Source organism: Cajanus cajan, chromosome 3 (genome assembly GCF_000230855.2).
Source record: "Cajanus cajan strain Asha chromosome 3, NIPB_CcT2T_4, whole genome shotgun sequence".
Lineage (NCBI taxonomy): Eukaryota > Viridiplantae > Streptophyta > Magnoliopsida > Fabales > Fabaceae > Cajanus > Cajanus cajan.
Genome location: NC_138519.1, coordinates 16,109,831 through 16,181,919, shown reverse-complemented (window position 1 = coordinate 16,181,919; position 72,089 = coordinate 16,109,831). Strand labels below are relative to the sequence as shown.

At 31.6% G+C, this 72,089-nt stretch overlaps 5 protein-coding genes across 11 annotated transcripts; 2 read left to right on the top strand and 3 right to left on the bottom strand.

The window, feature by feature from the left end:
* Positions 1–19,749: 19,749 nt before the first annotated feature.
* On the top strand, positions 19,750–23,664 carry LOC109789387 (scarecrow-like protein 9). 2 transcript variants are annotated; one of them, XM_020348319.3, is made up of 4 exons: positions 19,750–20,181; positions 20,519–22,924; positions 23,040–23,093; positions 23,243–23,664. In XM_020348319.3, the coding sequence occupies exon 2, from the start codon at positions 20,627–20,629 to the stop codon at positions 22,853–22,855; it is 2,229 nt and encodes a 742-aa protein (XP_020203908.1). In that variant the 5' UTR covers positions 19,750–20,181; positions 20,519–20,626; the 3' UTR covers positions 22,856–22,924; positions 23,040–23,093; positions 23,243–23,664. The 2 variants fall into 2 exon arrangements, with proteins under 2 accessions (XP_020203908.1, XP_082926665.1); XM_083070539.1 differs by having other exon boundaries at positions 19,752–20,181; positions 23,040–23,664.
* Positions 23,665–35,060: 11,396 nt separating this feature from the next.
* LOC109789384 (suppressor of disruption of TFIIS) lies at positions 35,061–39,092 on the top strand. The gene is made up of 9 exons (XM_020348314.3): positions 35,061–35,147; positions 35,588–35,672; positions 36,034–36,099; positions 36,199–36,296; positions 36,645–36,682; positions 36,811–36,898; positions 37,466–37,807; positions 38,448–38,513; positions 38,934–39,092. Exons 2-9 carry the CDS (start codon positions 35,603–35,605, stop codon positions 39,090–39,092), a joined length of 927 nt encoding a protein of 308 aa, XP_020203903.1. The 5' UTR covers positions 35,061–35,147; positions 35,588–35,602.
* On the bottom strand, positions 37,024–42,650 carry LOC109789385 (membrane protein insertion efficiency factor). 6 transcript variants are annotated; one of them, XR_003803083.1, is made up of 7 exons: positions 42,451–42,650; positions 42,310–42,369; positions 41,046–41,186; positions 40,848–40,942; positions 40,598–40,714; positions 39,412–39,550; positions 38,850–39,094 (listed from the first exon to the last, which is right to left on the bottom strand). XR_003803083.1 is itself a non-coding variant. In XM_020348316.3 (5 exons), exons 1-4 carry the CDS (start codon positions 42,599–42,601, stop codon positions 40,872–40,874), a joined length of 423 nt encoding a protein of 140 aa, XP_020203905.1. In that variant the 5' UTR covers positions 42,602–42,650; the 3' UTR covers positions 40,424–40,714; positions 40,848–40,871. The 6 variants fall into 6 exon arrangements, 1 of the variants encoding a protein (XP_020203905.1); XR_002238831.3 differs by lacking the exon at positions 38,850–39,094 and adding an exon at positions 37,024–37,740 and having other exon boundaries at positions 40,598–40,942; positions 42,451–42,649; XR_014432259.1 differs by lacking the exon at positions 38,850–39,094 and adding an exon at positions 37,024–37,646 and having other exon boundaries at positions 40,598–40,942; positions 42,451–42,649.
* Positions 42,651–46,101: 3,451 nt separating this feature from the next.
* On the bottom strand, positions 46,102–51,138 carry LOC109789382 (NAD(P)-binding Rossmann-fold superfamily protein). Its single transcript, XM_020348312.3, has 7 exons — positions 50,931–51,138; positions 48,671–48,942; positions 48,546–48,582; positions 48,365–48,462; positions 48,065–48,126; positions 46,949–47,072; positions 46,102–46,477 (listed from the first exon to the last, which is right to left on the bottom strand). The coding sequence occupies exons 1-7, from the start codon at positions 50,983–50,985 to the stop codon at positions 46,358–46,360; spliced, it is 768 nt and encodes a 255-aa protein (XP_020203901.1). The 5' UTR covers positions 50,986–51,138; the 3' UTR covers positions 46,102–46,357.
* A 7,946-nt stretch (positions 51,139–59,084) lies between these two features.
* LOC109789383 (suppressor of disruption of TFIIS) lies at positions 59,085–62,663 on the bottom strand. The gene is made up of 9 exons (XM_020348313.3): positions 62,506–62,663; positions 61,590–61,661; positions 61,416–61,481; positions 61,229–61,326; positions 61,093–61,130; positions 60,885–60,972; positions 60,430–60,765; positions 59,968–60,033; positions 59,085–59,439 (listed from the first exon to the last, which is right to left on the bottom strand). Exons 2-9 carry the CDS (start codon positions 61,651–61,653, stop codon positions 59,287–59,289), a joined length of 909 nt encoding a protein of 302 aa, XP_020203902.1. The 5' UTR covers positions 61,654–61,661; positions 62,506–62,663; the 3' UTR covers positions 59,085–59,286.
* Between the last annotated feature and the right edge of the window lie 9,426 nt (positions 62,664–72,089).

Here is a 72,089-nt window from a genome sequence, read left to right as displayed (position 1 = left end):
TAGTGAAGTGGCCTTCATCGCCCATTGAGTGAGCCAAATCCTGGAGTGCCCTCTCAAACCTTTCATCAAATACCTTTACCCCATCTTCCATTTTCGATCATTTTTCCTAAGTCATGCATCATCCTTGAAGAACTTGATCCAAGGAGTCAAGGTGTCCTATACATTGACCACCACATGTCCATCAATGCTAGCAAGGATCCCATCAGACATTGTAGTAGACAAATGGTTTGTATATTTGGATTTACAAACAAGAATACTTGGCTTAGTGACAATTTGGATTTGAAACCAAGAATTCTCTCATTTAAATAGAAGGTGGAGATAGGGTTCAAGCATTTTCATGAATTAATGTGGTCCATTCATTTTTAAAGACATTCTGGCACACATGACTAAAGGCATTGGATTCCTAACACTCTGAGACAAAGACACTCTAAATCAATGACACATAACTAAAGACATTGGATTCCTGATCCTCTAAGACAAAGATACTTTTAATCAATGACACTCTACATCAGTGACACTCTGAATCAATGACACTAATGGCTAAAGGCATTAGATTCTTGACGCTCTGAAATAAAGACATTCTTAATCAATGACATAATATATTAACTACAATAACTATAGCGGTTACATCATTAAAATGAAAATAAATTCAATACAAACAAGTTAAACATACTTGAAACATAGTAAATGAAGAACAAAAGACAAAACCATAGCATATTAGTTATCCAACTTCATTGCATGGTGAAAGTAGTTGTCAATCGTATCCATCCCATGCAAGAATCCAATATATGTCGTCATAAAATATAATTGGAGACTTGTTAGGTCGTGTAGTTCTGTGAAAAATGAAAACATATATTGCACATCTTCATCATCCCTAAAATGACACGCTCTATATTGATATATACCACTGATACATGAAATTAGGTATCGGTAATGGATATCCGTGACAACTTTGCTATCAGGAAGATTAAGGTTATTATTAATAGCCTGCTTAAGTTGATGAGAAGTCATTGTATTGCTTACTAGTAAGGTTTTAACCTCATTGCTAACAAGCGTAGTTCCATACAAAGTGGAGATAATTTGTCCATTATAATAAACAATAGTTAGAATAGTGACAGACTCCATTGATGTGAGTATTATCATTTTTTTCCTTTCACTTTAAGGTTGGTGGAAGTGCTTCGTTGAATCCTACTATGGATAATGCTCAAATAAAACATGACCGGGACCAACTTGAACTAGAATAATCACACATTGGTCGTTGAGACCCAATAAGGAACCGACAACCTCCAAAGTGTGAAACTGGTGAGCATAAACATCATTAACCTAACTTCTCTATGTAATTTGGTGGATTGTGGTTGTGTTGTTCTTCTTATTTATTTATCTTATCATTTGATCTCCTATTATGTTGGCACAACTATTTCAAAACTGTTCATCTCAATGAAAATATTATCAATTATTCTATTTACATCAACAAAATATACCAATTAATTGACTCACTTTGTGGCCTATTATTATGCCTCTACTAAGCTACTTTTTTCCTTGACATTACTATTTTCTATATATTTTATGTCAATGAATCCAATGGTACAATTTTCAGGTCTAAAAGATATTCTTAACACCTTTTAAAAATCACTCAAAAAATCAAAAAATTAAGCTTTCGTATCAATATTTTTAGATTTATAATACAACATTTAATATATAATACATAATTTTATATATATATCTTGTTATATAACTTACAAGTTTTATATAAATAAAATAAATTTAATTGAAAATATTTTTAAAAATATTTTCATTTCTAATTAATTATCTATAATTATTAAAGAAAAATAAAAAAAATATTTTTTTACATATTTAAAAATATAAAAAATGATTTATTAAATTAAAATAAAAAATTATCTATATTTTTAAAATAAATTTGAAATATTAAAAATATATTATTATTTAAATTTTAAGTTTGAATATTAAATTAAATTTAAAAATAATTTTATTTTTTTATAAAATGATTTTTTAAGTTATCTATATCTTTAACACAAAATTTAAATATTAAAAATAATTTTTAAAATAAAAGTATAATAATAATATTAAACATATTAAATTTTAAAAATATAAAATTTAAATATTAAAAACAATAATCAAATTCTGAATTTTAAATTAAATTAAAAAAATTTTAAAAAATTTAAAACAAAAAAAAAATACCCTAGTTGAGAAATGGTTCCCCAACCGATTTCTCACTTAAGTAAAAAAAAAATGAGTTAGTTAAGTAAATAATTAGGGGATGAGTTATTTGGGTAATAAAAAAATTAGTATATTAAAAAAAGTCTATCATCGTTGTTTATAATTTATTTATTAAAATCATGGCTTAGATATGTTTTTAATATCTCAAATTTATAAGATAAATTTATTTTTGTTCCCTCAAATTTAAAGTAGTTGTTTTTAGTCCCTGTAATTTTAAAAAATATTATTTTAATCCCTCAAATCATCAATAATATATTTAAAAGTGATAAATTAAAGGGGTGTATTGGATTAGAATTTCATAGAATTTTAAAGGACTTTTTTTTAAGTAAAAAAGTATGTTGGTATTTAATCAGGATTTTATGTCACTTAAAAATGAATTAATGAAATGATGTATCAAATGATTTTCAAATTTTCTAAAATTCTGCAAATTTGATCTATACATTAAGAACTTTAAATTAAACAGTTAGATCATTGAAATTTGATGTAGAACATGAGTTATTGAACGGAGTAAGTCTAGGTAGATTTACTCCCAGAGTAAAATGATCCCTGCTCATATATATATAGAGGAAATTTATTATGAGAGATGAGAAAGTTAAAATATAACCCTTAGATTAATTTTACGAATCTCCAAATTTCAGCGTACCAAGTGAGAGAAAATTAATCTAAAGATTATATTTTAACTCTCTCATCTCTCATAATAAATTTTCTCTCACTTCATATGCTCCCTATATATATAGAGAGAGAGAATGATAGAATGATGGATTAGAATTTTGATTTTTTAGCCAATATAAGTGATTTATTTTTTATTTTTTATTCATCAAATTATTATTTTAAAATTTTTTCATTTTTTTGTATTCATTAAAAAAATTATTCTATTTTTTTTCTATTCATTTGATTTCTTTATTTGTTATTTAATTTGACTAGTGTAATCAATGACTTTTACGTTATACGGTTTTAAGTTTATAATTAAGTTTTTTTATATATGTATATATTTTAAAATTATTTTTTGTATATATATGAATATTTAAATATTTATATATATAATAATAAATATTGATGTATTCAATTAATTATATATTCACACATTTCTTATATCTTTTTAATGTGTTAGTAGAATACTTTACAACGACTACGGACATTTGTTTTTGCAATTTTTGGTTTTATATCAAACATTTTCATCAAATTAAATTGCACTATTTAAGTATGAACATATATATAATCTAAAAGAGCATAACTTTATATAATGGAATATGCTTTTTTTTACTCAATTGTATTCTATTTTACTCGTAGAACCCTCTCTTTTCCGCTATATATTTTTTTTTCCAGTGACCAAACCATCCATACCACTTATTCTGTTAAAATCATTTAGGAGTATCATTGTTGTTTACATTTTATTTTTTAAAAATATAAGTCTCACTTGTTCTTCTCTCTCATATATTTCTCCTGTTCTCTAAATTGCAGCGACGGTTCTTATGCTCCTCACATGTTTCATGGAATGCTCTCCACAAATGTTGCCTTGGGAATCCACAAGTTAATTATTTCAAATGGAAAAAAGACAACTTCATGGATTTATATGGCAGAAGCCAGAAGGGGTTGTTTGATGATAATGTTTTCATTAGATTTATATCGAAATGTATTTGACGACATTCCATATAAGAATGCAATGATCAATTCCTATGGTATTAGTGTGGTATGATTAATTAATTCCTCCTTGGCAGTGTTCAAAATAAGGAAGGAAGAAGGGATACAACCAAGTAAAGTTACTTTTACATGAGTGTTTTTTTAGCATGCAGCCATAGTGTTCAATGCATGAAGGTTTAGTGATTTTATGTTCTATGAGAGAATATGGCCTGTACTATTTTTATTTAGTTTTTTTTTTTCAAAGACTGAGTGCAAATATTATGTAATAAAACATATATATACTCATAATTCTCTACAGGATATTATTGATTTATGGAAGGTGGTAATGCATATTAAAATCAATTCACTTACTTAATTTAGTTGTCATGTTATGGATTCATCAATCAATATTTAATTTATTTTCATTTTGAGTTTGTAGATATTCAACAACTCCACTTCATTCAAAGATGCGCAGTGTGCTTTCCAAATTTTGAATAAAAATGCTTTATTTTAGTTATGTATGAACTTGCTTAGTTTAATTTTAGATGTATAATTAATTTACATTATATCTATGAAGTTTAAATTAGTTATGACATTAATTCTAGGTAATATATACATTGTCTAGTTTACCATATAATGTTTGTTAGTTTATTATATATATTACAATTTAAGTTATTCAATTTTTAATGATTAAATTAGTTGATAATATATTATATAGGATTACTAGTGATCAATCGTATATTAAATTGTTTGGTACTATTTTCTGATAATATGAAGGAAAAAAAATAATATATTAAGAAAAACTAACTTTCTATGTGGATTGTGACAATATCAAACATAAAAATATATAGAAGGGTGATATACTATTTTGGAGGTCAATTCGGGCTTAAGAAGCATACATTTCAATGCCTAAAACTTCTTAAACCTAAATAATCCCTCAATAACCGACTAACCCAATTATCTCAACATCATAGAAGACTGACTCAATCATACAAGTGCTTTGATCGTGTAATTGCCCACTTACTCATGAAAAGCATGACAACATTTCCTAATCTTGTCACAATTGGTAACAAAGTGAATATGATGATAACAACATTTCTCACTCCAATAATTGCTAACACAATCTATAAAAACGTCACCTAATAATACTCTACAAAATTATATTTACCATTACTTTATTTATATGTTAGACACATCATTTAAAAATAAAATTATAATAATATATATAATTGAGAAAAAATTCTTATATTATAAATTAATTTTATAAGATATCTAACAATTTTTATTATTGAATTTAATAGATCATTCGTAAATCTTCTAATTGAAAGATATTTTAGAAATCATACATCATTTAAAAATAAAATCAATTAATTGTATATATATTTTTTTAATCTTATAAACCAATTTTATAATATTAAAATAAGTCATAAATCATTTTCTTAAGACCATGTGCCAACTTGGGTGTGAGAGTGTTTGCATGTAGATACTGTCATGATGACTTAACTTATTCTATTTTTTATTTGTATTTTTAATTTAGTTAGGAGGTTAGGAGGTTAGTTAGTCTGTTTTTCTTAATTATAGTTTGTTTTCTCTGGTATTACAGCAACTATATATACTTGTAGTTGATCATTGTTAAACACAGTTTTTCAATATAATTCTGATTATGCATTCTTCGTGCCTCTTCTTCAAGAAAGTTTCTTTCATAATATTTTCATGGTGATTTCTTTATCATAATTGTAATATGGTATCAGCCTGTGTTGAGGCTCTGTATTTTTTTTCCTGCTCCACCTTCTTCCCTCTTCCATCAATTGAAGATCTGATTTCTTGATCTGTTCCCCCTTTTTTTTCTCTCCTTCTTCAAAATCTTCAATTATTTCTCTTGTCCCTTCTATTCTCTATTTCTTCCTTTAATCATGACTGTTCAAACAAACCTTCTCCTTGATCCTCTCAGTCCATATTTTCTTCCTTCCAACAAAAATTCGTCAATCAGTTTGGTTTCTACACCTCTAAATGATCACAATTATCTTTCTTGGTCGTAATCTATGCTGCTTGTTCTCGGAACCAAAAACAAACTCGCATTCGTCGATGGATCTCTTGCTCGACCTACCACTGCTGGAGTGAATCAAACAGCTTGGGATCGTTGCAACAAGTTGGGTATTTCCTGGATCGTACAATCGCTGGATACATCCCTAATTCCGAGTGTAATTTGGATGCCAACAGCTTCTCAAATATGGAATGATCTCAAGAAACGTTACTACCAAGGTGATGTCTTTAGAATCTCTTAATTGCTTGAGGAAATATACTCACTAAAACAAGGTAATATATCCATTACCCATTACTTCACAACCTTACAAGGACTATGGCAAGAATTAGATCATTTCTGTCCTATACCTTCGTGCACTTGCTCTACTACTTGTTCTTGTAAACTCATCCCAACTATTCAGTCATACAGGGAGAGAGAATATGTCATACGATTTCTTAAAGGATTGAATGAGCAGTATTCCAATGTAAGATCTCAAGCAATGTTGATGGACCATTTTCCATCGGTGCAAAAGGTTTTCTCAATGCTCTTGCAACAAGAAAGAGAACTCCATGGTACCAATGATAATCAGGTATTGGCAGTGACTTCTAATAATGAAAGGAACAACTATAAAGGATCCAAAACATTTAAAAGAAACAAAGACTGCAACACAAAGGTATGTTCTCATTATGGGAGGATTGGTCATCTAGTTGATTCATGTTATAAGAAACATGGTCCTCCACTACACCACAAGCATGGCAGAGTTGTGAACCAGTACCAATCAGTTTCTGATGAGGATATTGATGATGATCAATCTGTCCAATCTCAGAGAGTAGTCTCCCATAATTCAAGGAACATGTTTACTCCAAAATAGCATCAAGCCCTTCTAGCCCTTCTTCAACAATCAGGTAGCACACCCAGTATCACTCTGTGAATCAACTTGCATGTCCTTCTATCTTTTCTTCTCCTAAGCCATCAGGTATGATTCTGTCTTTCCTTTATTCTCATAATAGTGATTGTTGGATCATAGATACTAGAGCCACAGATCATGTTTGTAAAAACATCAAATTTTTTCAATCCTATAGAAGAATCAAACCTATACTGATCCAACTTCCAAATGGATCACAAGTTAGTACTTGTGTATCTGGAACTGTTCTGCTATCCAACTTTCATTTTAATCTTATTTCGGTCTCCAAGCTTGCTAAAACTCTTTCCTACACACTTACCTTTTCTGATTTTGATTGTCAGATTCAAGCAAATCACTCCATGAGGATGATTGGTGCAGTTGAGTTGCGGGCAAGATTGTATTCATGGTTTCCTCACCTGAGTCCAATGTTTTTCATCACTGTACAAGTCATTTTTTTACTTACAAATCATATTTATGGCATTTGAGACTAGGACATATATCACATGACAAACTTTCTACTCTCAAGGGATCTTATCCTGAAATTCAATGCAATAAAATTTTTTTGCCTTGTGAAATTTTTCATCTTGCTAAGCACAAAAGATTACCTTTTCTAGATAGTTTAACCAAATCTAAAAATGTGTTTGATTTAATCCATGTAGACATTTGGGGACCTTTATCTGTAGCTTATATTTTTGGTCACAAATACTTCCTAACTATAGTAGACGACACATCTAGATTCACTTGGATATTTTTCATGAAAAATAAGTTTGAAACCAAGTTATTGTTACAGAACTTTGTCTCTTTTGTTCAAACTCAGTTTCAGAAAAACATTAAAACTATAAGAACTGATAATGGATCAAAATTTATTTTAAAGGATTGGTATGCTAAATTGGGAATTGTACATCAAACCTCTTGTGTAAATACACCACAACAAAATGGAGTAGTCGAGAGAAAACATCAACATATTTTAAGTATGGCTAGAGCACTTATGTTTCAATCAAATGTAAGCAAAATGTTTTGGAATTATGCTATTGGACATGCTGTACACTTAATTAATAGATTACCTACTAGATTTTTGCAACAAAATTCTCCTTATTATGTGCTTTATTCAGAAAAACCTGATTTCTCACATTTGAAGGTCTTTGGTTGTTTGGCTTTTGCCTCTACTTTATCTCACAATAGAACCAAACTTGAACCTGGATCAAGAAAATGTATGTTTCTTGGATACAGTTAAGGCACAAAAGGATTTATTGATTTAAAAACAAGAGAAACTTTCATTTCCAGAGATGTACAATTTTATGAGAATATTTTTCCACTACAAAAGGATTTTTCAATTCAATCTACTGATGGTCCTGTTGTACCTATAACACAAATGCCTTTAACTAATTGTGACCCTATTCCTAGTCATACTCATGATAATCTTGATGAAACTAAAGATGAACATAATTTTTCAACTTTACCTATGACAAATTCCAGCAATAATGATCAACCTAACATTGAAATAAATATCCCTGAAATTAGAACATCTCAAAGAGCTGAAAAACAGACCAGGATATTTGCAGGACTACTATTGCACTCTTGCAGCTTCAAAAGTTGACCAATCATCATCTACAGTCAAGTATCCTATCTCTGATTACCTTCCCTATACATCTTATTTTGCAGCACAACAATCTTTTGTTTCATCTATTTCTTCAATCATTGAACCGAGGTCTTATCAAGATGCTATTAATCATGATTGTTGGAAAGAAGCTATTAGAGCAGAATTAGATGCTTTGGATAAACAGAAAACATGGATATTAACTAGCCTTCCTTCTAAAAAAAGGGTTGTTGGTTGTAGATGGGTATTTAAGGTGAAATATCATGTTGATGGATCAGTTGAAAGATATAAGGCTAGACTAGTAGCCAAAGGTTTTACACAAATACTAGGTTTGGATTACATTGACACTTTTAGTCCTATAGTAAGAATGACCACTGTTAGAGTTCTTTTGGCTATAGTTGTTGCTTCTAATTGGTCAGTACATCAACTAGATATTAACACTCACTAGTGCAAAAAGACGCTTTTACGTCACCTAAATGACGTCGGAACAAGGAACCACCGACGTTATAAAAATGCGGTGGCAGAATGGTAAATAACGGGAACTAATTTACGTCGGACAAAGGGGTCTGACGTAAATTAGCTCATTAACGTCGGATCTCTCACTATCCGACGTAAATTTACGTTGGACCCCCCCTAGTCCGACGTAAATTTACGTCGCACCCCACATACCCGACGTGAATATGGCCCTATATTCATCCAAGTTTCATTTTTCATTCCCGCGCTCCCTGTTTACAGAAACTAATAATCCCTTTTCTCTCATTCTCTAAGTCTCCCAGTGAGTTTGTGTGTACATTGGACGTTTATAACTCTCTAAGTGTCTGCACATTACACGTTTGAGGTTAGTTTCTTGTCTACGCAAATTTTTGGTTTACTTTCTTCTGTTTGTTCATCTAGAATGGACCGTTCTGCTTGCGGATCAGACTCACACTGATGTACCAAACCAGTGTGAGTTATATGTTGAGGATGACCCCCCATGGTTAGTGGCTATTGGCCGAGTATTTGAGGGTGTCTCAACCATCCATGGTGTCCCTCTACAGCCAGACTGGACACGGGTTGTGGTTGACCAAGTTCAAGATGCTACTGCTCCAGTGCCTTTGCCCAATACAGAGGTTCAACTAGTGGGGCAGGCAACCGACACATTCTTAGCTTGGTCAAAACGTTTAGTCATGCCGCTTTCAGCACGGGCAAAGGTAATTATATTATTTCTCTTTTATATTCTTATAATTCTATTATTGTTTAACTAATTTTGATTATTTCTTTAGGATTTTATCAATCGTGGTAAGGAGGTCATGAGAGAACCTCATGTTGATGATGCTAATATCGCAGAAGCTGAGGGTGATCCCATATCTAAGCTTCTAATCATATTACCACGATTAAAGAAGAAGCCAATTCAATTGTAGTGGGACATTAGAGTTTTTGGAGTTGATAGCTCTGATGTTCCACTATACATATCTCTGCCTGATGCATTAGAGATTGTTGGGGGAAACTCCATGTTAAATATATCTATCATACAGTTGTGGGCCATGTAAGTCATATTTTCTTTTATGAGTCTAAATTTACAATAATTACATTTAACTTATAATAATTATTTGTGTTAGGTACATGGACAAATTGAGTGTGGAGCAAGCACAAGCAGAAGTATATGGATTTATTGAGCCTCAATCAATCCAAAAATCAGGAAACACTCAGGTCCAGATCCAGCAATATATGCAAACATGGATGAGTGACTCAAGAAGAGATATATACATGGCTCCATACATTAACGGGTTAGTTTTTTAATTGGTTTTTTAATCATGGTAATTTTATAAGTAATTTGTTTGTCATACAATGTAGGTCCCATTGGTAGTTAATGGTAATCATTCCTAAGGAATACGCCGTGGTGTGGTTTTGTTCACTACATCGAAAACCAAGCCATGAAATTAAATGTCAATTACAAGGGTAACTAAATTTTTTCATTATGTTTTAAAACTGTAATTATATATATTGGCTAACATTTGTTTTTATTTCAATTAATTAGAATCGTGTCTGGAGCTAATATTTTAAGTGGAAGAGTCAGATCATCAAAGTCATTGCATTTCATATACCCTAAGGTTAGCAAATTAATTCATACATTCAATAATATTTAAATTTATTGACTTTGGAAATAATAGTTATTTGTTTCTCATTTTAGTGTAATAAGCAACAAGACTCGTTTGAATGTGGCTATTACATCATGTATTGGATGAGAGCCATAGTTTCTGCGGGTATTATTGATTCTTGGGCGCAAGTAATTCATATCAAAATTTATTTAACTATATTTACCTTTAGGATAATTAACATTGCATATCAATGACACTTAAATTAATGTTTCAGTTCTTTCAAGATCCATCTCCATTGCCCGAAGATGAGTTGCTCAAGATAAGAGAACAATGGGCAACTTTTTTTCTAAGTTTAGTTAGTTAGATATTATGTTTATAGTTTGATAGTTAGTTAGTTTAGTTAGTTAGATAGCATTGACAAACTTATGTTTTATAGCTATTTTAGGATAATATGATTTACATTGTCATAATTTATGTTTTTTAAGAAGTTTATATGAAACCACCTCCTAGCCTTATCTTACCTTCTCCTAACAAAGTATGCAAATTACAAAGGTCTCTTTATGGTCTCAAACAAGCAAGTAGACAATGGAACATTAAACTCACTTAGACACTCAAACTGTTTGGCTTTGTTCAGTCAAAGTGTGACACCCTTACTGCTCCAACACATACATCGTAATAATGTAATTAAATTAAGAAAAATAAACTTTCAAAGTTGGTAAAAAGGTTCACATAAAACTTCAAAACTGTTCTTTCTTCAATATCCAAAATAACTGAAAAATAATACTTGGAAAGTAAAATTTAAGAGTTTACAAATTGTTTTCAAAAGACAAGGTTCAACTCCATATACAAATACAATTCATGTCCTAGAAATCCTCTGCCCTGATATCACAATATCAGAGCATACCCATAATTCAACTGTTGGCATTCTAGATGTCACTCATAGCCGGATCTTCCTCACCTAAAACATCCACAAATTATACGGTAAGAAAAGAAAACATCTATATGTAAAGCACATACAAACACACCACAACGTAATCTCTTCATAACTCATTACTTAATGAAATATTTATAAGCATCTATATATATCATAATTTATCAATCATTCATCATCTTCACATCTCAATTCACAATTACATCAATCCATCACAATTCACACAAATCTTACAATTAGCACTATGCCAAGGCCACACCACATCTGACACAAGTGATACGGGTTAATTGCCTCACTCATCTCACACCATGCCAGGGGCACGCTCGTCCTTGTAGCATCACTTACCTAAGGTTCGTCTCATCCCTGGTCATTAGTGTGAGGAACCAAAATCACATTACAATCCACACAAGTCTTGCAATTAACCTATGCCAGGGCTGCCATATTTGACATAAGTGATGCGTGTTAATTGCCTCACTCATCCCACACCATGCCAGGGGCACGCTTGTCCTTGAAGCATCACTACTCAAGGTTCTTCTCATCCCTGGTCATTAGTGTGAGGTACCACAATCACAATCATAATCATATCCACACAACATCTCATCTCATATCTCAATTCCATATTACATACACAATTCCATATCACATACACAATAGATAAGTCCAACAAAATAAGGGTTTACACACCCCTCGAGCAATTCACATCTAGATCATCAATTCTTATCAATTAATATAACAATAACATTCATAAATTAATAAAATAATCAATAGATTTATCAATTTAATATAATTTTAACATAAATGGTAAAACCCCCAATTATTCCAAAACCTAGCTCATAGACACTTTTCTACAATTTCGTTCTCTCTCCCAAATCATCATTCTTACAAATTAAATATATATTTCTAATCCTCAACACATACAGAATCTAATGGTAACATTAATTCCTCAAACATAAATAATTTAATTTTTCCAAAACCTAACTTACAGGCACTTTTCTACAATTTCGTTCTCTCTTCCAGAGCATCATTTTTACAAATAAATCATATATTCGTAGTCCTAAATATATACAGAATCACATAAGACCAATAATTCTCCAAACAGAAATAATTATAAAATTACTCATAATCATAAGGGACTCTTCCTCTACCCAATTCCCTCATGTAACTCTACATATAAATAATCCCTTTTTCCCCCGTACCTTGATATGTAGAAGCTGAACCTACACAAGATCTGGTTGGTCTCCCTCGCCGGGTTCCCCTCGGTCTGAAGCAGAAAGTAGAGGGAAAGAAGAGAGAGCAGAAGAAAAGAAATCAGAAAATGAGAGGTGTGCCTTTTGGGAGTGACAGAGAGCTCAATTTATAGGCATCAGGCTTCGCCGGAACGGCCCGTTTTGGACCCTTAAATCATGGGTAAAAATCACATCCAGAACGACCCATTCTCAATCTAGAACGGCCCGTTCTGGGGTGCATTTAATACTCACAATGGTCATCTTTTGGAACGGCCCGTTCTCAACTAAGAATCATAGGCAAATTTAATGGTTTGGAACGGCCTGTTCCAAATCCGGAACATCCCGTTCCGGGCTACCAAAAGTAGGTCTATTTAGTAATTTGGAACTGCCCGTTCCAATTTTGGAACGGTGCGTTTCGGGTTACTAAACCACCTTAATTAGGCTCTTGGCCTAGTGAAAATTAGGCTGTTACAATTCTCCCTTCCTTTATGAAATTTCGTCCCCAAAATTTTTGCAATGGTAGACTCCTCGTATCTTTCTTTCTAATTCCTATACAACCTCACTACCTTATAGATGTACAACTCTATCAATTTCACCATGGAATTTTTATTATCAACAAGGGTAAGACAAGTAAACTTGGTGAGTCTATCCACTACAATCCAAAAAGAATCAATTTCTTAAGCATCTTAGACAAACCTATAACTAAGGTCTATCTACACACCATCTCGCTTCTAAAATGGGACGTCTAAGTGCTACAACAATTCCTAAAGACTTCTAGCATACTAAACACGAGTATACAAATTCCTCTACTCCTCTCTTTATCTTAGGCCACTACGCTTCCGCTGCGCCACTCTGATACATCTTCCTAAGGTCCCGATACATCTCAGTAGCTCCTAAATGGATGTTAAGAGTACTCTTATGTCCTTCCTCTAAAATCATCTTTCTTAATTCAAGGTTACTAAGCACCCAAGTCAAACTCTTATCCATCACCTTATCCTATAGCCTCATATCTTGTCACCAAAATGAATCAACTAATTATGCTTCTCCAATTTCCTTCAACAATCCATTCATTACTCAAGTCATACTTAGTCTCACACTACTAAGGGTAACCTTATAAGCCAAACTTAAATCTCTAATTTGAGCCAAAAAGATTCATCTCTCTAATCATAAGGGAGGATAGATATAGAGGTTTCCTACTCAAAACATTGGTCACCATAATGGCTTTACTCAGATAACAACTAAGTTTGAAACATTAGTCCTCCAGAAATTTAAACTAAAATCTCTTTTGTCTCATAATTTAACTCCTTCAGTCAATAGATAATTAAAGCTCTAATGATCAATAAATACCTCAAGCTTAGAATCATATAGGCAGTGTCTCTAAATATTACAACTGCTAACTTAAAATCATAGGTAACGTAATTCTTCTAATTGAGTTTTCAATTGTCTAGAATCACAAGCTACTACCTTTCCTTCTTGCATCAACACTCCACCCTAACCTATCTTAGAAACATCAACCTATACCACAAAAGGCTTACTAAGATCGGCCAATGCTCACACTAATGCTCTAGTCGATCTTTCCTTAAGAATTTGGGAACTACTCTCACACTTACTATCTAACACAAAAACAACATTCTTCTTAGTCAATCTGTTCAAAGGTAATACTATCTTAGAAAGTTACTCAATAAATATCCAACAACAATGAGCTAATCTAAGAAAACTCTTAATCTCACTAACTAAATTTTGGTATCTCCCACTTAAGCACAACTTCTACCTTAGGTAGATCTACGTTATACCTCTGCTAGAAATTACAGAACCTATAAAACTCGTCTTATACAATCCAAAATCATACTTAGATAATTTAGCCTAAAACTATCTAGGATAAATCCTCACTCTCAACTCTAATTTGATGATATCACACCTTAAGGTCAACCTTACTAAACACCCGCTAATTGATCCATAAGGTCATCTATCCTCATATCAACATACATGCATATCAAATCATATTAGAATACCCACTTCAAACAATCGAAATATATCATTCTTAAGCATGTACGAATCAATCACCATTTACTCCATATAACATGTACATGAAGCAACTTTACCACATAACATCATACAACCTTAAACAACCTCTCAATCCACATGACATCTCAGAATCATGACAAAAATCAATTTTTATTCTTGCATTCCCTAACGATTCAAAAATATCATGACACCATACATATCCCTTCAACAACGATCAAAGAAAATGATACCTAGAGAGTTCTACTCATCCAAATGATCTCAAAACTATCTCAAAAGAAAGCTAAGAGAATAATCTGCAACTCTTATGAAGACATAAGATTCTAAAAGATAATCTTCTTAGCTAAAAATTTCAAAAACCGCAGCAGATATATTTGGCGCTTATAGCTAGACCTTTGATCACCAAAGTAGCTATAACTGGAGTTCTAGACCTCCGTTTTACCTGATTCTAGTTCCATTGGAAAGATAACGTCCAAGGCTACAACTTTTGTGAAGACCATAAAATCTAAATCTGTCAATAGGGTACTCATACTGGTACAACAAAACTGCAGCGAAAATATCCTCTACACCAAACAGCAATAGTGTATCAATATATCTAAGGCCACAAAAATACCTCAACCCTTCCAAACTCACACCTCAACTTCACATTCAAGCTTCCCACTACAATCCCAAACCAAAATAACTCACATATTTAGCACAATAGACTTAGAAAATAAAACTCACATGCTACCTAAACCATAAATGGTTAACATGTCAGCACCAACACTCAAGGGAATTACCAACATTTCAATCTCTCATCAAGGATACCAAAACTCCAATCCTCAGATACAACCTCCTTGGATTCAATCGCTACATCTATAGATTTCAGAAACTCCATTAACCGTAAACTCTCGACAAATCAATGTCTGACCCAAATCTAAGGTCCCAATAATTTCTAGTTGGTTAGCACAAGGTTTCGTCCACTACTACTGATACATATGCTCGCAATACGAGCGATACCACTCAACCATTACTTATTACGTAAGTAAGAAGTATCAAAACAAATAAGCAATCATGAATAGCATCAACTAAGCTATATCATGTCTTTCAGCCAAATTCTGAGAAAACAATACACAAGTAAGCACAACACTAACAAGACAAGGGAAACATCATCATTATCCTCATCATAATGCAAAACATTGTTAGAGTACACACAATTAAATAACAACAAACAAAATCAATCATCATAATAGCATATCAATAAATTCCACAATCAATTCATTCTATCATTCATCTACCAAACAAGCATAGTAGACTCATAACTCACGGCCGATTGGATCGGCCTGTTCTGATACCACTAAATGTGACACCCTTACTACCCCAACACATACATCGTAATAATGTAATTAAATTAAGAAAAATAAACTTTCAAAGTTGGTAAAAGGGTTCACATAAAACTTCATAACTGTTCTTTCTTCAAAATCCAAAATAACAGGAAAATAATACTTGTAAGGTAAAATTTAAGAGTTTACAAATTGTTTTCAAAAGACAAGGTTCAACTCCATATACAAATACAATTCATGTCCTAGAAATCCTCTGCCCTGATGTAACAATATCAGAGCATACTCATAATTCAAATGTTGGCATTCTAGATGCCACTCATAGCCGGATCTTCCTCACCTAAAACATCCACAAATTATATGGTGAGAAAAGAAAACATCTATATGTAAAGCACATACAAACATACCACAACATAATCTCTTCATAACTCATTACTTAATGAAATATTTACAAGCATCTATATATATCATAATTTATCAATCATTCATCATCTTCACATCTCAATTCACAATTACATTAATCCATCACAATTCACACAAATCTTACAATTAACACTATGTCAAGGCCACGCCACATCTGACACAAGTGATACGGGATAATTGCCTCACTCATCCCACACCATGCCAGGAGCACGCTCATCCTTGTAGCATCACTTACCCAAGGTTCGTCTCATCCCTGGTCATTAGTGTGAGGAACCACAATCACATTACAATCCACACAAGTCTTGCAATTAACCCTATGTCAGGACTGCCATATTTGACATAAGTGATGCGTGTTAATTGCCTCACTCATCCCACACCATGCCAAGGGCACGCTTATCCTTGAAGCATCACTACTCAAGGTTCGTCTCATCCCTGGTCATTAGTGTGAGGTACCACAATCACAATCATAATCATATCCACACAAAATCTCATCTCATATCTCAATTCCATATTACATACACAATTCCATATCACATACACAACAGATAAGTCCAACAAAATAAGGGTTTACACACCCCTCGAGCAATTCACATCTAGATCATCAATTCTTATCAATTAATATAACAATAACAATCATAAATTAATAAAATAATCAATAGAATTATCAATTTAATATAATTTTAACATAAACGATAAAATCTCCAATTATTCCAAAACCTAGCTCACAGACACTTTTGTATAATTTCATTCTCTCTCCCAAATCATCATTCTTACAAATTAAATATATATTTCTAATCCTCAACACATACAGAATCTAATGGTATCATTAATTCCTCAAACAGAAATAATCTAATTTTTCCTAAACCTAACTTACAGGCACTTTTCTATAATTTCGTTCTCTCTCCCATAGCATCATTTTTACAAATAAATCATATATTCGTAGTCCTAAATATATACAGAATCACATAAGACCAATAATTCTCCAAACAGAAATAATTATAAAATTACTCATAATTCTAAGGGACTCTTCCTCTACCCATTTCCCTCGTGTAACTCTATATATAAATAATCCTCTTTTCTCCCGTACCATGATATGTAGAAGCTGAACCTACACAAGATCTGGTTGGTCTCCCTCGCTGGGTTCCCCTCGGTCTGAAGCAGAAAGTAGAGGAAAAGAAGAGAGAACAGAAGAAAAGAAATCAGAAAATGAGAGGTGTGCCTTTTGGGAGTGGCAGAGAGCTCAATTTATAGGCATCAGGCTTCGCCGGAACGACCCGTTCCAAATCCAGAACAGCTCGTTCTGGACACTTAAATCATGGGTAAAAATCACATCCAGAATTGCACGTTCTCAATCCAGAACGGCCCGTTCTAGGGTATATTTAATACTCACAGCGGTCATATTTTGGAACGGCCCGTTCTCAACTCTGGAACGGCCCATTCTCAACTAAGAATCATAGGCAAATTTAATAGTCTGGAACGGCTCGTTCCAAATCCGGAACGGCCCGTTCGGGCTACCAAAAGTATGTCTATTTAGTAATTTGGAACAGCCCGTTCCAATTTTGGAACGGCCCATTTCGGGCTACTAAACCGCCTTAATTGGGCTCTTGGCCCGGTGAAAATTGGACTGTTACTAGGTTTTACATTAATTTAAGGTAAAATATCATGCTGATGGATCAGTTGAAAGATATAAGGTCAGACTAGTAGCCAAAGGTTTTACACAAATACTAGGTTTGGATTACATTGACACTTTTAGTCCTATAGTAAGAATGACCACTGTTAGAGTTCTTTTGGCTATAGTTGCTGCTTCTAATTGGTCAGTACATCAACTAGATATTAACACTGCTTTCTTACATGGTGACTTAGTAGAAGAAGTTTATATGAAACCACCTCCTAGCCTTATCTTACCTTCTCCTAACAAAGTATGCAAATTACAAAGGTCTCTTTATGGTCTCAAACAAGCAAGTAGACAATGGAACATTAAACTCACTGAGACACTCAGACTGTTTGGCTTTGTTCAGTCAAAGTCAAATTATTCATTGTTTACTAAAAGAACTAATATTGGTTTTATAGCCATGCTTGTGTATGTTGATGACTTGATTATTTCAGGTAGTGATGAAACAGAAATTGTGAAGGTAAAGAGGCTTCTGGACAAACAATTTAGTATCAAGGACCTTGGCCAATTGAGCTACTTTCTTGGTCTTGAGATTTCTAGATCAGATCAAGGCATTTCTGTTTGCCAGAGAAAGTATGCCCTTGAGTTGTTGCAAGATACAGGACTATTAGCATCCAAACCATGTTCTACACCAATGGATCACACAACTAGGCTTCATCATGATCCACTTGATCTCTATTCAGATCCATCATCATATAGAAGACTAGTTGGTAGATTGATTTACTTAACCCACACGAGACCTGATTTGGCTTTTGCTGTTGGAAAATTAAGCCAATTCATGCACCAACCAAACAATGCACATTTTCAAGCTGCTTAGAAAGTGCTTAGATATGTGAAAGCTACTCCAACAAAAGGTTTATTCTTTCCATCCTCATCAGATCTTAAGCTCACAGGGTACACAGATTCGGACTAGGCCACTTGTCCTGATTCAATGATGAGATCCATTTCAGGCTTCTGTTTTTTTCTGGGCAATGCGTTAGTTTCTTGGAAAAGCAAGAAACAAAATGTGGTGTCTAGATCTTCATCTGAAGATGAATATTGAGCCTTAGCATTAGGCGTTTGTGAAGCTTAATGGCTTCATAAGCTGTTGACATACTTTCAACTACAAGATCTCATTCCAATATCTTTGTTTTGTGATAATCAGTCAGCCTTATACATTGTTGCTAACCCTGTATTCCACGAAAGAACTAAGCATGTGGAAATTGATTACCACACTGTCAGAGATCAAGTTCAAGCAGGATTTGTTCATCTAGCTCCAATCACTTCATCTGAACAACTTGCTGACATTTTAACTAAACCTCTTTTACCAAAAATGTTCCAAGATTTTGTGTGCAAGCTTGGACTTTCAAACTTTACCACTCCAAGCTTGAGGGAGGGTGTCATGATGACTTAACTTATTCTATTTTCTTATTCTATTTTTTATTTGTATTTTTAATTCAGTTAGGAGGTTAGTTAGTCTGTTTTTCTTAATTATAGTTTGTTTTCTCTTGTATTACAGCAACTATATATACTTGTAGTTGATCATTATTAAACACAGTTTTTTAATATAATTCTGATTTCGGATTCTTCGTGCCTCTTCTTCAAGAAAGTTTCTTTCATAACATTTTATGGTGATTTCTTTATCAGAATTGTAATAGATGCCACCATTCTCCTCCAACCTTGGGGCGCAACTCCAGCCTTTAAGCGGCCCTCAAGTCTACCATTCGAATAATATTCTGAAACAAAAGAGAATATATATTTAAATTAACATGTCATCATAAATTTTATATTCTTTCATAAACTAATTTGACAAACACTTCACACTTTGAGCAATCAAAAATCCAAAATAATGATTCAGATCGAATTAATTCTTACACTTTTTGGAATCAATACTTCGAAGATTTGGATGGACTGGGCATCCAGTGGTCAAGAAGAGTGACCAAATATACGGTTCTAATTGTTCCTCCTCATGTTATCAGTAGTCCCACCGAACTCTTTTTTGTTTCTCTTTACCTTCTCTGTTGCAAACAAAACAACTCAGCTACATAACATAAACATAAACATAAGTTCTCATTATTCTCTGGCAGCACACTTTCTGTCTCTCGTACTTCCATGTTGTTTTGTCTCAAAACTGATTTGGGTCCAAAAGGTAACATTTCCTTTTCACTTCTAAGGTTGTTTTTATCTTTCTTTTTCATTTTTTGTGCTTGTTGAAGTGGGGTTCCATTTGCTTCATTATTTAGCTTTATTTTCCTAGTGTGACAATTAATATCACTGATCATCTTCTTCATGTTGAAATTTGAGTCATGGTGTCATCTAACTGTTAAAAACTTGAAACGTGTTTGACCATGTTTTTCTCTCGATTGATGATTTTTGGTTGTGACACCGTAATTTTTCTTTTCTTGTTCTCTTTCTATGCATAGCTTTCAGGTTTCATTTGTTTTGTGAGTATTTTAAATTTTTAATGGTTCTGTTGGTTATTGAAGGGTATATATATGCTTCTAGTACTGGAGAGTAGAAGACTAAGAAGATTTGTTTTTGAAGATCGATTTGGACTTGAGTTTAAATTTTTATAAGAGAATCTTGTAAACTAGATGACAATGAATCCACACCTTATGGGATTTTCTGGTTCCACAAATGAGGTTCGCTTAGGAAATCAATCTTTGCCAACTCTTCAGAATCAGGGATTTGGCACTGGACCCAGATTTGAAAATCTCTTCTTTGATCGAAGTAGGAAATTTGATTACCTTCAATCTGATCCAAATACAATGCCAGCTAACACACCTTCATCCTCCACTGTGACCCATGAGGAGCATTCTCCAGAGGACTGTGATTTTTCTGATGCAGTTTTGAGTTACATCAACCAGATCCTCATGGAGGAAGACATGGAGGACAAGACATGCATGCTTCAAGATTCTTTAGATATTCAAGCAGCTGAGAAATCATTCTATGAGGTGCTGGGGGAAAAGTACCCACCCTCTCCAAGACATCCAAGCCTTATCAATCCAAATGATGGGGTTGGAGGTTGTGACTTCAATGGAGATTATGACAATTGTCCTGATACTAATGGGGATCTCATGAGCATTTTTACTAACCATTTTTTACCACCAAACACAGGTAACTTTCATGCACATAGTTTTCATGGTAGTAGCATTTCACATGCATCTTACAACCCTTCCAATAGTGTGGAAGGGCTTGTAGATTCTCCAAACAATATTGTTCAGGTTCCTGATCTGAGCAGTGAAAGTCAATCCATTTGGCAATTCCAGAAAGGTGTTGAGGAGGCTAGTAAGTTCCTTCCAAGTGCAAATTGGCTGTTTGATAATTTGTCACAACCAAAGCCAAAAGTAGAAAATGATGATTTGTCAGTTAAAGTGGAGAAGAAGGAGAAGGAGGAGGGGGGATGTGTTGTTGGTGGATCCAAAGGAAGGAAACATCCTCAAATGGAAGAAACAGATGCTGAAGAAAACAGAAGCAGTAAGCAAGCGGCAATTTTTCCTGAACCAACATTGCGGTCAGATATGGCTGATATAATTCTGCTTCATAGCACTGGGGATGGAAAGGAACATTTTGTGGCTCGCCGCGAGGCTTTGCAGAATAAGACCAACAAGGGAATGTTGCCAAAAGGTCAATCAAAAGCATCCAGCAATGGGAAGGGGCGCAGTAAGAAACAAGGTGGGAAGAAGGAAGTGGTTGATTTGAGAACACTTCTGGTTCTGTGTGCACAAGCTGTTGCGGCAGATGACCATAGGAATGCCAATGAGTTGCTTAAGCAGATCAGGCAACACTCAACCCCTTTTGGGGATGGAAATCAAAGGCTAGCTCATATCTTTGCAGATGGCCTTGAGGCGCGTTTGGCTGGTATTGGCAGCCAAATTTACAAAGGACTTGTTAGTATAAGAACATCAGCTGCTAATGTTCTAAAAGCTTACCATCTATACCTTGCTGCATGCCCCTTTAGGAAAATCTCCAACTTTACCTCAAACGTCACAATAAGGGCATCTTCAGCACAATCAATGCAGGTCCATGTTATAGATTTTGGCATCCTTTATGGTTTCCAATGGCCAACTTTTATACAACGACTTTCATGGAGAACAGGAGGACCACCAAAGCTACGGATCACTGGAATAGACTTCCCACAACCCGGTTTCAGGCCAGCAGAAAGAGTTATAGAAACAGGACGTCGCTTGGCAGCTTATGCTGAATCCTTTAATGTTCCATTTGAGTATAAAGCCATAGCAAAGAAATGGGACACTATCCAACTTGAGGAACTTGAGATTGATAGGGATGAGTTCCTTGTTGTTACTTGTTTATATAGAGGTAAGAACTTGCTGGATGAATCTGTTGTAGTGGAAAGTCCGAGGAACAATTTCCTCAGTCTGATTAGGAAGATCAACCCAAAGTTGTTTATTCATGGCATCATGAATGGGGCATTTAATGCCCCTTTCTTTGTTACCAGATTCCGGGAGGCACTGTTTCACTACTCATCACTGTTTGATATGCTTGAGACTATTGTGCCACGTGAGGACTGGGAGAGGATGCTGATAGAGAAAGAGATATTCGGGAGGGAAGCATTGAATGTCATAGCTTGTGAAGGGTCTGAAAGAGTGGAAAGGCCAGAGAGCTATAAGCAGTGGCAAGCACGCATTCTGCGGGCCGGTTTTTTGCAACAATCTTTTGATCACAACACAGTGAAGATGGCAATGGAGAAAGTAAGGTGCAGCTACCACAAGGATTTTTTGATCGATGAAGATAGCCAGTGGTTGTTGCAAGGTTGGAAGGGGCGCATCATCTATGCCCTTTCTTGTTGGAAGCCTGCATGAGTATTGAATAATACTATACAAGGGATCTCAATAGAATTTGTGGATTAGTTTGTCAGCAGAGGACCTCAGGTATTTTACTTCAGTTACCCCACTTCTCAGTTCTATTTTACAATGTAGTTTTTTCCATCATTGTTGTTCAGTGAATTTTGAACTAATATATCTGATTAATGTGATAATTGAATAGGGAACCCCCAATATGTGTGGTCAATGATCTATATGCGAAGCTTCAAGCTGAGAGGTCAGTTGGCATGTGATAAGACCTTTTCTTTGATGGTTGTTGCTCATTTTGTGGTATCTATCTTGATGCATTTTTCTTGTTTATCTATCACTCTGTTGTTGCTGTTTTACACCCTTTTGTACCCTTTGAAATGTCGAATCACCTATCAGATAGAGAGAAAATAAAGTTGAGTGCAGTGAAGATTACCAGCTGGTGGGATTGCCAGGGAAGATCATCAAACTCTGGAGTCCGGAATCTTTAGGAGTTGACTGTTGAGAGATCTAGATTCTCCCTAGTTGGATTTTTCAAGCATTTGCACAATCAGCAAATTGGAACCATTAGATAAATATAAGTAGACTCAAATGTTAAATGCATGTTCTTAGTCTTATTTAGTTAGGTAAAGTATGACCTGTCAGATCTGCATCTAATGTTACCTAAGCTAGGGGTTTTCATCCTCCAAAGGTTTGAACAAATTATAGGAGATTCGAGTCATTAAAAATAAAATTTTCCTCCTTGTATTAAGATGAACATGAAATATAGAATGTAACAAAATTTACAGTTGAATCACAGCACATGTTCATTATCTCACAAATGCTTTAGAACTCAGAACTTCTATGAGAAATTATAGTGAGGTAACAAATCTCAACCGTTTGACAAGCCTTGATCATCACTTATTTTAATTTCTAAGTCCAATATTTTATATTTATACAAAATACTATCAACTATAGTGTATCCCAACAGCGTAAAGAGCAGTAAACAAGTTATAAAAAAAAGAAAAAAATAAAACTTAGAAATTGTACGTGGGATAGCATTTAAAGTTGCACGTCAACTATGTTATTGTAGTGTAAATTATATTTTACTCAGCTAGATTCCCGCTACACATGTAATTGAATTATTGCTGGAATTTGATTGGCCAAATATGGTGTGCAAACTCTACTCTATTTGGATGCAATCTGTGATCAAATCTTCAGTAGGTTGCTGTTCCTTTCTTCACAATTTTTTAAGTGGTAATCTATGTAGCTGTTGAGTTGACCAACAATACTGTGATTTAACTTTTCTTCACAAATTTGCGATGCATTTGTATCTCAATTTGGCTGAACAAGATTCTAAAAGTTGGGGGTGTTTAACAAATCGGAATGATTTGAAGTACTGGTATTCTAATTTAAATTGATTAAATTAATTTGGATTGATTGGATTATTTTAAATTTGAACAAAACTAGTTATAATTAGGTTTTTTTTATATTTTTCTTTTTTCAACATGAACCAACTTAATAACCTAATTAACTATTTTTTTAACTTTAGAGTTAACTAGTATTTTATTTTGTGTACTGCATAGACTTGATGTTTATTATATATAACTAAAATTTTGATAATATACATAAGACCTTAATTAAGTTTAAATTATGTTGTCCTTATTTTAAATTTTATAATTAAAATAATAATTAATAATCTTTAATAAATTTATTATTTAATAATAATGATTTAAATATGTTTTAAGTCATGCAGATATTATTGTTATATCTTATTTTAATCCTTGTAAAAAAATTCTCATTATTAAATTCTTGGCTTTTTATTTCGTTTTCAGTCTTGTAACTTATCCTAATAAATTTAGTTCTAAAATAACTAACAAAATAAAGAATATTGATTAAGATAACTAATGTAAAAAATAATATTATAAATTAATATATTTAAAAATATTTTTGTGTGTATAATTTGATTGAGTAATGTATTTTTTACAATTAAATAATGTAATTATTATATTTTTTTAGAAATAATGTAATTTAATTACATTTTTTTATAATTTATTTTTAATTTTTGAACTTAAATCTATTTTTAGTCCGTGTATAGTTGCATTGTGCAATTTCGTTCTCCCATATCTTTTATTGTAAATTTGATCTTAATTTTTAAGATTAAATAATATTAATTTATTATTAACATGTCATCTAAAATTAATAAGAAAATAATAATGTGTTCGATATTATTTGACAATTACTTAGTTATGCCAATTTGTTTGTAGTATGTTGAGATTTCCGTTAAAACTATTTTTGTTAATACTTTAAATCACTTTTGTTCTATCAGCGGTCTCAAACACGGTAAGTATACCGGCCGTTCAAGTAATAAAATTATCGTATTCACAGGGATTAGTAGGTAAAATAAGCATTTATTGACTATTCGTGACTAAAGAATAATTCTAAATTCATAGTTTGTCATGCAAGTTGAATTAAAGGTTATGACTATTGGAATGTAAGCTATAAAAATATTTAATTGTGAGTGGAAAAGGGTAGAAATGGTATTATGATTTTTGTGAGATTGTGGGGTCAGATTTCACCAAACGTCAGACTAATGTATCCTTAATCTCTTGTTACATACATTGCTTAGTCAACCCATAAGTTTACTCAAACCTAATCCCTTAGAGCAAAAGCCTAGGTGCGGATATTGAATATCAATTCCTTGAGTACCTAATATCTACACCCGCATTACGGGCTAGGGTTTAAGACTACTAATGGGCCAAGCTCCATTCCTAGATACATTTCCCACTAAGCATTTGTTTCAGAGCTAGTTTCAAAGGTTATTTTCCAATACCCAATGGAACCTATATCATGCAAGGAGAATCAATCCAAGGCAAGCATTAAGAATAGAAACATACACAACAATGAATGAAACAATATGTATATATATCATTAAAACGTAAGGATTACAATAGAGTACATTGGTTACATCTAACCCCACAAAAAAATTGGTAGAACCACTCAAAACAATGAGGGTAAACACAAAATAGAGATGAAGAGAGAATGAAGAACCGAAGAGAGAATGAAGAACCGAAAGAAAGACCCACACACGAACAGCTCCAAGCTCCGAGAATCCCTTCCACAACTCCTAAAACGCGCCCAATGTGTGAATGAGGAGCAAAGCCTCGAAAATGTCTTCAAATACGAGCTTAGGGAGTCAGATTAGGGTTTCGCGCCCAGTGCATAAATCTTTGCGCCCGGCGCAGGGCCTTCCATAGAAGTTGAGCACTATCTGCCTCAGGACACGCCCGACACAAATTCCTTTTACGCCCGGCGCAATGTCTCCCAGAGAGTTTGAGTCACTCTCTGCCTCGATCACGCCCGGCGCGGGTAGTCTTGTGCCCGGCGCATATATAACTTGCAGAGATAAGGCACTCTGTTCTGCTCAAGCCCGGCACGGGTAGTCTTGCGCCCGGCACAGTCACTCTTCTCTGCTCCTTAGCTCCTTAGGTTTCCAATCCTATGGGTCTTCAATCCTCAATTCTCTAGCTCAATACCTGCACAAAAATGAGGTGTGTTAGGGTATTGTTAGCTAAATTATGGGTTAGCTATATCTGCACACAAAATGAATCAAAAAGAGAACAATTATATTGCAATGGTTCAAAGAATGAGTGGAATTGTTCAACAAATCTTGTCCAAAAAGAAGTGTAATTGAGACTTAACAACTCCCCCATACTTAGAACCTTGTTTTCCCTCAAGCAACAGGTAATTAATCTAGCAGATAACAAGCAATGCATGTGTGTCAAATTCTACATCCTAGTTCACTTGTATTTTCTTTTCGCAAGCATGAGCCTTAGATGGACTTTCAGTCACAATTATTGCAATGGAACATGACAAGGTGCAAACAAAGGTTTCAAAAGAGATCAAAGAGCTGAGAAAAGTTAATGACTATCTGTGTATGCATCCTCACTAGGAAAGTCTTTCTCTCTATGCACACTAGTGTATCAGGGTGAGTGTTTCTCTCAAATCTACTACTCACGCCACATGATTCAACTTTGCTCTTCGTTTCCAAAATGAAACCAATGGTAAAACAAATGCAGGCACTTATCACAAGGTCTTTATTAGGGCAATCTGGGTCAAGCAATAGCAATTCTATGGTTTTTCAAGGATTGAAGGTGCTATGGCTTAAGAGAGCAATTGAGATTTTACAATGATGTCCCTCTCCATACCCCAATACAACATTTTGGCACATGCCCTTTACCGGATCCAAGCCATTAGCCTTTATGTGATGCATATTTACACTTTTGCATCTTAATATTTTTTTTTTATAATGGCTGACCACATACTTTCCTCTTCCCAGAGTTCCTCATTCTTCAACTCCCCCAAACTTGTTTGGTGTCATTAATTACTCTCTTAACCACAGCAAAGATTATGGTTAATTTTTCACTGTTTGGGATAGTGGAAGGTGTGGTGTTTAGGCTTAGGAAGGTATGAGTCAAGTGAAAAGTGGAGATGGCTTTTTGGCTTAGAAGGTTAGCAAAATAAGGAAATATGAATGCCTTGATCATATAAGTGCACAACATAAGCAAACCACCAGGGAAACTCAAGCAAAGTCTATCATGCAACTTAAGCGTAGTTCACTCATCAGTGTTTAGGCTCAAACCTCACCCAGCTATGCATCCACCAATTATCAAACTCAGCTCAGTTCTATGATCAACATTGAAACCCGTATGTAACTAATCATGGACTAAAGCTCTAACGTGACTTAAAAATTTCTAAAGTACACACACCCTAAACATCAAGCAAACCATAATCCCGGATCGACCACAAGCACAACAAGTATCAATCAAGATAAAAAACCGTGTTAAAGCAGAATATTCACAAAAAGAACCAACAGAGTAATCACCAAAAAGAAACTAGCACTACAACAAAATTACCATACCGTTACACACACCCTATAGTGACACTATATATGTCACTAAAAATTACTTTTACCCACATAATAACTACAATATATGTTGATTTATTATTAAAAAGTGTGGGTATAGATTATAGTGACACACAAAATATGTTGTTAAATCTCATTCAAAATCAACACTAAAATTGTGTGTAACTATATGTCAAATAGACATATATCTACATATATTGTACTTATAGTGACAATTTTTGTGTGTCAACATGTAACATTTCTTGTAGTGTAGATATAAAAATAGTTAAAATACTGAAAATAAAAGACAGAAAAATAAATTGCAATAAATAGAGGTAAACTAAGGTAAGCTCCATCTGCTTCCATCTATGGAGTCTGGTCATCATCATTAGCAACAGCTCCACCATCATTAACTCCATCAACATCAGCAGCTCCACTCCCCCAAACTTAGGATCCTGGTTCCCAGGCCAACCAGTATATGCCTGAAAGTCCTGGTAACCGGAAGTGGTTGCGGAGTGTAATCATTAAAGAATATGGTGAGCACAAAAATTATACACAGTGATGACCAAGCAAATATAGCAAAAATGGAGAATATCCTTAAACCAAAATTAAGCACATGCATGCACACGGAAATGGACTATGACAATGCAACATAAAGCACACAAACAGAACATAAAGAAACATGATTGAAAATAGATAAATATTGGCTGTCAGGAAAGTTGCGCCGGGCGCAGAATAGATGCGCCGGGCTTAGTATCAGTAAAAATCCACGAGGTTCCAAAATCTGATATCGCGCCGGGCGTGAACTAAGCGCGCCCGGCGTGGTGGTGGTCAATTTGCCCAAATTTTTCTTTAAGAGAAGTCCTTATCCCCACCCAGAACCAGAGTTACCTCATTCCTCACATTTCAAACGAGATGTAATGTAACGACCCGCCATGGTCTCTACACTTAGTGGAATCGCACTACTACTAGTGAACTAAGAAAATATTAAGTTGGATAACTCATACATACAGGTATAGATCAGAATAAAAATAACTAAATTTTTTAAATACAAAATAAAATGTCATATATGTACAGTCATCTCAAAAATAATATTCCCTAGTGCCGGTCAAGCACAGACAAAACCGTTACCCAAAATGGTAACTCTAACACGAGGATCAAAACTCCCCGTCTCGCAGCGGACACCTCAACTCCAAGCTAGCCCTGACCTGCTCCCATACCAAGTATGATCATCGCAGTTCCACCACATGAAAAACAGAAGGGTAAGCTAGAAACACAGATAATCATACAAGTATAGAACAACAATCTATACTACACAATCATCTAACTATCAATCATATTCATAGAGTCACACCATATACTCTATCCAATACTACTCATGCATAAAGTACAATCCACCAATCATGAAGTCAAACACCACACTTCATCATATTAATAATCATGTAATAAATGCATCTCATGACAGATATCAATGCATATCAATCATCTAATGCGTCGTCACGCATACACCTAGGAGATCTCCGTAACAATAGAGCTGGATAAGTGACATTCCATCCTATCGAAACCACCCCAACCGTTTTACGCCCAATGCGCCCGCTCGGTCACAGCTAAACAGGATATATAATCCTCACTCAGGTTTACTCGGATGATGTCACTTACACAATTGGAAGTCCAGATCCACTGTCAGGTATAGCACAGCTGGGTACGGGCTTACCACAACCTTGGCTTGCATTAACCAAGTCAATTGTGAAGTTCGCCCACCGACTATCCGCAAGGATCCACGCACCTTCCCGAGTACTTGGTTAAGGGAATAACCCTCGACCTCATACCCCGCTCCAACACTAGCTAAGGACTTAGAGGAGACTCACCCAACCCAGTGGCCTATCTGAGCACCACTCTCCCAAATCCAGTGGCCTCCCAGAGCACCACTCTCATATATCAGTGGCCTATCCAAGCACCACTCTCAAGAGACTCTATGTGAGATCTTCCAGTTCAAAAATATTTTTCCTCTCCTCAAGTCCTAGGCTAGACTCATACCATAAGGCATCACATGCAATCATGCATCATACATCATATATGGTCTGCCCACCATAATGATCAACAATCATACACATGTCATAAGACATCACATGCAATAATGCATCATACATCATACATGGTCTACCCACCATCATGATCAATAAACATACTCATGTCATAAAGCATCACATGCAATAATGCATCACACATCATACATGGTCTACCACCATTATGATCAATAAACATATAACATATACACATGTCATATCATATTCAAACATTCATATATATCATCACTATGCATACATATGAATCACACATCACCATACATCATATATCATACATACATGATCCAAATCTTCAACTTTAAACATGCATAAGCATCAATTAGTTATAAACATATTCACGCTCGGCGTAGCCTGAGCTCGCCCAGCCTAATCTCAACCTGAGAGTCCTAAAACTCATCCACACCCGGCGCGTTCAACTCACGCTCGGTGTCCTTGAGATAAAGACTCCTAAGGGTCTCCACGCCTGACGCAACCAAATCACGCCTGGCCCAACATCCAATCCGAGAGCCCTAAACTCTTCCATGCCCGGTGCGCTCAACCTGCGCCCGGCCTAAATCTCAGTCAGAGAGTCCAAAAATCTCATCCAAACTAACAAATTCAGCCACATACAAACACAAAACACAAAGCATAGGCTCCATAGGACTTAAAAATAGACTTAAATCTCTCATGCATCCAAACTATGCATCAAAATTATCAAAATCCTCCTTTTTCTCAAAACCTCAAAAATGATATTTTCTTCAATCCATCTATGGATTCTCAACATTCATGCACCTATTGAGTTTCTAAACTCACATGCAACCTAAACAACAAACATTCTAGCTTCCCTCACCTGAAGATTGGCTCAAAAAGCCAACAATTGTGACGAAATAGAATTCCTTTCCAAAGCTCAACCCGGAACTTCAATCCTTCCAAAGCAAGCTTTCTAATCTGAATTTCAAGAAAAGACAGAAGGAGTTAGTGATCTAGAGGAGAAAAGGAGTCAAACAGAGAAATTTGGGAGTGAAAGGAGCTCACTGACCCAGAGACCTTCTCTCTAAAAACTCACATTCTCCTAAAGGCCCCCAACCCCTATTTATAGACTTTCCGGATTGGCTAGAACGGCCCGTACCGAGTTCGGAACGGCCCGTTTCGAACTCCAAAATCACGCACAAAATCCACGCCCAGAACGGCCCGTTCCGGGAATCATCCAGAACAGCCCGTTCTCCTTCCGGAACGGCCCGTGCTCCAACCAGAACGGCCCGTTTTGGAATTTGGAACGGCCTGTTCTCCCTCCAGAACGGCCCATTCTCAAATCAGTTTTATAGGTCAATTCAGTAGTTTGGAACGGCCCGTTCCAGTTTGGGAACGGCCAGTTCTGGGTACTGAATCAACCATTTTTTTTTACGTTACATGTAACCTATATTTACTCACTCAAGCATGATTCTGACAATTAACATATAACAAAGAACAACATATACCACAAAACAATATATAACACAGAACAACATATAACACAAAACAACTATGCATAACAAACAATAACACTGAAATCTAAAACACGAATGAGATGAGAAACACATAAACAAAGTTCAAATCTCTAGGTTGCCTCCCAGGAAGCGCTTGTTTACTGTTCCGAGCCTGACTGTGACCAACTTGAATTACTCTAATTCTCTTTCTCCTCTTGTTGTTATTGTTCTTCTTTGCCTTGTGCTCAATCTCAGGATTGCTCAATAACTGCTCAGAAGGATTGGTCAATCTAGTTCACTAGTACCTTGCATACAAGAGAGAGCAGAAGACTAGAGTACATAGGTTAGCTCCAAGAATTCATTGTTAACATAAAAATAACAATAACAAGTCACAAATAGCTATAAATACTAAATTGTCTTGCTAATCCCCGGCAACGGCGCCAAAAACTTGTTGAGATTTCCGTTAAAACTATTTTTGTTAACACTTTAAATCACTTTTGTTCTATCAACGGTCTCAAACACAGTATACCGGTCGTTCAAGTAGTAAAATTATCGTATCCACAGGGATTAGTAGGTAAAATAAGCATTTATTGACTATTCGTGACTAAAGAATAATTCCAAATTCATAGTTTGTCATGCAAGTTGAATTAAAGGTTATGACTATTGGAATGTAAGCTATAAAAATATTTGATTGTGAGTGGAAAAGGGTAGAAATGGTATTATGATTTTTGTGAGATTGTGGGGTCAGATTTCACCAAACGTCAGACTAATGTATCCTTAATCTCTTGTTACATACATTGCTTAGTCAACCCATAAGTTTACTCAAACCTAATCCCTTAGAGCAAGAGCCTAGGTGCGGATATTGAATATCAATTCCTTGAGTACCCAATATCTACACCCGCATTACGGGCTAGGGTTTAAGACTACTAATGGGCCAAGCTCCATTCCTAGATACATTTCCCACTAAGCATTTGTTTCAGAGCTAGTTTCAAAGGTTATTTTCCAATACCCAATGGAACCTATATCATGCAAGGAGAATCCATCCAAGGCAAGCATTAAGAATAGAAACATACACAACAATGAATGAAATAACATGTATATATATCATTAAAACGTAAGGATTACAATAGAGTACATTGGTTACATCTAACCCCACAAAAAATGGGTAGAACCACTCAAAACAATGAGGGTAAACACAAAATAGAGATGAAGAGAGAATGAAGAACCGAAGGAAAGACTCACACACGAACGACTCCAAGCTCCGGGAATCCCTTCCACAGCTCCTAAAACGCGCCCAATGTGTGAATGAGGAGCAAAGCCTCGAAAATGTCTTCAAATACGAGTTTGGGGAGTCAGATTAGGGTTTCGCGCCTGGCGCATAAGTCTTTGAGCCCGGCACAAGGCCTTCCAGAGAAGTTGAGCACTATCTGCCTCAGGACACGCCCGGCGCAAATTCTTTTTACGCCCGGCGCAATGTCTCCTAAAGAGTTTGAGTCACTCTCTGCCTTGATCACGCCCGGCGCGGGTCTTGCGCCCGGCGCAGTCACTCTTCTCTGCTCCTTAACTCCTTAGGTTTCCAATCCTATGGGTCTTCAATCCTCAATTCTCTAGCTCAATACCTACACAAAAATGAGGTGTGTTAGGGTATGGGTTAGCTATATCTACACTCAAAATGAATCAAAAAGAGAACAATTATATTGCAATGATCCAAAGAATGAGTGGAATTGTTCAACAAGTCTTGTCCAAAAAGAAGTGTAATTGAGACTTAACATAATACAAATATTTCAACCAACAATATTGCTTTCTTACTAAAAATATATTATGTTTATTTTTTATTTTAATTAAAATTATAATTTATTCAAAACAATTTTATTTTTGATACTACTATTTTCCTACCTAATTAGCTAACTGTTAGGTAGTTTCTACTTTCTATCATAGACGCATTAGCGTGTTCTATTTAATTTTGGATGATATTTTAACGATGAATTAATATTGTTTAATTTTAAAAATTAGAAAGATTAAATTTTTAATAGAGAACTAAAATTATATATTTACAAAATTATATAAATAATATTTTTGAACAATATTATTTTAATATTTTAATATTGTTCTTATTTTTAAATATACTAATTTAATTTTAAATTTATATTTAAAAATATATAATTATTTTGGAAAATAAAAAATTATAACTTTGTTTTAATATATTAACTTGCTTTTAGAGACAAAATCTCTGTTTGTATTTTGTAATATATTAAGATGAGCTGAAAAGATCAGTAGGAGTTTGAATTACAACCTGCCAAATATAAGAATTTTTAGTTATAATAATTTTTTAAAACATTTTTATTCTTATTATTTTTTTAAAATACTCATATTTTTAAAATTAATTTATTTCAGAGATGATAATTGAATTGAAGTTAAAATAAATAAATAGAAAATTTGATATATAAAAAGAAAAATAAGTTGCCATTGTACAAGACCCACAATCCTGCATTCCCATTTCAGTGTGGCACAGTAATCTAATACGCTAATGGGACATTGAAACAATGCAGTAACTGAGGAAGTAACAGTGATGCTAATATAGTAATGCATTATTCTTTTATAAATAACATTATTGAAGACAAAATTTTCTATAATATTTTTACTAAATTGAAATATAAGTAAAAATAAATAAACAAAATTAATTTATTTTGATAAAAAGCTGGTTAACAATATTTATTTTGTTTAATTTTCTCTTCAAAATGTCATTCATTAAAATTTATTATCCAGGATAAAAAAAATCGTTGAAAACAGAATCTAAATTAAATTTAAATAAGAAATATTTTATAAATGATATCATTATAGAAATTATATTATCTCCAACCTTTAGGCCTCTCCAACAAAATAAAAATACAAGTAAAAGGAGAGGCAATAAAAAAATAGTTGTCAAATGAATGAGAAAGAAAAATAGAGAGAATGAAAAAAGATGGAAACAAGTATGGGTAAAGATTAAATCGGTCCATGGTTAACCAGGAAAAAGTTAATTAAACTTTATTTATATTCTAATTAAACTTTTTTGTTGCTTATATTTTAATCAGCAATGGATCCAAGTTATTATTACTTAAGGGAAGGGGGATTTTGGTTTTTTAGCAATAAATGTAAATAAATATTAGATTATAATTACTAAATATACCAATTATTTATCTAACTTATGAATATTATTCTTTTAAATTATAAAATCATCAAAAATATAGAATATAATTTAATTTTCAACCAAATTTTCAATATAATCATATATTTAAAATAATAATTTTTTTCAAAGTATAAATGAAGGGGGGTTCATCTCTGATTTCAATTTAAAGAAAGTAAGTTAGATGAGAAAAAAACTATAACAAGTCGTTAGTTTTAGTAGAAATGGACTTACTCTTATGTAAATAAAAATTATGACTAAATATATAAGTTTTTCCTTTCATTCAACAACCATAATAAGAATCAAATTCAAGATACTTCTAATCAAGGAGTTTAGGTCACTTAATCATACATTGTTATTAGACGTTGAGATTGGGAGGCTTCATTGAGACTTTAAAGGAAATGGCCAAAAACAATGCATGAAAATGGGAGGTGGCATATCTTGAAGTGTAAAGTGAAGACAATAGACTACGTGTCTTCATGGCTTTCTTTGCAACCAATGCATGTTACTTTGTGGAAGCATGCATGAGCCATGGTCCATGAGGTTGAGCCTTACCCCACTTCTTCATGAACTTAATTTATGGCTATTTACATTATCACCATCAATTTCACATATATAAATACTTCTAGCAAGGCTTGAAAAGAAAATGCAGAGTGAATAGTGAGAAGGGAGTATTTGAGGTCTTGCATGCTTTGGTTGGAGTTTGATTTACATAATCAAAGTGTGTTTTACTTTCATTCAGAGCACATTTTCGGTTTTTTGTTTTACTTTTCAGACCTTGATGCTTTTGCTTTGATTTTAATTAGTCATCCATGACTCCATTATCATAGATCACAAAGTTCTGTCTTATCGTGTTCTCAGCAATTTTCTACAACAATCAGTACATGAATACAATGAGTGTTATTTGAAATTCTCAAAATTCACTCGCATGGATCAAATGTTTGAACTTTAGACTAATTAAACACCATAACTATTTCCCCTTGTGTTTATTATTTTGTTGTCATTAGGCTCAAAAACATGCTTGCAGAAAAGTGTTATTTTTTTATTTTTATATTTATTTCAACTTTAGATTGAGAATCAAAAGGAAATCTCATATAAATTTTTGGTGAGTTCCATTTTCCATGAAACTTATTCACTTAGTTTTCTGTTTCTATGTATAAGGCTTTTGGTTTTCTGATGGAAATGGAGAATGAGAATGGCATCACACAACAGGCTCCGAGACCAAAATATGATTGCCTCCTATTTGGTAAGCCTTTCAATCTGAACCTTTTTTAGTACCAAATTCAAATATGGTTTAATTACTTTTTGTCCTTACATTTTATAAATTTTTTCTTTTAATTTTTATAGTTAAAAACAGTTCATTTTAATCTTTTACATATCATTTTTTTTCCTTTTAGTTTTTATTATTTGTTCTTATAAAAACTAAAAGATAAAGTATATGAAATTACAGATTAAAATAATAATAATAAATGGTGTAAGAACTGACCTGGACTATTTTTAATTATAAAAATTAAAAAGTAAAATCAATGAAATTATAAATACCAGAGAAATTAAACCTTCAAATTTTATGTTTGAGCATACTGCTACAACAGAAATTTATTTTGCAGATTTAGATGATACTTTGTATCCCCTCAATTCTGGTCTTACAAATGAAATTGTCCTAAATATTCAAGGTAAGGGACTGTGCCACATTTGTGCAATAGTATTCTCATTAATTTCTTTACACTTTCTTCTTCATTTAGTCTTGACATGAGTGGTACCATTGATCTTAGACTACATGGTTGAAAAGCTTGGCATAGAACCAAGTAAAACAGAAGAATTGGCCAACCTTGTTTACAATAACTATGGAACTACTATGGCTGGTCTGAGGGTATGATTTTCTTTGTTTTCCTTATCATTTCCTGTTAAATAAGTTTTAATCCTTAAATTCTGAATCTGAAAGGAATAAATATATTTTTAGTTTTTAAACTTTTGTCAAATTTTATTTTTAAATTCTAAACAAAATTCATTTAGTTCTATTTAATGCTTAAAATGTTCATTCATGAAAAAAAGAATCTTGAAACCAAAGCTAAAGATACTAACACAGAAAAGTTTCAAGCTAGATGAGTTTAAAGTTAGAAGTGAAAATTGACAAGATTTTAATACATAAAAATATATTTAATTCATTATGAAAATACTAATAATTTATTCATTGTCTCATCTTTCATTTTCTATTCAGGCAATTGGATACGACTTTGACTATGAAGAATATCACAGGTTCTTTTTCTTCTTTCTTTTGTTCCGTCAATTTCAAATGGCATATGAGTGATTGTTTTGCCCCCAATCCTTGTGTTTTCATTTTTTTTTGGAAATGATGGTATTGACTCTTGAAATTCTGTGGACAGTTTTATTCATGGGAAATTACCTTATGAGAACTTGAAGCCAGACCCAGTTCTAAGAAATCTGCTTCTTAGCCTGCCTTATAGGAAGCTTGTAAGTTATATATAATCAAAATGGAAGAGGTGGAATAGTGCATAATCTAAACTATTTTGTTCTTATACAAATATCAAGAAAGTGTCTTAACATACTATTACTATTAACAATTATATACACATAACTTCAGAAAATATTTTAAATATTATTATCCTTGGTCATGCAACATCCACACCAGTCCTTTTAAGTAATTGACCATATTCCAGTCAAAATATTAAAATATTTAAAAATCATCTTAGGTTAAAATTATTTTTGATCTCTGAAAATATAACATATTTTTATTTTAGTCTTTTAAAACAAATTATTGACTCTTGTCCCCACATTTATCAAAAGCCCAGCAAGGACTAAAAATGTGTTTTCCTTAAAACATAAGGATTACAAGTAAAAAAAAAAAAAACTATATGAATTAAAACTTAACCACATATTTTATGATTTATCTGTATGTTATTTAATGATGATTAGCATATAGTATTAATTTCAAATGACACCCTCATTAGCATATTCTCTTTTCTTCCTTTTCTAATTATTTGTAATTCCATCCAACACTTGATTTTGTTTTGTGAATAGATCTTCACCAACGGAGACAAAGTCCATGCGATTAAGGCACTCAAAAGGCTTGGGTTGGAAGACTGCTTTGAAGGAATCACATGCTTTGAGACCCTTAATCCTGTCCACAAGAGCACTGTTTCTGATGATGAAGATGACGTGGAGTTTGTGGGTTCAAAGACCACAAATCCAAATGTAACACCTGAAAATGGTGTAAAAAGCTCTGAAATCTTTGACATCATACAGCATTTTGCTCAACCTGATCCCACTACAGTCCTTCCAAAGACACCAATTATCTGTAAACCATCAGAACATGCCATTGAACTTACCCTCAAGTTAGCCAACCTTAACCCACAAAGAACCGTAAGAAAATGACCCTTTTGACTTTATCATCTAATTTCGTTAATTTGACATATTTGTTTCTACTTTGGTATGTTTCAGTCCTTATCAATATAACCAATTTTGACTTTAATTCTTTAAATTTAGAAAATGCTTCCAATAATGAAATGAAATGTATATAAATATCGTGTTACATGTTATTATACGCTAGTTATTGACGTGACATGTTTACATGTACGTCACATTATTTATGAATAATGATATGGACACTTAAAAAAGTAAAATAAGAGAACTAAAATTAAAAAAAAAAATAGAATAATAATTGAAGATTAAAAATCAAAATTAAATACTCATTTTAGTCTCTAAAAGTGGCAAGTATTATACATTAGTCCTTGAAACTAAAAACATGATAAGTTCCTAACATGTCAAATAAGTCTCTAAACTCAAGTATTTATTATCATTTATTCATTTTGATCTTGTTATATATATTAGCATTATCACTTTAATCACATAAATTTTTTTAATTTTGAATTAATATGATTGTCAATTTACACTTTGAAAGACTTATTTAATATTTTCTTAATTCTAGGAACTAATATAACTTCACCTTTCTTAGTTTTACCTCTTTGCTTACATCTTATGGATTTTTTTTGGTCACTTTCAGTTGTTCTTTGACGATAGTGTCCGCAACATACAAGCTGGGAAACGAGTGGGTCTTCACACTGTGCTGGTATGCAATTGTTGGAAATTTTGTTTTGTGGTAGAAACTGACTTAGGACTAGTTGGACAAACTTTTTCAGAATTACATATAGAAGAAAATAGAAAAAAAAATAGTTTATCTATATGCTAAAATAGTAAAATTAGTTTGCAGAAACTCTCGTTAATTTTTTTCAAAAAAAAACATTTTTTTAATGTATGCATAAGCTTTACCTTTTAGAGAAGCTACTTTCTTTTTTCTTTCATATTTTCTCCTATAAGTACTTCTGAAAAAAAAAAAATATATATATATATATATATATATATATATATATATATATATATATATATATATCAATCATACCCTTACTTTAAGCAATGATTCCTTTATAAGAGTCTGAATGCACAAGAACTAATTTGAGGCTCTATACACATTGATTGGTACTACATCCAGGTTGGTACATCCCACAGAGTTAAAGGTGCTGATTATGCAGTGGAAAGCATTCACAATCTTAAGGAGGTAGTGCCTGAACTGTGGGAGACTAACATAAAACCACAAGTTGCAATCCCGGGGACTGAGAAGCTTGCAGTGGAGACACCAGTGATAGCCTGAGACTGCAAGAATGCCCCCTTTAATTATTGACTTATCGATAATAAATTTAAATAAAGGACAAGCCAATGGGGGCTTCCCATCTTTAGATGGATGTGATAGTTACTGAACTTGATGTCAATGCTTAGTTCTTGACAAAAAATAAAAGTTAATAATGTGTTCATTTTGCAATAAATTACTATATGAAATAAATTATCTGGTTTGGCCTTAATTGTATAATAAAGAATGTCTATAACTAATTATTGTTCTCATTTAGCAACATTTTAAATAATCTGGTATCTAGTAGCAAAATTTTATACAAGTAATTAGTATATGACAATACCTGAATGCAGACTTCCGCAACATTAGCACTACTTATGTTTCCTGAATTCAGCCTGAGGAAGGTCATCTTTTTTTCCCAGAATGTTATCATATAACAATCTCTTTCTTGAAAGCCACCAGTAATTTAGCATAGAAGTTAACTGAAAAACAGGCAAGAAAGGAAAGACAATCTCACAACAGTGAGCATATCTATAAGATCCCGACCATGGAATACTTACTGAGCAATAGCAATGAGTAAAAACGATAGTCAGACAACAATATGTGAATGTATTATGTAATATTTGATCATGTGTTTGGTAAAGAGCTATAAGTTAAGAGCTGGAAAGCTTATAAATTAACTGATTTAATTGAAAGTATTTCATAAGATTTACTGGAAAGTTTATAACTTAATTTATTGAATTGAAAACATTTAATAAGATTAATTGATAAACAAAACGATTATTATTTATTATGAAATAACAAATTTATTTATTTGAAATAATGAGAGCAAGAGAATAAGATGTAATCAAAGTGGCTCCAAATTAAAGAGTAAAAACAGATTTGGATAAAAAATAAAATAAAATAAAAAATAAAAAACTAGAAACTTGTATGTTTTAAACTACTCCAATTTCAATTTACTTATAGAAATAAGTTATAAGCTCTTAAAATAAGCTTTCATACTGAATAAACTTATTTTAGTCAAACTAGCTTATAGGCCGGTTAAAAGGAGTTATAATGCAGTTCGTATTATATAAAGCATACAGACCAGAAAATAATACTTTCACCGATCAGTTATACATGATTATTTTATTTTTATTTTTCCTAAACAGAAGGGTTTTGTTAGGTAAACATATTGAAGATTGCAATATGATAATGTTTTATAATTAAACCAAAAAAAAGTATCACTCCTAATTGAATCCTTTCTTTGTACAGAGTAGTATTGTTAGGTGAAGTTCTATGTTGACACCACCACTTGTAGATAGAGAACCCAAGATTTTAGTGGGAACCACTACGAGATTTCACCCAATAATAGATACCACGTTAAAAAGAAAATGTCAATTAATATGTCACTAGCATTCCGCAAATATAAAACAAGAAATTAAAACCATTTGTCTCATTAAAATTGTCACAACACATAACAACATATATTCCTTATGCAGATGACTGACTATCCCCATGTTGGACTGAATATTCAGTGAATCACTAACCAGATCTCTCTTTGTTTCAGCACTGTTTTCTCTTTGGCTGTACAAAGAAGTTCAATGTGATTATCATCAGCACTATTTGGACCCGGTATATCATTCTTCTTACTTAATGCAATTTCTCTGATGCGGTAAGAACAGAACTTATTTTGCATTAGTACAAAGTCGTGCAGAAAAGGCAGATGCAAATCACAACAAACTCACAACATTAGCACATCTATGAACATCAAAATGTTCAGTCAGTAGCGATGACCACCTTAAAATCAGCCATCAATATTAATCAGTCGTCATCAGCATCTTCCAGTGGACTAACCTCACCAAACCATCTAGGTGGATCATAACCATGCCCACCTAAACACATAAGGAATTAAATTGTAACACATTTAAAACAAAAAATGTAGCTCAAGTTCAGAAGAAAAACCATAAGGAATCAAATTTATTGATAATACAATACCAAGGGGATTGCAACGACACAAACGCCATGCAGTCAAAACTGTACCCTTCATCACTCCATATTTCTTATAAGCCTGCATGGAATACTCACTGCATGTTGGAATGTATCGACAACTCTTTGGCAAAATTGGTGAAATTTCCCCTGCACATATGAACAATGGCATGTTTCAGAAAACAGGTTAATAAGTCTTTATTCAATAATCTTTTATCAAATAAGATTTATCCTTGAGCTTAAATTTGAAATTTAATAAAAAAAATTATAAAAAAGTCTTATTTTGATAAAAGCTTCTATGTGAAACTTGATAAGTTGAAAATGTTTGTAGAAAAATTATAAGCCACTTTTATAAGCTTAAATAAGCTCTTTCAAGATTCCAAATGCCCCCCAAATTCAGAATCACCAATCACTATGCATGTTAATATCCTTCGCTCACCAATCAATATGTACGTTTATATCCTTGGCTCTTACTAGCTAGGACTTAGGATCAAATCTAGCTTCCCTTATACTTTATACCCTTACCTACAAATTTGTGCTGAAGATGGAATAGACAATTTGTAATTCCACTAAAAATTCTCAAAAAAAATTGGTAGGTGACTCTGACCTTGCATGAGGTCGAGTCTTATCTTAATGTAAACATTTAATTACCAAAAAAAAGAAAAAGAAAAAAACTAAACCAAGCAAACAGTACATCAACAAAAAATGAAAAGTCATATGAAATTTGCAAGAGAGAAAAATGTGATTTAGGTCTCTTAATTTTCAGATAAAATTAACTTTAGTCCCTATAATTCAAAAATGATGATTTTGAAAATCGTATCTTTGTGCTTCTTTATCATTGGTGAATTTCGTTCCTCATTCTAGTATCTAGGTTCCTTTGTAAGTTCTCTTTGAGCACAGAGGCTCTCCCTGTCTTAGACTAAACACCACCCTCTCCACCAAAAAATTTCGCGAATCAACAGGATCTTAAGATCCCTAAAAAGTGATATTACCAAATATCAAATATACGATAATCAAAATCATAGTTTTTGAAGTATTGGAACCAAACCAATACAACTGGGACTAATACCAATTTGAACATAATACTGAGCACCTAAAACACAATTTACTCAAAATAAAATATCAGTGAATATGGGACCAATAACAACTCCTGTAACGAGAATGACCATTTGGAATCGTAAATAGGTCCCTACCTTAAGTTCATGGTCATTTCCGTTACTTACTGCAAAAATTTTAATAGAAATTACGAAAGAAAAAAGAAAAAAAAAGTTACTCTTGTAGAATCTCAACATGGACAGTGCAGCTTTGACTCCCAAATTGTTCACCTCGCCATCTGAGAAAGATTTCAACAGTCAAAAGTAAATTCGGTGGCAAGTGAATTAGCTTAGCATACAGAGAGAGAGAGAGAGGGTACCTTGGACGGTTTCAGGATTGGAATCTTCGTTAAATGCACGAAGGAATGGGGTGCGATGATGTCTTAGGGTTTGGAAAGGAAGAGAAGAGAGATTAGGGTTTCGAATTGGGGTGGGAGAATAGGGGTTGAGAGGTAGAAAAAGAGTGGCCATGACCGCCACTGCTATGTTGGCCTTGCCTCCTGCGCGCAACGTTCAGTCACTATAAAATTGTTAGGAAAATTCTACGTTACCCACTACCGGTACGGTCGTCTAATTTTTTTATTTTTTATTTTATTGTAATTATTTGTTTTTGTTTTTATTTTTATTTTTATTTAATATTTTTAATAATTTATTTTTATAAAACTTCTATATTTTTATATTTTTTTTATATTTTTAAATTTTTATTATGTATTATAATTAAATAGTGTAATATTAATATTTTGTTAATATGTTTTAATTTTTTTTCTAATTTTTTGAATTTATAATATAAATTAGTTTTTCAGTTATATTATTTATTATTTTTCTATTTTAATGTTTTTATAGTACTATTATAATTTTTTAATTCTGTTATATATAAACAAAATTTGTTATAAAAATTAACATTTTGATATTTTTTTGAATTAATCTTTTTATTAATTTATTTATATAAATTTTTAATCTAAAATTTATGTTATTTAGAGTTTATTTTTAAAATTTATTTATTCACATAATTTGAAGTACCAAAATCTTTCATAATAACAATAGTAATACGAGGACAATAAATTATTGAGATTTTTAAAACTATTGTTTTTGTTTTTATAAGAAAATATTTTTGGATTTAAAAAAAATATTTAATAGTAATTTATAAGATTCTTTTTAAAAAAAAATTATTTGTGTGATTTGAATTTTAACAGAATCGTATGATAAAAATTAGAATTTATAAGATTTAAAAACAAGAATTATGTTGTGATCTTTTTAATAGATAAAAAAAAATAGTATTACCGGATAATGTCTCCAACCACCTGGAACGTGTCGCAATGTTCCCCATATCTTTTTCCTAACTCACTTTTCTTTGTCCTTTGCATTTTCCTTTTTTCTATCAATACCATGTTTTTTCACCGACTATGCTAAAAACGAAAGGGGTACTGTAGTATTTATAAATTTGATCTCCGCCTTCAATATGTAATCTCAATTAAAAAATATCATTTTATCACTAAAGTAGATTGAATTGTTGGGAAGAAGTTATTCTTCCTGCTATTAAAAAGATGGCTAAAAACCTATTTTAGTTTTTTATAATTTTTTTCTTTCAATTTAGTCTCTTATTAATTTTTAATCTCAATTTGATCCCAAACTAATTAATTAGTTTTAATTTAGTCTCAAATTAATTAATTGATTTTAATATGGGACTTTCCGTCCAAATTGTTTTAACGGTGTTAATTTTTGGCCACGTGGACGTCACGTAGATGCATACGTGGATGCCACGTGGATGAGAATTTTTTTGAAAACACCTGGATCTAGAACGGCCCGTTCTGAAACCGGAACGAGCCGTTCTGAGTGCACTTTTGGTGTGTTAATTTTGCATCCGGAACGGCCCGTTCCTGGTGCAAAATTAACACACCGAAAATGCAACCAGAACGGCCTGTTCCGGTTTCAGAACGGGTCGTTCCGGTTTTATTTTATTTTTTATATATATAAAATATTAATAATTTTATAAAATATATATTATTAATTATATTTTAATTATGTTATTATATCTAATAAAATAAATATATTAATATTTTTTTATATTTTATTTTATTATGTTTATCTTATTAATTTTTATCATTTTATTCTTTTAATCTTAAATAAGTTGCAAAAAATTATAAAGTGATATTTAAATATTTTTTCAAACAAAAAAAGAAAAAGAAAAAATTATTACTCTATTTATAAGATAATTATATTTTATAAAAGTAATTTTGAAATTTTTACCATAAAAAAATATTTTTCAAAATTATTATATTTTTTAATAAAATTAATCAAGAATATTGGTTTAATTGCTTTTTTATCTCTCAAGTATTACAATTGTGCAGTTTTGTGATCTCCAAGATTTTAATTGCATAATTTTAGTCCTTAAAGAATTACAATTGGCGATTTTGGTCCTTCAATTTTTAATTGAACAATTTTAGTCCCTCGAATATCATAATAGTATGATTTTTGTTTCTCCCATTAAAAATTAATAATTTTAATATATATATATATATATAATGTTTTAAAATTAAATAATTATTTATCTATTCAAATTAACGTATATTATAATTTTTGATATTATATCAATAATATTATTAATATATTTATAAATAAACTAATAATTTGATAAATATAACTTGTTATATATTAATATACTTTTACAAAAATATAAGTATATTAATTAGAAATATATATATGATCTTATATATTTATATTTTTGTAAAAGTATAATAATATATATTAAGTTATATTTATCAAATTATTAGTTTATTTATAAATATAGTAAAAATATTATTGATATTAATTTATCAGTAATATTAAAATACTAATAATATATAAATTTTATTTATTTAGTAATAATAAATATATATCATTTGATACATTAAAAAAAATTATATACGTTAATTTAAATAAACAAACAATTATATAGTTTTAAAACATTATATATATATATATTAAAATTTTAAAATTATTAAATTATTAAATTTTTAATGAGAAAGACTAAAATTGCACAATTATGATATTTGAGAGATTAAAATTGTTCAATTAAAAATTGTGAGACTAAAATTACACAACTATAATCTTTTAAGGACTGAAATTACTCAATTAAAACCTTAGAGATCAAAATTGCATAATTATAATATCAAAAACACAATTAAGTATAGAATATTTTATTCACAGTTTTGGAATGGGCCGTTCTGAATCCAGAACGGGCCGTTCTAAAAACAGAACGGGTCGTTCTGAAAGAAGAACGGGCCTGTTTCTCCACCATAGTATGATATTGTCCGCTTTGGGCTAGGCCCGCACGGTTTTGTTTTTGGGCTCCTTCCCAAAATGCCTCATACTATATGAAATGGTGGACACCCTTATAAACTAGCCAATGTTCCTTTATTTTACAGATGTGGAACTTGGGATGAATCCCAAAAGATTATAAAGGACCAAAATAGATTTTTAGCCTAAAAAGATAATCATTGTTGGATTTGTATTTATGAACACGATAAGAGCATTTCCATAAGTGATGCTCAAAGCGGTTCATATTATGCATAGCATCTTGAATAGACTCAACCATTGGAAGCAGATCTTATGAGAGTGCAGTGCTCATTTAAGCATTGGTACTTGTCTCTGTGTAGAACTAAGAAGGTACATAAAAATTAAAATATATATTAAAAAAATTATATAACAATAAAATAAAGTAGTTTAAAGTCACTAGTAAGACCCATTTAGCAAAATTTTTAAAATCATTAGGTTAAAAAAATAGTATTTAAATGATAAATAAGTAAAAAAAATGTGTAGTAGTAAAATATACTTAACTTGTGCAATAAAATAAAAATAATAATTAAAGTAAAATGTTGGATTAGAAATGGCCTGATGACATTGATAGATCAGCCAAAAAAATATTTATTTTGACCAACATTTTAAAATGTAAACTGAGCTATTGGAAGGAAGAGTAACTAGGGAGTAACGCATACTTGCAATAGCTTTACTGTATTATGGCAAATTGGCAATTAAATACATCTTAAATAAAAACATATAAAGAAATTATAAATTAAAAACAGACTTTTTTCTCTCTATGTATTATTGAGCTCTATAGTTTGTTCTAGTGTTTATACAATCTTTAACATGATTTCCAAGACAGTAATTTGCTGAAATAGCACTAATGATTCCCGGGTATCCCACCCTTATTCAATAAGTATTTATAGACCATGACCACAGCATTCAGTATTAAAAACGAGCCGTGATCTGGGAAAACAATGCCTTGAAGTTCTTCGTTGGTGTACCTTCTCCCTCAGGTTTTGATGCCAAGTCAAAAGCCTTGAATTTAACCTCCTCAAAGTTTAGTGCCTGTCAAACCATTCAAACCAAGAATTGATATCCCGCTTCCAAATCTCATAAAAACATTTGAGTAAACTATCAATTTACTCCCTCACTTTGTAGGGTATCAAATTAATCTTTGACATAAAATTATACTACAAATCTCCCACTTTTATTTTGTTAGTCATTTTGATCTCTGTCATGATCTAAATGATAATAAATTATAAAAGTTAGAGACTATAAATCAGTAAGTTTATGTCGGAAACTAAAATCACGAAAGTTATTAAAATTAAAGACTAATGAATGTATGTAGGAGATGTATTTGCTATCTTTTATTAATGTTAGGACGACTATTTTGACAACGTCTAGCAAAGTGAAGGACCAAAATAATAGTTTACTCAAAAACCTTAACAAGAACAGAAAATTTGAGGAACTTTTATAGCACATGGAGAAGCTGATTATTTTTACTTGTGGCCAAAATAAAGTTCTAAAAAGATATACCTGAACGCAGACTTCAGCAACATCAGCTCTAGGTATGGCTTTGGTTTCAGTCTGAAGAAGCTCGTCATCCTTTCCCACAATGAGTTCCCTTAGGCCTCCTTCTTTATCTAGCAAGCCACCAGGCCTGATTCAGCACAAATGGTGAGGAAATGTTGTACAGATGCAAACAAACTAAACACATCCACAAGCATGCTATTCACCAAGAATTTTAATTTTCATTGGCAACAAGTATATTGAAACAAGCTTGCTCAAAATATATGCAAAATAATTATAATAAAGAACGTCCAAGACACCCGCGCCACTATATGTAGTAGATATGAAAACAGATGAGAGAGTATTTAAATTATTAAGCATCAGATGGAGTGATGTATGTATATTATCAGTTGTTCCTTAAGAACATCTCTAATGCAAGAACTCAATTTGGGTTTTTAACTCTTTCTAAGTGAGTCCTTTATTGCCACAAAGGATTTAAGAATACTCACTAATTTTACTCCAATGGTAAAACACAACTGAAGTTCTTAACTTACTTCTAGTAGGTCTCATTCTGTTTCTCTACTCATACAATAACTCATTTCAACTTAACAAATACTTTTGAATGGTTAAGCAACCTTGACACCTTGTGATAGTTGCTTTTAGTTATATAATCAACTTCTATAAGAACACTAAGAATCCATTTGTTCCAATGGTTTTTCCAAATTACTTAATTTAATAAACCAACTTAAGCACCTTCACTGGAGATGCTCAAGATATTTAAAATCTTTCATATACAAGCCAAGCATCAAATATCAACATTCACTCGAGATTACAAGATAAGATAATAGCGTCTGCCCCTGAGAATAACATCAGGAGTTCTAAAAGTTTTCAACTCGACCAAACAAGATATCAAAATATTGTCGAGTACTCGAGTTGATTCAAGAGAGTTTCCTGAAGTTGCTAAGGTTACAAGTCTAGGTACTAGGTACGGAGTTTTTCAATTTAAAATACAATTTCAAGGAAATGGCCAATCAGTCTAAAGGGTGATGTACTTTTTCCATTACAACAACATAAAACAAAAAGGAACAAACCCGAGAGACCTAGAACAACTATATGTCTTAAAATGGATAGAAATATGTGTACCTTATGATCGTGTATGGAACACCAGAATCAGCCAGATATTGTTCAGCCTTCCTCTTCCAAATCTGAGATCAATATGTAACTATAAGCAGTCTATCAAAGGAGGAAAATATAACGATAGGGAAGAAGAGAAAATGGCTAAACTAGCATTCTTCTTTGAAATGAAACTTAATCCCTGTTTAAATTAAAAAATAATAATAAAAAAAAAGAAAAAGAAAAAATAAAAAAGAAAAAGAAAGAAAAAACTAGGCCATAATGTTATGAAAGAATCCAGTATAAAGTATAGGAAAGAATATGACTAACCAATATATTCCCATTTCCCAAGCTGTTCAAAGGATGATTAGGGTTTGTTCCACCCATAGACCCAACCAACACAATATGCTTAACTCCTGCATCCTTGGCTATATTCACAGGGATAATCCAATTTTAATATCACAGGTATGGACAAATTTACACAATAAATGGAATGAAGACAGATTCTTACCAGCATCTATTTGATTTTTCTGCCCAATCCAGTCAACCTAAAATATGAAGCTATAGTGTTAATTAAGGAATGTGTGTATACATATATAAATGAACCGACCATGCATAGGGAATATGTAATAGCACCTGTTCAGGATATGCACCATCAGCATAATAGAACTCTGGCCTTCCACCTTTGGTTGGATCAAATCCAGGCTTCATTTGTGGTACTGCACTTGTGAGAATAATGAGAGCATCTGTACCTTGTAATGCAGGTGTAATACTTCCTGCATCTCTGATATCCCCAACAAAAACATCATCTGCACCACCAATTTTCTGTTTGCTTTCTTGTGTTCTAACAAGGCCTCTGGTAACATACAGGTTTGACCTCTCTTTTAATTTTTTATACACAATTTGTCCTGAATTAGCCAAAGAATCACATTGAGAATCGTCGATTAGAGAAAAAAAAAATTGTACCTCACTTTATCAAAAACTATATATGAATACGAAAAGAGGTTAAAAACTGCAGTCATTAACGACTAGCCTTGGCTTCAGCTTTAAGATCAAAAAAGATAAGGTAGTGTTGTCTACCCCCCAAAAAATTATTATTAATCTTTCTTTACAAGGATCAAGTTACTCTAAGTGTAACTCTTAAAGAATTATTTCTTATCTTCACCCTTTATTTCCTTTTAATCTAACAGTCAAGGAAAAGTTACTTATTAGAACCATTAGATTAAAAGAAAATGAAGGATAGAATTAAACAACTTTTTTAAAGTTACTTTTGGAGTATTTGATCCCCTCTCATTTTTTATAGTTTTGATCATTTTTTAAGATATTGTGATTTTACTAATAGTGTCCGTTAAAATCTAATCACTTCTTTTCCCCATGAATTTTTAATTTTTCATATTTTTTTGTACGGTTGGTTCAGTCAACCTTTGTTTAAACAAATACCAATCACTTCAGCAGTACACTTAAAAATTTTCATTATTTCTCAACAAACATGAAAAGTTAAATTCACTCTTCTCAAAACCATATCCAATACACTAAAAGCAATAAAGTCCCAAATTTCTTGGTATCCATCTTGCCACAATGAAATCAACCACTCTACACCCTTAAGTTGACAAGGCTTCAATTTTCCACTTGCCAGCAAAGGCATGAGCTCTTTCTGCTCCTTCTTACAGTCCTCATTCATGTCCATAAGCTTCAGTCTCCTCAATTTCTTTAGATCTTGTCACAGCAATTATATATGAAACCTACTTACAAACACCTATTTAACATCTATTTCTCAACCTCTCTCTTTTTATTACAACATATTTATACTTCTGTGTCTTCTCTCTCTAGGTGTCAATTAACATTGAAGTGTCTACCGATCTTTTTCCATCTTGTCAGCATTTCGGCCTCCGTAGTATTGTACTGTGAATGAACTTTTCTTTTTTATCACCAGTCATTCTTTGCTGTTGAAAATTGCCCTCTTGTATTGTACCTCCACATTCTCTTGTTCACCCATGGTAAGTGTAATGTCTTCCACTTTTCCATTCCACCATTTTCTCAAGAAACCATAAAGTGAAGCAAAAACAAAAAAAAAAAAGGAAAAAAAAAGGGAGGGGTAAAACCTGGATTAGCCAAGCCACACCTTACACAACACAACACACCCTCAAAATCAACCAAACTGTTCCTATTCTTCCCATTCAGCTTGCATCACGAGAAATAATTGTGTGGTTTTGAATCACATGATCCTTAACAATTCTCTATGTATTATGTAATCAAGTGTTATATAGTGATTAATTGGGTCATAGATACTTGGTGACTACCAAATAACTTATCCTGCATCACCGTCAAGTTCCCCTTTCCCCCAGACCAAAAGTCCAACAGTGCCAATCCCAAACACCAAAAGAAAACACTAAACACATTCTTAATTTTCAATTCACCTTCTAATTCCACCCCCTTTCGATTTATTTATTTATTTTAATAAAACTATTCAAATCAGAATTCACTCCTTCGAAATTATTTATTTCCAAAGCAACACAACATCTTCGCCACAATTCAGAGTTCATGCCTCGACTGACAGGTGGAAAATTGAAGCCTTATCAACTCAAGGGTATCAACTATCAACTGAAGCGTGTAAAGTGGTCGATTTCACTGCAGCAAAATGGATTGAACAGGACTCTTGCTGATCAAAAGGGCCTTGGTCCTAGGAAGACAATTCAAACAATTTTGATTTCTCTTAAATCTAAAAGGGAGTGGTCTTGATGGCAAATACACGAAAATTGTTCCTCTATTAACCATCTCCAAAATAATTCACAATAATCGAAATTACAAATTTCTGTAATGTAAGCAAATCAATGACATTTGTGTGAATTAAGAACAAAATAAAATGGCATGAAAGCAACGGGAAGAAAGAGAGCACCTGTGCGACCACCAGCTCCGGTTACAAGCACGGTTTTCGGGGAAGAATCTGCCATAGATATATAATGATACAGTGCAATTGGGACTGTGGATATGTTCAAATTGAGAAAAACAAGGAGAATAGGGAGTTTTTTTTTTTAATATACTGTTTTTTTTTTTTATTTATTTAAATGACCCAAAGTGAAACATATTCTCTCGAGGGTATGATTGGTTTTTTTTTTCTTTCACTCCCATAACTGTTGCATGGTTTTTCATTTTGTTTTTTATTCTTCACACCTTTTCCGTTTCTTGTCACTCTCTCGGTAATACCTTCAACTTTTCACACTTGAAGGCTTATGAGGTATGAATTTTTTGTTTTCATGGCTTTCCATGGCTTCTTCTCCATTCTTTTGTCTTCTTTTCAGATTTTTTATTTTTCATGTTGTCTTCTGATTTTACTCATGTAATCATTATGTGGTCTGTGTTTTACAACTCTTACTATTGTAGTCTTCTTCTTATTCTTACTGTATATTTTTTCTATTTATTATTATTTACCCTCTTTCTTTTTCTTCATTTTTTTTTAAAAATTCTTTTGCCAATATGAGTTTGTTTCGTATTAAAAGTTTGCCCTTTAATCGTGGAGTGTATGATTTATGTGTTCTTATTTTAAAATTTTGTATTAATTGTAAATAAAATAATTTAGTTAAGTTTTTAGAATAAGAATAAATAATAAAATAATTATTAAAATAATTTATAAATTTAACTAAATTATTCTATTTAAAATTAATTTTATTTAATTTTATTCTTTAAATTTAATTTTAAATACATTTTTATAATCTAAATTTAAAATAATAACTAAATTAATTATTTAAAATTTCATTATAATTTTTTTTAATATCTATATATTTTAAACTGAAAAACTAAAAAAGAAATTATAAATCTGAAAAAAAAACTTAAAAATAAAAAAAAAATAGAAAACAGAAAACGAAAGAAAAAAAAAAAAAAAAAAAAAAAAAAAAAAAAGGGGCCTTTGAGAAATCGGTTACTGGGTAACCGATTTCTCAAAGGGATTTTTCAAAATTTTGGAAAAATCCCTTTGAGAAATCGGTTACCCAGTAACCGATTTCTCACTTAAAAAATCAAGTGGTATATTTAGGTAAATATATTTCACTCTGTGTTATTTAAATAAATAAATAAAAAAAACAGTATATTAAAAAAAAAAGTCGAGAATAGGAATATAAAAGAAAGGAAAAGAGAAGCTTCTAGATGTTTGGAGTAAGGAAACATTAAATAGGAAGGAGAAATTGCCACGTGTATTTATACCATTGGTTGTGGGAACTTAGAATAGAAGGGAGTGCAAAAATGAGAGGAAAAAAACGTGACTACGAAGAAAATTAGACAAATTATTCTTTAATTCTTCATTTTTTTTAATTTATTTAATTTGGCTCCATAATATTAAAGGGTTTTACTTCATCTTTTATTTTTTTAAACGACATAATATATTTATTTCTGTTTAATTGAAATTAACGACTTTAATTTTTTATACATGTGAAAATGACACGTATTATGTACAAAAAGTTAATATTATAAGTTTTAATTGGTTATTAATTATATCATTTTAAAAAATTTAAAGAAACAAAATAAATCATTTAATAACGAGGGGCTAGGATGAATTTATAGCATGGGTTGTTGGGAACTTAGAAGAGAGTGCAAAAATGGCCAATGATAAAACAAACGTGACTATAAAGATAATTGGGTGAATTAATTTTTTAATTTTTTAATTTTTTTAATTTTTTTTAATTTGATTCCTATGTTAATTCAACCAAAATTTTGAATTTACTCACCTTATTGTCATTTTGATTTTTAAATATTATCCCAATTTTGAATATAAAAAAAGGTAATTCTATTCAATTAAATAAATTAATTAAAACTATTTGATTTTCCTGATCTTAGATCAAATCATAATAAATCCTTCTTAAATATCAATTATGTGTCTTATTCTCCTGCATTTTCATTTAATGAGTTCTTGTGTTTTTGATTCGTTTTGTTTTTCGTTTAATAATTTGAAAATCGTTCAATAATATTTGAATTTCAAGTCTTAAAAATGGATTCGTTGTCGTTAATACTAAGTGAGTTGAATTTCACTAAGCTAAATTGTAACTATTTGGATTTCGTTCAACGATTTCATACTTGTCCAACAATTTTGTGGCAACAACAATTATTTTAATTTCACTCAACTTATTTATTCATTTTTTTAAAATTAAACCAAATAAGCATCGTCTTTTGAGAGCGGTACAATTGATTAAGTCTCTTTACTTCTACTAGTTAGAGTTTGGGGTCAAATTCGCCTTAGGGTAGGAATACATAGTTTGAAAAAATATTGAGTTTGTCATTGATGGTTTGAATTCTATACCTAGAAAATCAATCCTTTGAAACTAAATTGTATGGCTCGTGATATATATACTTTATTTTTTTACAAGTACATCTTCTTTTCTTTTTCTTTTTTTAAAAAAATTTAAAATATTCTTTTTTTCTAATTTTTTGAATTTTACACCTCTACCATTCAATTTAACATTTTCTCTTTCTTTTTCACATACCTCCTTCCCTTTCTCTGTCAATTTTTATATGCATTCTCTTACCTTCCTCCTACTCCAACTTATTTCACTAAGTATTTTTAATTTCTTTTGTTTTCACATTACTTTCCTTATTCTCTCTCCTTTCAGTTTTCACACTATTACCCTCATATTCTCCTCTTTCAATTTTTACATGTACTCGGGATGTAGAAGTTAGAACTGGTGTGTGACAGCGTTATAAATGTATGCACCTTCCTCATAAGTATTAAAAGTATCAAGTCAAATGTACATCTTTTCTTCTAACGATAAAATATATTTATTTTTGTTTAATTGAAATTAACTACTTTTATTTTTTATACATGTGAAAATGACTCGTATTGTGTACAAAAAGTTAACATTATAAGTTTTAATCAGGCGAAAGTTATTAATTATATCATTTAAAAAATTTAAAGAAACAAATTAAATCATTTTATAACGAGGGGCTAGGATGTATTTATAGCATTAGTTGCTGAGAATTTAGAAGAGAGTGCAAAAATGGCCAATGATAAAACAAACGTGACTATAAAGACAATTGGGTAAATTAATTTTTTAATTTTTCAATTTTTTTAATTTGATTCCTATGCTAATTCAACCAAAATTTTGAATTTACTCACCTTATTGTCATTTTGATTTTTAAATATTGTCTCAATTTTGAATATAAAAAAAAGTAATTCTATTCAACTAAATAAATTAATTAAAACCATTTGATTTTAGTGATCTTAGGTCAAATCATAATAAATCCTTCTTAAATATCAATTATGCGTCTTATTCTCCTGCATTTTCATTTAATGAGTTCTTGTGAGTTTTTAATTCGCTTTGTTTTTCGTTTAATAATTTGAGAATCGTTCAATGATATTTGAATTTCAGGTCTTAAAAATGGATTTGTTGTCATTAATACTAAGCACTAAGTTAAATTGCAACTATTTGGATTTCGTTCAACGATTTCATACTTGCCTAACAATTTTGTTGCAACAACAATTATTTTAATTTCGCTCAACTTTTTTATTCATTTTTTTTAAAATTAAACCAAACAAACATCGTCTTTTGAGGAAGATATAATTGATTAAGTCTCTTTATTTCTACTAACTAGAATTTGGGATCGAATTCACCTTACATTAAGAATACGTAATTTGAAAAAATATTGAGTTTGTTGTTGATGGTTTGAATTCTATACCTAGAAAGTCAATCCTTCGAAACTAAATTGTGTGGCTCGTAATATATATATTTTATTTTTTATAAGTACATCTTCTTTTCTTTTCTTTTTTTAAAAAATCTAAAATATTCTCTTCTTTTTTTTTCCAATTTTTTGAATTTTACACCTCCACCATTCAATTTAACATTTTCTCTTTCATTTTCACATATCTCTTTCACTTTTTCTTTCAATTTTTACATGCATTCTCTTACCTTCCTCCCACTCTCAATTATTTCACTAAGTATTTTTAATTTCTTTTGTTTTCACATAACTTTCCTTATTCTCTCCCCTTTAAATTTTTACACTATTACCCTCATTTTCTCCTCTTTCAGTTTTCACATGTACTCGGGATGTAAAAATTAGAATTGGTGTGTGACAACATTATAAGTGTATGCAGCTTCCTCAATAATGTTAAAAGTGTCAAGTCAAATGTATATTTTTTCTTATAATTGTTAGAATAGTGGATTAAGCCTAACTCAACCCTACAAAACCGACTTGTAAGGTAAGGGTTGCTTTCCACTTATATATTATTCAATTGCCTAATCTCTAGTCGATGTGGGACTTGAGTTTTTCCCAATACACCCCCTCACGTCCAGCACTATTGGGCTTGGTACGTGGATAAATGGTGGGTGACCCTTTTTAATGATCTAGGATTGGCGGGACTTGGGTTTTTCCCAATACACCCCCTCATGCCTATGAGGCATGCATCAATGGTGGGTGGCCCATTTTTAAAGTGGATCTAAATGGCTCTGATACCATGTTAGAATAGTGGATTAAGCCTAACTCAACCCTACAAAACCGGCTTGTAAGGTAAGGGTTGCTTTCCACTTATATATTATTCAATTGTCTAATCTCTAGTCGATGTGGGACTTGGGTTTTTCCCAATAATAATGACAAAATATATTTATTTCTGTTTAATTGAAATTAACGACTTTAATTTTTTATACATGTGAAAATGACACATTATGTACAAAAAGTTAACATTATAATTTTTAATTGGACGAAAATTATTAATTATATCATTTAAAAAATTTAAAGAAACAAATTAAATCATTTAATAACGAGGGGCTAGGATGAATTTATAGCATTGGTTGTTGGGAACTTAGAAGAGAGTGCAAAAATGGCCAATGATAAAACAAACGTGACTATAAAGACAATTGGGTAAATTAATTTTTTAATATTTTAATTTGATTCCTATGTTAATTCAACCAAAATTTTGAATTTACTCACCTTATTGTAATTTTGATTTTTAAATATTGTCCCGATTTTAAATATAAACAAAAAAAAATTCTATTCAACTAAATAAATTAATTAAAACTATTTGACTTTACTAATCTTAGTTCAAGTCATAGTTAATCTCTTTCAAATATCAATTATGTATTTTGTTCACAACTATATTTTCGTTTAGTAAGTTCTTGTGAATATTTTTTTCTTTGTTTTTTGTTCAACAATTTGAGAATCATTCAATGATATTCGAACTTCAGGTCTTGAAAATGGGTTCGTTTCCATTTTTACTAAGTGAGTTGAATTTCACTAAGATAAATTGCAACTATTTGGATTTCTTTCAACGATTTCATACTCGCCCAACAATTTTGTTGCAACAACAATTGTTTTTTAACTTTATTTTGATTTAACTCAAATTTTTTATTCATTTTTTAAAAATTAAACCAAACAACCATTGTCTTGTGAGGCCGGCATAATTGGTTAAGTCTTTTTTGCTTTTACTAGGTAGAATCTGAAAAAATGTTCAATTTATAGTTGATGGTTTGAATTCTATACCTTGAAAATCAAACCTTCGAAACTAAATTGTATGGCTCATGATATATGTACTTTATTTTCATAAGTACATCTTCTTTTATTTTATTTATTTTTAAATCTAAAATATTCTTAATTTTTTTCCTAATTTTTTGAATTTTACACCTCCACCATTCAATTTAGCATTTTTTTTTTCTTTTTCACGTACCTCTTTCCCTTTCTCTTTCATTTTTTACATGTACTCTCTTAATTTCCTCTCACTCCCACCTATTTTAATTTCAATAAGTAGTTATAATTTTTTTTTGTTTTCACATTAATTTTCTTCCCCTCTCCCCTTTCAATTTTTACACTTACCCTCTTTTTCTCCTCTTTCAGTTTTCACATATACTCAGGATGTAGAAGTTAGAATTGGTGTATGACAATGTTATAAGTATGTTCAGCTTCCTCAATGGTGTCAGATGTACATTTTTTTTCTTTTAAAACTTTGTCCCTTTTCACACTTTTAGAAAACTTAACATTAAATTTAGTCAACATTAATTTTAGTGTTATGGAAAATGGTTTCTAGAATAGTAAAATTAGTATTCCAGAAAGCATTTTTCATAATTGTGTGTGTTTTTTTTTTTTTACATATTTTCGAAAAGTACTTTTCGTACTTTCCTGAAAATGTGTTGACTTACATAATTTCGAAAATTTCTTTCCAGAATGATAAATTTAGTGTTATAGAAAGTACTTTTCGTAAGTATGTAAAAAATACAATTTCAAAAAATACTTTCTAAAATACCAATTTCACTATTTTGGAAAATACTTTCCAAAACACTAAAATTAATATTCAGGAAAATATTTTTCAGAATACTAAATTTAATGTTAAGTTTTCTCAAAGTGTGAAAGGATAGGAAGTATTCGAAGAAAAATGTGCATATAACTCATTACCTTCAACATTATCGAGAAAATCACATGTAACTACAACGCCATCAAACACCAGTTTTACAGCTCAGGAACATGTAAAAATTGTAAGAGGGGAGGAAGGAAGAGAGTAATGTGTCAACTAAAAGAATTAAAACTACTTACTGAAATAGGTGAGTGAAAAAGGTAAGAAGTATATGTGAAAACTAAATGGGAGAGAAAGTGAACAATCTGTGTGAAAAAGAAGAAAAAAGTGTTAAATTGAAAGTTAGTAATGTACAATTTAAAAATTAGAGAATAGAAAAATGATTAAAGATATTTTAATAATTTTTTTTCAAAAAAAGAGAAGAAAATGTAATTATAAAAGAAAAGGGTTATATATATCATGAGGCAAGTTCTATTTCGGCTTAATGCTCGAGAGGTCCAAATATATTTATTTCTGGACTCGGATTGTTAGGAGTTTATCTTGGGTCCAATTATTTTCTGACAAAATCTATTTTATACTTTTATTTGCTTCTATTTATTTTATTATTAATTTCATATATTTCTTCGCAGAAAATTGCTTATTACACTATGATTATAATTTGAAAGTAAATTGTGACTTCATACAAATTTTACTTGTAATAAATCATAAAGTTCGAATCACTTACAAAATGTTTATTTTAAAATGTTTGATGTAAACTTATTTTAGTTTTTTTTTTGTTTGTTTAAATGTACTTTTGGCTTCTTAAGCATGAAGGTTATGCAATTTTGGTCCATAAAGTTTCAATTGAGCAAATTAGGTATCTAAATATTCTAATTATATAATTTTAGTCCTTACATTAACTTTTTATTAAAAAATCTAATAGATTTTGTTAACACGACAAGCAAATGCTAACATGATACAATAATTATATTTTTTTAATTGTTAAAATATTGAAGATATAAATTGAAGCTGCACTTCTACTTTCAACAATAAATCTATAAAAAATTTTTTACATGTAATATGTAAATGAAAGTTATAATAGTTAAAGAGTAAAAGAAAATTAAGCTCAGATTGATTTGGCAATCACAGCCAATTCTTTCACTTTTTCGTTAAATTAATTATCATCCTTGATGGTGGAGACATGGAATTATGGTGTAAGATAAAATATTAATTTATGAAACAACTTGGGTACGTGTGTCTATATCATTCAACATTATTTTATGAATTATGTTACGCACTTTAAACATGTTTATGTCTTTATCTCCGTCCAATAACCTACTTTACTTAGAAGTTAGTTTTATATAAAATAAGCAGCATGACAATAACGTGTAATTGACCATTTCAGCTTCCAATTATGATTGCTATGATCAATTCACAACAAGCAAGCGTGACAATTCACGTTAAATGTATATAGAATTCACACTTGAATTGGTTTGAAAAACTAATGCTTATTGGGAACATATTTATGTGAGGGGAATACTTTCTCCAAAGTTTTACATTACACGGTTCCTTTTTACTCAATTTACTTAATTATAAGATCACAATTTTAATTTGTGTCATTCACTTTATTTTGTGATATCTTAATTTTAGTCAAATTTTAATGTCGAATTTTATTGGGCATGAAGTTTTATTTGGCTTGACCCTTTCCAACAATAATCATAGTTTAATGGAATCATCACCTAAGGAAAACTAAATCTCCATGAATTGTGCTGAATGAGGAAGCAAATTAGTTATAGATTCTCAATAGAATAAGGCCAAAAAGGAGGATTTATTTTAATAACACTAATTTATTACAACCTTACAAAGCATCTACATCAACTACAGCTACCACATCTGAAGTTGGGGAATTCCCTTGGGATTCTCTCTCTTTTTTTTTTTTTTTTTTTTCTTGGATTTTCAATTGATTAAATGAACAATATTGAAGGGACATAATTTCATGCACATAATAATCTCAAGCTGTGACAGATGTCTCCACTGATAGCTTTCCAGGGTATGCAACTTCTGATTTTATATCAGCCTCCCATAGTTCAGGCACAGCCTCCCTAAGGTTGTGAATGCTTTCCAAGGCATAATCTGCACCTTTACATCTTTGGGATGTACCAACCTGTATGTAGTAGCAATCAAATTAGTTCATGGTGGGTTTAGATTCTCTCAAAGGAAACCAATAATACTTCCACACAGGGACGGAGCCAGGATTTCAATACTGGGGGTGCCATATAGGGGGTGCCATATAATAATATACATATGAGTTTATATTAAAAATATGAGTTTATATTAAAAATAGGGGGTGCCATATAGTAATATATATGTATATAAAAAAAAATTAAAATTGTTGGGGGGGCCGTGACACCCGTAGGTCCCCCCTTGGCTCCGTCCTTGCTTCCACACATTCCCACTAACACTCTTGCTAACACTCTTTTATTATTGATTGAAATTTGAAAATCACAAATGTTTACGAGTTCTATCACTAAATAAAGAGAGATTCATTAAATGAGTCATGATACTCATAAAATTTGTGATTTTCTATAAATTTAGACCAATAAAAAAGAGTGTTATAGAAAATGTAGTTAGCTACCATCGTACTTTCTAGAAGGATGTGAGTTTTTACAACATAAAATTTCCAATGACTAACCAGCACAGTGTGAAGCCCCACACGTTTTCCAGCTTGTATGTTGCGGGTACTGTCCTCAAAGAACAACTGAAAAGTGACAAAGAGAGCCCAAAGAAACAAGTGAGCCAGCAAACAGAAAAAAAATAATTGACAAAGGGTAACAAGTAACATCATATCATGGCTAAAATATATTGTCTCTCAATTTGGTCTCTCCATTTTCAAAAGTTTCTCTTAGTCTCTTAGAGTGGTCCTATTAGACCAAATTTGATTTTCCGTCAATATTACTAAATGTAGGAAATGCCTATGTGATTGATATTTCAAAAATTAGTATAGTAGATTGACGGACAAAACGATTTGATCTATCATAAATAATTTAAGAAATTAAAGTAAAACATTTTGAACTTAAGAGACCAAATTGTAAGGAAGATGAGGATTGTTTTAGCCTTATGTTATATGATAAAGTCTTGAGGGTGATTTTCTTACAGTTCTTTGTGGGTTAAGGCTGGCTATTTTGAGGGCCAATTCAATGGCATTTTCTGATGGTTTGCAAATAATTGGTGTCTTTGGCAAATCTGCACTGGGATTGGGCTGAGCAAAATGCTCTATGATGTCAAAGAGTTGAGTGGTGCCTGAACCATTACTACTAGTTGTAATGGTGCTCCTTGAACCCACAAATTCAATGTCATCTTCATCATCAGAAACAGTGCTCTTGTGGATGGGATTAAGGGTCTCAAAGCATATGATTCCTTCAAAGCAGTCTTCTAATCCAAGCCTGTTAAGTGCCTTAGCAGCGTGGACTTTGTCTGCATTTGTGAAGATCTATTGACAAAAACAAGAGTAGCAATAGATGCCACATTAGATACTAATATTATGCACTATCTTATGTGACCTTTATTCTACTTCTTTTATATTGGTAATAAAATTATAAATCAACTTACAAGTTTCCTATAGGGCAGGCTCAGCAATAGGTTCCTCAGAACTGGGTCTGGTTTTAGGTTCTCATATGGTAACCTCCCATGAACAAAACTGCAATCATTAATTAAAAAAACCAATGTCACCATTTAAAAATATAAACAATAATTAAAAGACTAATATTTTAGAAGTTTGAAAGTGATGGGGTGAAAGAAAAAAAGCAAAGAAAGGTACCTGTGATACTCATCATAGTCAAAGTCATATCCAATTGCCTGAATAGAAAATGAAACAAAAACAATTATCAGCTGTTGGTGTTTTAACAATATAATAATGGAATCAAATTTCATCGGAAATGATAAGGAAATCATACCCTTAGACCAGCCATGGTTGTTCCATAGTTCTTGTAAAGGAGGTTGGACAAGTCATCAATTTTGCTAGGGTCTATGCCAAGCTTCTCAACCATGTAGTCTATGATCAATGACACCGCTCATGTCAGTACCAATTATAAAGACATTTCTGAGAATAGCATGACTTATGAATATGGCACAGTGGCTCACCTTTAATATTTTGGAGACATGCTTTTGCAAGACCAGATCTGAGGGGATACAAAGTATCATCTAAATCTGCAAAACAGAACAATCTCATGGTTATAACACAACATACATGAACATGAAAGTTTTGAGTTTCAATTTAGTATTTTAAAGCTGTTCCAATTGCAATAAAAGGCTCACCAAAAAGAAGGCAATCATATTTTGGTCTCTGAGCTTGGTGTCTGAAGCGGTCCTCGAATTCCATTTCAAAGCCTTAAACATAGAACAGAAAAAGTGTGTGAGTTCCAAGTCAACTTGAACCAAGCAAAATTTATAGGGGAATTCATTTTTGATTCTCAAGTCCCAGATCCTCATAGCTTTTTCGAACAAAGAAAATAGATGCTCTTATTGACTCAGATTAGCACCAAAAGTGGCAAAAAGTCTCCACAAGGGGAGACAATCCAAAGTCCAAACCATTTGGGATAAGGCTTTGTGAAGTTTCTGAGTGGACAATCCACATCCAGTGGAATGGATTGAATTAAAAAAACAGTGTAACAGTGCCCCTTTGGGGGCACGGAACTTAAAGAAACTTGTGAAGGCCTTAAAAAGTTGCTTTAAATTATAAAACTTAGAAGCCACAAGAAAATGACTTGTAAGAAAGGGCACAAACCCATTAATATACCATTTGAACAGAGTTCATATGACAGAGCAACCACTTCCAAAAGTGCATAAACTTTTGAAAGCTTAAAATTTTGCTTATTTATCAAACTTTCACGATCCAACCAAAGTTCCAATTGGATTGTCCAGAAAATGCAACGCTTTACAGCAATGCATATTTTTTAGCCTCATCACAGCAAGGAAAACAAAGGTGATAAATTAAAATGTGTAGAATTAAAATCACCATATAAACAGGTGTACATTTCCAAACAACAGAGTTATGGTATTGTTCTTTGATCCAAAATCTGGTTCCATAATCTCAAAATCATGATCATGGTACTAATGGACTAATGTCAATTATGTTTGAACTTTTAAGGATCATGAAGCCATGGCAACGAGTGAAAAGGATATAAAAAAAAAAAAAAGACTGCTTGAAAAATATATGAAGCTATTAGCTTACCAAAAAGGGAACAATGAGGGGTAAGGCCAAAGAAAAAGAGGGTGTGAAGAAGCAAAGTTTGAACAAATGCAAAGTTATGGAAGGAAGCAAGAGGGAGAAGGGGGAGGAACAATAGAGGCAAGATGGAGTTTATATAGAGAAAGGGTTGCTTCTGTGGCAGGGTCTTTGAATATAATATTGCATTATTTTCTTCAATTACGTTTAGCTTTGAAATTGAATAATTATGGGCAATGGAACTTCTACAATCAATATTATAATTTTCACTTCTGCAAGAAAGGGACCACTTTTATTTATTTATTTATTTATTTCATAATTATGTTATTTGTATAAAGTATGCATTAACTTTGTCAATGACGAATTTTTATCAAAATAATTTGATTATTCATTTTTAATAATTTTTTTTTTTACAAAACTTAATTTAAAATCTTACTTAAAAAGACAAATTTGGTTATATTCGGACCAATAACATTTTGTCCATGAAAGTGACAAGTGACATAATTGGTTAAAGGTTTTCTCTTCTTTTAATTTTGGGTTTTGTTTTTGACTCAAATAAAGAACCAAAATCTGATTTTTCCTTTTCTTTTGGCTAATAAAAAAAGTATAAAGGGGAATATGCCAGCTGCATGAGCACAAAATAGAGGTGGAGGCTCTTGCTAGTTGTCACCGTACGCAAGGAACAGCACACTCTTGTTCCCCAGTTTTTTGGTTACAAGATCACTTTGCTTGATTTCTCTTCCTAACCATGTGCACATTTTAAACATGATTAAATATGGAAAGTAACTGGTGAATGTCTTTAATAATAACACACGACCCAATTTGTATATGCTAATCTGCATTTACAATGCTACTATTAGAGACATGCATATTCAAGCATATTTGAAGATTCATCATGATTCACGCACCTTTGGATGAAATTAGAAGAAAAAAAATGGTATGAAATTTTGGTACGTTGTCTTTAAAAATTTGTGATGTACATATTTTAAGTTGTAGCACAAGTACATGTAACTTTTATTTTTATATATTATATATGTAATAAAATATGAATTTACTTCTTTCTTATCACTCTAATCTTATGTTTCTCCTTTCAAACTATTTGACCACTTTATAATTCTCTTTTATTTGTAGCTCTTAATCGTACCTGTAATCCACATATATGCAAATTTCAATAATTAAAAAAATGTTATATTTATAGGGTAATTAGTTTCTAGTTTATACCACACCTAGAACATAATTCAATTGAGGTAACATTATTTTAACTTAATCCTAGTTTCAAACATGTTAAATATTCAGATAATGGGTTTTATTCCTCGTAGTGATTCTATTTTACTTGAATAATTTTGTAAAAAATACCCTTGGTCTAAAATTAAAAAAAAATAATTAATCTGTTAATTGAGTGTTACCTAAGAGAATAAACTACATACACACCAAATACATGCGGATTCTCCTTTTAGAAGCTTTTCCATCCTTAAATGTAGAATAAAAATCATTTTTTCGAATGAGTAATTTATATAAAGAAACCATCAAATGAAATTGTTAAACTTGATTGATGTCTTGTGTAGCTTGTAGAAAAGATTGAGTTTTATTTTTATCATCTTAAATGGCTATGGATCCTCGATTCTCTAAGTCTCCAACCCTTTAAAAAGATTGAGATTTTTATCATCCCAAATGGTGATAAATTCGTATTCTCTAACCTGTTAGAATAGTGGATTAAGCCTAACTCAACCCTACAAAACCGGCTTGTAAGGTAAGGGTTGCTTTCCACTTATATATTATTCAATTGCCTAATCTCTAGTCGATGTGGGACTTGGATTTTTCCCAATACACCCCCTCACGTCCAGCACTATTGGGCTTGGTACGTGGATAAATGGTGGGTGGCCCTTTTTAATGATCTAGGATTGGCGGGACTTGGGTTTTTCCCAATATACCCCCTCATGCCTATGAGACATGCATCAATGGTGGGTGGCCCATTTTTAAAGTGGATCTAAATGGCTCTGATACCATGTTAGAATAGTGGATTAAGCCTAACTCAACCCTACAAAACCGGCTTGTAAGGTAAGGGTTGCTTTCCACTTATATATTATTCAATTGCCTAATCTCTAGTCGATGTGGGACTTGGATTTTTCCCAATATAACCCTTTAACTTTGCCATACCAAGCAAGTCTTCCCCTTCTACTTCTTATTACATCACCATACCAAACTCATTTTTTTAATAATCATATTATGAATACAAAATATTCATCAATTATGTACATAATTAATTTCTATCAGAAAATTTGATTGACTATTTTATTAGAATTTTTTTTTTCAATTATGTATTCTTTCATATTTAAATTCAAAATATTGCTTAACTAGACGAAACTCACATCAATCCAATTCCAAAGTTTTTTTATAAAATAATGTGAATAATTAATTACAAACCAATACGGATGATGCCATTTACAGATAATTGTTGCTGCGATACAGGTGTAAAGATTTTTTTTAAGAAAAATCTTAATATTGCTATCCTAACTATGATGAGACAATGCAATTTAAACCTAGCCTAACTCATTGTTTCTCTCTTCATGCTACCTTCATTTTCGCTTCCTACCAAAAGATCATACTCTAACATGAGCATGCAAAGTCATCAAAAAAAATTTTCCTCGAAAACTTCAAAAATGAAAGAATTTTCATTTGTAATATTTTATTTTTTTGGAGGGGTGCTCATGTACATTTTGTTCAATAGCCATCTAAACACCTAGCTCATGCCACCACACCTAGTTGGCTTGTTCATTCATGATGAATTTCTCTTTTTTCATTTTCACATTACTTGAAATTGAGCTTACCAATCTTCCTCAACAACGCAACCTCTTTTGATATTCATGATCTTAATATAATTAAGTAATTTGAAGAAGAGACACATGGATTTGTCGGAAGACAATCGAGACACCTAGCCCATGGTCCACAAAATATCATCACCTAGTTCATGCACCATGAATTTCTCTTTCATTTTCCAATTTGCTTCAAATCGAGCATCCGAATCTTCCTTGATATAACTTAACCTCTAGTGAAATTCCATATCGTAATATAATTATTTAAATGTCTTTTAACTTGGATTGGATGCTTGCCATAATTCTATTAATAAACAAAACTACAAGTTCCTCACTATATTTATTATATATCTTTTTATATTTCTTCCTATCCTTTTCATTAAATTTCCAATTAATTATTAATTTCATTAATTAATTTACTTCCTAATCTTTTTAATCTTCGTAATGGATAAGGTTAAATAGTAAATACTCAAACTCGCCCTCTTGACACTTTAATTTACATGGAAGCAAACAAAATGCATTGAAAAAATATACGCATATTTTTTCAAATTTCAATCTTATATTAAATATTTGGATCGAAAACGAATAACTAGATGCAATTACACGTGAAAAAGTTGTTTAATGGATTTTATTTTACTTATTTATTTACTTTTTCCTCTTTTTCATTACACGTGATTTCAACTCATGTAATTTTTTTTCCTATAAATAACTCTAAATATTTGATTTATTCAAAATTTTATGGAGAACTATAAAGTCCCGTATCATGCATTTACAAAAGAGTTGAATTCAATTTATTTAAATATTTTAATACACCTTTCATTCCACAAGAAACCGAATGCAATTATGCAACTCACAAGTTAATCATTTTTAAATTCTCCTTCTATGATTTGCCAAGGAAAATTTTACAATCTTAAAAGTCACATCAGGATAACTCCAATGAGTTTCAAGGAGAAAAAAGAAAATATTTGTAGTATTTTATTATTAAGCTTCTTTATGACAACACTAACAACAACGTGAGATGCATCAACAACCCTATTTTAATGCTTCTAACTTTAATTTTTGTTGGCTACAAGTGCTTTTGCCCCTTTCTTTAGCCAAAGTGAAGCAAGTGCACGGAATAAAAGGTAGGAAAAAAGAGAATGCAAATAAATGTTGCACCTTCTCAACTCAAGTTCTCATCAACTTCTGTCCACAAATTCATTGACGTAGTACTACCACGACACATGGTCAATATTCAACCTATTGAATATTTCAATATTAATTGCGGCACTGCCCCTAAAATTAGAAGTTACTTCTCTGTCACAACAACTGGAAGCCACCTGTAGTGTAGATGACATGGTGTTTAACTAGAATAATCTTTTAATTAATCATATAATTATTACCCTTTTGCGTGTAGGACTCCTACATGCCTAAAAATGTATAATGCAACTCAAATTTGTTAGTTTCATACTTACATTTTTTAATTAAAGATGGTAGTTTAATTTTTAATTAATTAGTTTGTACACAGAATTGTGATAATTAAAACCAAAATATCATTTATCTTTATATAAAAAAAAAATAGTCTTTTCTATTAAAAAATGACATTAAACATTTTTCCTTTCTATTAATTAAGAATGACAAATAAACCCGTACTCGTTAAGTAATATCTGAATCTGTCCCGACTTTGATGGAGAATATTCGGTTTGACCGGGTACGGGTACGGGTACGGGTATAAGTAAAACCCGATAAATTAAACCGGGTACGGGTACAGGTATGAGTATATACATACCTACCTCGTACTCGTACTCGTACCCGTACCTGATTTAATTATATTAAAAAATTTAATATTTTATTATGTGTAATTATTTATTATAATGTGAAATATTTATAGTTGTGTAATTATTAAGAAATCTCTTGATTAAAATATGTTATAAAGAAATAATTTAATTATAATTATAATATAATAGAAAAATAATTTAAAAATATTATATATTTTTTTTTGTAAAAAAATAAAAATAATTTTTTACGGGTACGGGTATACCTGATACCCGACGGGGACGAGAATGAGGATAAAAATCACATACCTGACAGGTACAGATACGGGTACAGGATGAGTTTATGTCGCAGAGACGGAGACGAGTATCATAAAACTCGTACCTGACCCGTTGCCATTCCTATTATTAACTACATGCTTTAAAATGTGTCATATTATATTTTTGTCATAAATTCTGTTAATTCAATTTAATGGTGATGTCTAATTACCAAACATGTTATTACAGTATATTAATCTAAAGGAGAAAAAAAGTATTGTTGACTGAACTTCATTTTTAAATTAGATTAACAAAGTTAATTATTAAGATAAAATTTGACACATTTTAAAAAAAATAAAAGTCTATGTTTTAAAAATGAGAAACTAAAAATATATTTTTCTTTTTGGATTTATATCGTATGAAAAAGAAATTTTTTTTTTGTAACTTTGAAACTAAGAAAAAGGGTAGTGACAAAACCAAGTCGTGTACAGCTCAATATAACATGAACACTACCCTAACAAATTTGGGGCAGTGTAACTTTGTTAAAGCATGCAAGCGTCCATGGCTTTTTCCTTTAAATGGTTTGGTTCATCAAAGATATTTTGGGGTATTTTGGTCAAAAGGGTAAAAAATTTGTACTGGTTACATAAACTATGATCACTCACTAGACACTTCTGGATTCTTGGTGCACGTAAGTGGACTTTTAACGAACATCTTACAGCTAATAAGAGCTCCACTTTCAATGTCCTTTGTGTTAGAGGACAAAAGTTACGGTCTCCGCAACCTGATTAATGATGAAGATCCTTTTGTAGTTTTCCTAGTACAAAATCAAAATGTACTAGAATAAATGAGAAACTCATCACATGTCTTGATTTATGTATTCTTTTAATTTTGGTTTCATCTTTTGTGATTATCTAAGCATAAAGTATATGGTTGATAAAATATTTTAAGGTATGGTAATGAAATAATGATCATGGTTCACGAGGCCTTATAATACGATTTTATTTTTTTTAAATTCTTTGTGATCCTTCTGGGAAAGACACCAAGTCAATATTCAACGAGGGCTTCCTCGGTTGTTTTAATTGTTACTATTTTAATTGGATCTTTAACATCAATGCAATTGTTCTTGAATAGTTCTCAATATGTTATCCTAGACGTGGTTACAATATATATATTCATTTTGTTTTCCACGAAAGAACTCATTGGGCATGTGTTTGGTTAGTATCGAGGAAACTCACATCAGAGTTTCATTATGACTTTATGAGAATATTTTTCAATTTATCTAATCCATGTTCATATAAATAATATTTTGATGATACATTGCCATCTCTCAAATCCGAATGGGTGATTTTTTTCGTTTTTCACTTTTCTTAACCTTTTTAAGAAAGTCCTAGCGAAACAAAGTTAAAACAAGAGAAGTTCCGTTTTATAAATCAAGGGAGAGAGTTAAATTAGTTATGTAAGAAATCAAGAAATTGTTTTCAGTTTGGTTTTTGATTTTCTCTTGAGAAATATTTTAATAGTAACGTACTAACGTAGCTAAAAAATTTTAACTTTCTGATAAAATTTCGCTAGTGTAGTTCTATATAAGAGATAAAATAATGGAATATACATCCAAAATTTGGCATGAAATTATTCCCATTAATAATTCGGAGCAAGACAAGCAAAAAATGAAACGAGACAAGAGACTCGAGATTCCAACCATGAAAACCACATATTTTCTTTTAAATAATTGGTAGAAAGTGATCCACAAATTTGGATTTTATTTACGTCTATCTCTTTCTAGAATTTACCACGAAATTTTGCAAAATGAATTTTTAATATTTTTAATACCCAAATCCTTTAATGTCTTATTTCTTTCATTTTCATGGGATAAGGAAGAAGAGCAAGAGCAATCAAATTATCAATTTCCATGTGTTTCGTTGGTAATATCTCGTGAAACTGCCAAACTCTGAAGACCAATGTTATATATAATCTGAACAACCATTATTTGTGCAACGACTCACAATGCAGTGCATACACGTATGCCAACAAAATCCAAAATCATAAACAATTGTAGTAATTATCCAAAATAAATCCATCAAGCAATTTGAGCAAGATGTCAGTATCCATGATTGCATAATTATCTTGAGAATTTTAGACTAAGCCCCTCTATGATTGAGGGGTTGTGAAGTACAAACATGAGCACAGCATAGTTTTCAATCAATTATTATATAGTAAGTGATCTTTTGCAATTGTAATACCTTTGCCATCTTGACCATGACAATAGCTATATCCTGTGTTCCCAAAATACAATATATTTTTCATATTAATTGTTTCCATCTATAGAATATATGATATGCAATTAACATAAGCCCCCAAAAATACTTTTTCTGGGGTGGTTGAAAACTTCCACCCTTTGACAGTTAGATAACCATTTATTAGTATAAAATATCTATTAAATTTATTAATAATTATTTTATATTAAAAATTAATATAATTAATTATTTTTAATGAAACCCCTCCTTCTAATCCATCATACTTAAACTTAAAATGTTAAAAGATAATCAAATTTAGTACTATTCAAACCCACGACTTATTAATTATTTATTTTTTATTATTGTATAGAATAAAATAAGTGAGACAATAATTAAGTGAAAATGACCATCCAAAATTGTAGATCTTGGTGCTTCTGGTTGCATTATTTAATTGATTGGGAGGAAATAATTGGAAGCAAAGATTACATGGCATGGAAAAGTACAAGTTAAGTAGATGGAAATAGGTGGAAAGGGAAAAATGGGGGTGGAGTCTTGTTTAGTGATTCTTTCTGTGTCACTGAATCCTTAAAATATAGAGAGGATGGCTACATATTTGTCAAAACCTTGGCACTTGCGGTGGGAAGTGGGCTACTCTTTGTTTTGAAAGCTCCATTTCAGACTTTCCCTCCCTCAATAATTCCAACCACCTGGGCTGGCTCTGATTGTGACTTCCCAATTTAAAATTCTCATTATTGTTAATAAAGACTATTAGCTTTGCTAAATTTGTTGCAACATATTCATATATAATTTGGTGTTAAATCTTGTTTATAAATTGTAAAATTGGGTATATCAACTTAATTCATGTAATACCTATCTTGTATATATGATCATCGATTATTAATCCAGTTCTTTATGTAACTGTGTTAAATATTTTAAGAGTTTAGATAAGTTTTTGTCAATATATTTAAATTTGATTTTAATCTATCAACTTCTTTTATTAATTAATTTAGGTCTTCATAAATTTTAAAAAATTGTGAAAATAATTTCCACTTTTAATATGGTGATGTAACATGTATTTAAACATGTCATATCTCAGCCAGCACTAATATGTTGTCATATGTTTAAATATATGTCATGTAACTCATGTTATTAACAAGTGGTGATAATTAAACTGTTTAAAAATAAATAAATAAAGATTAATGGCTATGCTAAATCAGTTCTCTAACATATATTCATTTTGTTATAGCAGCCAAGTGGTATTTATGAATCGCAAAAATTGGCTATGAAATTGATATATGAGAGTATTTGTTATTAGGAGAGAAATAAATTATAATCTTTAAATTGTTTATAAAAATAATTGATGATGAAGATTAAATTTTAATTATAGGTACTATTTTACATAATAATAATAATAATAATTATTATTATTATTATTTTTATACTTATCAACATCATTATTATCTATTATTACAATTATCAATATTATTTTTGTTGTCTACAATAATATAATAATGATAATAGTTGTGATAGTAATAATGTCACTAACTTTATTATTATTGTCATTGTTATCATTACATCGTTACTACCTCACAATTGTCATTAGCTATAATAGTAATAATTATGATATTAGACAATAATAATATTGATAGTTATGTAAGAAATAATAATAATATTTTTGTAAGACAATGTCTATAATTAAGATTTAATCTTATCTATTAATTATTTTTATTTATAATTTAAAGAGTATGATTTATTTTTCTTCTTTCTCATAATAAGACAAACTCTCATTAGATACTCTCTGCCCTCCTTCCTCCCACTCTCTCTCTTTCTATATATATATATATATTGTACATGCTAATATAGTTATATGAATTTTATTTTATTTTAAAAAAAATTTAGGGCTAAAATTAAATTTAGCTATATTTACGTATTAAAATATATTTTAAGGAAAATAGTTTTATATATTAATGCCGTTAATTTTTTAGACTCAAAATTAGTGTATGGAAGTGTTGTTATACCCAACAGCACGCGTGGTCGGTGGTAGAAAAAGTGAGTTGTAATTTTAGGTGAACTTTACTGACTCACGATAATAAAGGTTCAAATCCTCAAATTGTCATTCTCAAAAGATCAGTTTCATCACCTAATCATCAATTCACGAATTAGTCTCACAGAACATATATATGTGTGTATATATATATATAGTTAAAAGAAAACCATTTCAATAGGCGAAAAATGTTGACATATCAGTTATCACACTTTGTCCACACCATTGGATTCTGCATTCACTACAACATAAATGCTAATTATTGGTGCTCTTGAGCCTCCACTAGATGAAAAACAATAGCAAAAGGTAAAAGGGGATTTGGCTTCAGTAGCTAGGTGTAGTTGGTTGACTGAGAAAGCTACAGCATGTGATGTGGAAAGCAATTAAATAAATAAATAAATTGACACAAAATGCCATAACCCAACAATATTTTACTTTTACTTTGGTTTTGAGCAACTAGGAAGTTCTTAGATTTCATTGATCGATC

What these genes read in the sequence shown, in the direction of transcription:
- LOC109789387 (XM_020348319.3), top strand. Translation starts at nt 20,627, where the DNA reads ATGACAATGAATCCACACCTTATGGGATTTTCTGGTTCCACAAATGAG.
- LOC109789383 (XM_020348313.3), bottom strand. Translation starts at nt 61,653, where the DNA reads ATGGAATTCGAGGACCGCTTCAGACACCAAGCTCAGAGACCAAAATAT. An exon ending in ATGTCTCCAAAATATTAAAG is followed by an intron (nt 61,327 to 61,415) that starts GTGAGCCACTGT and finishes CATTGATCATAG; the next exon opens with ACTACATGGTTGAGAAGCTT. An exon ending in GCCTTAACCCACAAAGAACT is followed by an intron (nt 60,034 to 60,429) that starts GTAAGAAAATCA and finishes GTCACTTTTCAG; the next exon opens with TTGTTCTTTGAGGACAGTAC.
- LOC109789384 (XM_020348314.3), top strand. Translation starts at nt 35,603, where the DNA reads ATGGAAATGGAGAATGAGAATGGCATCACACAACAGGCTCCGAGACCA. An exon ending in ATATGATTGCCTCCTATTTG is followed by an intron (nt 35,673 to 36,033) that starts GTAAGCCTTTCA and finishes TTTATTTTGCAG; the next exon opens with ATTTAGATGATACTTTGTAT. An exon ending in GCCTGCCTTATAGGAAGCTT is followed by an intron (nt 36,899 to 37,465) that starts GTAAGTTATATA and finishes TTTTGTGAATAG; the next exon opens with ATCTTCACCAACGGAGACAA.
- LOC109789382 (XM_020348312.3), bottom strand. Translation starts at nt 50,985, where the DNA reads ATGGCAGATTCTTCCCCGAAAACCGTGCTTGTAACCGGAGCTGGTGGT. An exon ending in GAAAAATCAAATAGATGCTG is followed by an intron (nt 48,463 to 48,545) that starts GTAAGAATCTGT and finishes CTGTGAATATAG; the next exon opens with CCAAGGATGCAGGAGTTAAG. An exon ending in TGGGAAATGGGAATATATTG is followed by an intron (nt 48,127 to 48,364) that starts GTTAGTCATATT and finishes TATTGATCTCAG; the next exon opens with ATTTGGAAGAGGAAGGCTGA.
- LOC109789385 (XM_020348316.3), bottom strand. Translation starts at nt 42,601, where the DNA reads ATGGCCACTCTTTTTCTACCTCTCAACCCCTATTCTCCCACCCCAATT. An exon ending in CATGTTGAGATTCTACAAGA is followed by an intron (nt 41,187 to 42,309) that starts GTAACTTTTTTT and finishes TCATATGTGCAG; the next exon opens with GGGAAATTTCACCAATTTTG. An exon ending in GTGTCGTTGCAATCCCCTTG is followed by an intron (nt 40,943 to 41,045) that starts GTATTGTATTAT and finishes TTATGTGTTTAG; the next exon opens with GTGGGCATGGTTATGATCCA.